Genomic DNA, 60,948 nt, shown 5'->3' with positions numbered 1-60,948 from the left:
GAAGTCCTTAACCATGTCTCCTTCCGACTGGAGTTGCCCCCGTCTTTTCGAGTGCACAACGTGTTTCATGCCTCCCTCCTTAAACACTGCTCCCCATCCTTGGCTCCCTCGAGGAAACCTCCGGTCCCTGTTCTCACCCCTGAGGGGGTAGAATTCGAGGTGGCCAAGATTGTGGACAGCAGGATGGTCCAAGGCTCCTTCCAGTACCTGGTCCATTGGAGGGGATACGGGCCTGAGGAGAGGACTTGGGTACCCACCCGGGATGTTCACGCTGGGGTATTGCTCAGGAGGTTCCACCTTCGTTTCCCCAATAAACCAGGTCCACCTAGAAATGTCCGGTGGCCCCTCATAAAAGGGGGGGTACTGTAAAGGATCTGCCAGACACAACATCTGTGTCGACGCCCATAGGTAATCAGTCTGCACCTGCTTCTATGTCTGTGAGACTGACTCCATCTTCCACCACCCAGGATGGCAGGCTTAGGCTATGTTCACACGGAGTATTTTGGGGGAGGAATATCTGCCTCAAAATTCCATTTGGAACTTTGAGGCAGATTTTCCTCTCCCTGCACGCCGATTTTCGCGGCGATTTTCGGGGCGTTTTTCGCCCGCGGCCATTGAGCGCCGCGGGCATAAAACAGCGCAAAATACACTTTCTCTTGAAGTCAATGGGAGGTCAGAGGCGGAAGCCCCCGAAGATAGGGCATGTCGCTTCTTTTTCCCGCGAGGCAGTTTTACTGCTCGCGGGAAAAAGACGCCGACTCCTCCCATTGAAATCAATGGGAGGCGTTCTCGGGCCGTTTTTGCCGAGTTTTGCAACGCGGTTTCCGCGTCAAAAAACTCGGCAAAATACTCCGTGTGAACATCCCCTTAGGAGTGGGAGAGCCTATCACAGCCTGGCCAGACGGAGCTAGCTCCCGCCCTCTGTCTATTTATACCTGCCTTTCCTGTTCCTCCTTTGCTTGTGATTCTTCTCTGTTGGTTTCCTGGCCCTGCTGCAGCTTCTTGAACTACTGATCCTCTGCTTATGATTGACCTTGGCTTTTCTGACCACTCTTCTGCTCTGCGTTTTTGTACCTCGCTCATCTCCTGGTTTGACTCGGCTCGTTCACCTCGCTTGTTGCTCACGGTGTTCCCGTGGGCAACTTCCCCATTTCCCTGGCTTCTTTGTACCCTTGTCTGTTTGTCTGTCGTGCACCTATTGAGTGTAGGGACCGTCGCCCAGTTGTACCCCGTCGCCTAGGGCGGGTCGTTGCAAGTAGGCAGGGACTGAGTGGCGGGTAGATTAGGGCTCACTTGTCTGTTTCCCTACCCCGACATTACACATCCTGGGCTACAATAGGTACATGGGAGGGGTGGACTTGTCAGATCAAGTCCTGAAGCCCTACAGAGCCATGCGGTGTGGTATAAAAAGCCAGCCGTGCACATCATACAGATGGCATTGTACAATGTGTATGTGCTACGTCGATGTACAGGCCAGAGGGAAACTTTCCTGGAATTTCAAGAGGTGGTTATCAAGAACCTAATCTTTGTAATCTTTAGGGACCAGGAAGGGGGGAGGGCACCTAGTACTTCTGGAAGCGAGGCCACACGCATCGTACAAGGGCAAAACTTTCCAGGAGAAGTTCCCCAAACTGGCAAGAAGGGAAAAAGTCAAAAGAGGTGCAAAGTCTGCTATAAGAGGGGGATAAGGGAGGACACAATATATCAATGTGACACGTGTCCCGAAAAACCAGAGCTCTGTATGAAAGAGTGTTTTAAAATCTATCATACATCCCTTGGTTTATAATTTACCACAGCATATCCCTCCTTATCTTTCCCTTCTGAGCCCTGCTGTGTGCCCAGGCAGCTGATAACAGCCACATTGAGGGTATTGCCGTACCCAGGAGAACCCACATTACAGTTTATGGGGTTTATGTCTCCGGTCAAAATGCTCACTACACCTCTAGATGAATGCCTTAAGGGTTTCGTTTTTAAAACGGGGTCACTTCTTGCGGGTTTCAACTGTACTGGTACCTCAGGGGCTTCTGCATACATGACTTCGCACCAGAAAATCCCCAGTAGGCCAAATGGTGGTCCTTTCGTTCTGAGCCCTCCCATGGGCCCAAACGGCAGTTTATCACCACAAATGGGGTACTGCTGCACTCAGACCAAATTGCGCAACAGAATGGGGTATTTTATTTCTTGTGAAAATAAGAAATTTTCAGCCAAAACTACATATTATTGGAAAAAATTAATTTTGTTTTAATTCCCAGCCCAATTCAAATAAGTTCTGTGAAGAAACAATGGTGTCTAAATGGTCACGTTACCCATAAATGAATTCCTTGAGGGGTGTAGTTTCCAAAATGGGGTCACTTCTGGTGGGTTTCCATTGCTTTGATACCTCTGTGGCTCTGCAAATGCGACATGGCACCCGAAAACCAATCCAGCAAAATCTGGACTCCAACAAACACAGCGCTCCTTTCATTCTGAGCCCTCCCATGGACCCAAACAGCAGTTTATCGCCGCACTAAGGACAAATTGGGCAACAAAATGGGGTATTTTGTTCCCTGTGAAAATAAGAAATTTTGATGACAAATGACTTCTTATTGGAAAAAATGACATTTTTTTAATTTCACAGCCCAATTCAAATAGGTGCTGTGAAAAAACTGTGTGGTCAAAATGCTAACCACAACCATAAATGAATTCCTTGAGGGGTGTAGTTTCCAAAATGGGGTCACTATTCGGGGATTCCTACTGTTTTGGCACCTCAACACCTCTTCAAACCTGGCATGCTGCCTAAAATATATTCTAATAAAAAAGAGGCCTCAAAATGCACTAGGTGCTTCTTTGCTTCTGGGGCTTGTGTTTTAGTCCACGAGCGCACTAGTGCCACATGTGGGACATTTCTAAAAACTGCAGAATCTGGCCAATACATATTTAGAAGTATTTCTCTGGTAAAACCTTCTGTGTTACAGAAAAAAAATGGAATAAAATTTAAATTCAGCAAGAAAAATTAAATTTGCAAATTTCACCTCCACTTTTCTTTAATTCTTGTGAAATGCCTGGAGGGTTAAAAAACTTTCTAAATGCTGTTTTGAATACTTTGAGGGGTCTAGTTTTTAAAATGGGGTGTTTTTGGGGGGTGTCTAATACATAGGCCCATCAAAGCCACTTCAGAACTGAACATGTACCTTAAAAAAAAGTCTTGACATTTTCTTAAAAATATGAGAAATTGCTGTTTATGTTCTAAGCCTTGTAACGTCCAAGAAAAATAAAATAAATGTTCAAAAAACGATGCCAATCTAAAGTAGACATATGGTAAATGTGAACTAGTAACTATTTTGGGTGGTATAACAATCTGTTTTACAAGCAGATACATTTAAATTCTGAAAAAATGCTTTTTTTTCACAATTTTCTCTAAATTGTGCAATTTTTCACCAATAAACACTGAATATATCGACCAAATTTTACCACGAACATGAAGCCCAATGTGTCACGAGAAAACAATCTCAGAATCGCTTGGATAGGTTTAAGCATTCTGACGTTATTACCACATAAAGTGAAATATGTCAGATTTCAAAAATGGGCTCTGAGCCTTAAGGCCCAAACTAGGCTGCGTCCTTAAGGGGTTAAATTAATCAGAAATACACTCTATACATTGTTAATGTGATAAATGACTATTCTAGCTGCAAACGTCTGGTTTTTAATGCAATATCTACATAGGTGTATAGTGTAAAGGATCTGCCAGGCACTACGTCTGTGGAGACTCCCAGGGTTAATCAGTCGACACCTGAGGCCAGACCTCTTAGACTGACACCGGCTCCCACCAATCAGGGTGGCAGGCTCAGGAGTGGGAGAGCCTATCGCGGCCTGGTCAGTCAGAGTTAGCTCCGCCCCCTGTCCATTTATACCTGCAGTTTTCTCTTCCTCATTGCTTGTTATTCTTTTGGATTCCTGGCCCCACTGCTGCTTGCTCCAGCCTGCTTCTGCCGTGCTTCTGCCTTGCTGCAGTTCTCCTTGACTTGACTTGCTTTGCTTTGCTTTGCCCCTGGCTTGCTTCTGTCTCCGTGCCCGCTCGGGTTACTCACTTCGTCCTGGTCCTGACTGTTCGTTCGCCGCTCCGTTTCCTCGTGGCGTTCCGTGGCTACTGCCCCTTCCCTTGCGTGTTCCCTGTTTGTTTTCCTGTGCACTTAGACAGCGTAGGGACCGCCGCCCAGTTGTACCTCGTCGCCTAGGGCGGGTCGTTGCAAGTAGGCAGGGACAGGGCGGTGGGTAGATTAGGGCTCACTTTCCCTTCACCTCCTTCCTGCCATCACAGAATAACAAGCCCTTACCTAGTCTACCATTTCTCCTACGCTGTCGCTATCATGGACCCCCTTGAGACCCTGACCCAGCAGATGCAGGGCCTCTCCCTACAGGTCCAGGCCCTGGCCCAAAGGGTTGGGCGCACCACCTCACCTCTAGAACCCGACCTCAAGTTACCTGACCGGTTTTCAGGGGACCGTAAGACGTTTCTCTCCTTCCGGGAGAGTTGCAGACTATATTTCCGCCTTAAGCCCCACTCCTCAGGTTCCGAGAACCAGCGGGTGGGTATCATCATATCCCGACTCCAGGAAGGGCCCCAAGAGTGGGCCTTCTCCTTGGCTCCTGACGCCCCTGAACTTTCCTCTGTTGATCGTTTTTTCTCTGCCCTCGGACTCATTTACGACGAGACTGACAGGACTGCTTTAGCCGAGAGTCAGTTGGTGACCTTACGTCAGGGTAGGAGACCGGTTGAGGAATACTGTTCTGATTTTAGGAAGTGGTGCGTAGCCTCTCAGTGGAACGATCCGGCCCTAAGGTGCCAGTTTAGGTTAGGATTATCTGACGCCCTGAAGGATCTGCTGGTTAGCTACCCCTCGTCTGACTCTCTTGACCAGGTTATGGCCCTAGCAGTACGACTTGACCGACGTCTCAGGGAACGTCAGCTAGAACGCTTCAGTGTGCTCCCCTCTGACTTTTCTGCGATCCCCCCCGAGGTCCCGCCTCCTCGCCCCTCCACGGAGGACTCGGAGGTACCTATGCAACTCGGGGCCTCCATGTCCCCTCGACAACGTAGGGAGTTTCGCAGAATGAACGGTCTCTGCTTCTACTGTGGGGACGACAAGCATCTACTGAACACCTGTCCCAGGCGCAAGAATAAGAAGCCGGAAAACTTCCGCGCCTAAGTGATCATCGGGGAGGTCACTTGGGCGTACAGGTATTTCCCGTTAATGTGAAACGCAATAAAATTTTGCTTCCCTTTCAGGTCTCGTTTGCTGGCCGGTCTGCCACGGGCAGTGCTTTCGTGGATTCTGGCTCATCTGCTAATATCATGTCTGTGGAATTTGCTATGTCTCTAAAGATGCCTTGTATTGATTTACCTTATCCTATCCCTGTAGTAGGAATCGACTCTACTCCCCTTGCTAATGGTTATTTTACTCAGCATACTCCTGTTTTTGAACTCCTGGTTGGCTCCATGCATTTGGAGCAGTGCTCTGTACTGGTAATGCAGGGATTATCGTCTGATCTGGTTTTAGGCCTTCCCTGGTTGCAGTTGCATAATCCCACGTTTGATTGGAATACTGGGGATCTCACCAAATGGGGTAATGAATGTCTTATGTCATGTCTTTCTGTTAACTCTATTTCTCCCCGGGAGGAGGTAAACACGCTTCCTGAGTTCGTTCAGGACTTCGCCGATGTGTTTTCTAAGGAGGCCTCCGAGGTGTTGCCCCCCCATAGAGATTACGATTGCGCTATCGATTTGGTGCCTGGTGCCAAGCTTCCTAAAGGTAGGATATTTAATCTTTCATGTCCTGAACGTGAAGCCATGAGGGTGTATATCCAGGAATGCCTGGCCAAGGGTTTCATTCGCCCCTCGACTTCTCCTGTAGGTGCTGGCTTCTTCTTCGTGGGGAAGAAGGATGGTGGTCTTAGGCCGTGCATTGATTATCGTAACCTGAATAAGGTCACTGTAAGGAACCAGTACCCACTTCCTTTGATTCCGGATCTTTTTAATCAGGTTCAGGGAGCCCAATGGTTTTCTAAGTTCGATCTACGGGGGGCATATAACCTTATCCGCATCAAAGAGGGGGATGAGTGGAAAACTGCGTTCAACACACCCGAGGGTCATTTCGAATACCTGGTCATGCCCTTTGGGTTGTGTAACGCCCCTGCTGTCTTCCAGAATTTTATTAATGAAATCCTGAGAGAGTACCTGGGTAATTTTCTTGTTGTGTACCTTGATGACATACTGGTGTTTTCCAAGGACTGGTCCTCTCACGTGGAGCATGTCAGGAAGGTGCTCCAGGTCCTTCGGGAGAATAATCTGTTTGCTAAGACTGAAAAATGTGTCTTTGGGGTACAGGAGATACCATTTTTAGGGCAAATCCTCACTCCTCATGAATTCCGCATGGACCCTGCCAAGGTTCAAGCTGTGGCGGAATGGGTCCAACCTGCCTCCCTTAAGGCGTTACAGTGTTTTTTAGGGTTCGCCAACTATTACAGGAGATTTATTGCCAACTTCTCGGTCGTCGCTAAGCCTCTTACGGACCTTACCCGCAAGGGTGCTGATGTCCTCCATTGGCCCCCTGAGGCCGTCCAGGCCTTTGAGACTCTCAAGAAGTGCTTTATCTCGGCCCCCGTGCTGATTCAGCCCAACCAAGAGGAGCCATTTATTGTGGAGGTTGACGCTTCCGAGGTGGGAGTGGGGGCCGTCTTGTCCCAGGGTACCAGCTCCCTCACCCATCTCCGCCCCTGTGCTTACTTCTCTAGGAAGTTTTCGCCCACGGAGAGTAACTATGATATTGGCAACCGCGAACTTCTAGCCATTAAATGGGCTTTTGAGGAGTGGCGGCACTTCCTGGAGGGGGCCAGACACCAGGTAACGGTCCTTACGGATCACAAGAATCTGGTTTTCCTAGAATCGGCCCGGAGGCTTAATCCTAGACAAGCTCGGTGGGCACTATTCTTTACCAGATTTAATTTCTTGGTTACCTATAGGGCTGGGTCCAAGAATATTAAGGCTGATGCTCTGTCACGTAGTTTCATGGCCAATCCTCCTTCCGAGAAGGATCCCGCTTGTATTTTACCCCCTGGTATAATCGTCTCTGCCACGGATTCTGATTTAGCTTCTGATATCGCGGCTGATCAGGGTGCAGCTCCCGGGAACGTCCCTGGGGACAAACTGTTTGTTCCCCTGCAATACCGGCTGAGGGTACTCAGGGAAAACCATGACTCCGCTCTATCTGGTCATCCTGGCATCTTGGGCACCAAACACCTCATTACCAGAAACTATTGGTGGCCTGGGTTGCCTAAAGATGTTAGGGCTTACGTCGCCGCTTGTGAGGTTTGCGCTAGGTCCAAAACCCCTAGGTCCCGACCTGCGGGCCTACTACGTCCCTTGCCCATTCCCCAGAGACCTTGGACCCATATCTCCATGGATTTTATCACCGATTTGCCTCCATCTCAGGGCAAGTCGGTGGTGTGGGTGGTAGTCGACCGCTTCAGCAAGATGTGCCACTTTGTGCCCCTTAAGAAGCTACCTAACGCCAAGACGTTAGCTTCTTTGTTTGTGAAACACATCCTGCGTCTCCATGGGGCCCCAGTCAATATCGTTTCGGACAGAGGGGTACAATTTGTTTCCTTATTTTGGAGAGCCTTTTGTAAAAAGTTGGAGATTGATCTGTCCTTCTCCTCCGCCTTCCATCCCGAAACTAACGGCCAAACGGAAAGGACCAACCAATCCCTGGAACAATATTTAAGGTGTTTCATCTCTGACTGTCAATTCGATTGGGTCTCATTCCTTCCCCTTGCTGAATTTTCCCTGAATAACCGGGTCAGTAACTCGTCAGGGGTCTCCCCGTTTTTCTGTAATTTCGGGTTTAACCCAAGGTTCTCCTCCGTCTCCCCTGGTTGTTCCAATAATCCTGAGGCAGAGGAGGTTCATCGGGAACTGTGCACTGTCTGGGCCCAGGTTCAGAAGAACCTAGAGGCGTCCCAGAGCGCACAAAAGATTCAGGCGGATAGTAGACGTTCTGCTAACCCCCGGTTTGTCGTCGGGGATTTGGTCTGGTTGTCGTCCAGGAACTTGCGCCTTAAGGTCCCGTCCAGGAAGTTTGCTCCCCGATTTATTGGGCCTTATAAGGTCATTGAAGTCCTCAACCCTGTATCCTTCCGTCTGGAGCTGCCCCCATCCTTCCGCATACACGACGTCTTTCATGCTTCCCTCCTTAAACGCTGCTCCCCGTCCTGGTCCCCCTCTAGGAAACCTCCTGTTCCCGTTCTCACCCCTGAGGGGGTGGAATTCGAGGTGGCCAAGATTGTGGACAGTAGGATGATCCAGGGCTCCCTCCAGTACCTGGTCCATTGGAGAGGATACGGGCCGGAGGAGAGGACTTGGGTACCTGCTCGAGATGTTCACGCTGGGGTATTGGTCAGGAGGTTCCACCTTCTCTTCCCCACTAAACCGGGTCCTCTTAGTAAGGGTCCGGTGGCCCCTCATAAAAGGGGGAGTACTGTAAAGGATCTGCCAGGCACTACGTCTGTGGAGACTCCCAGGGTTAATCAGTCGACACCTGAGGCCAGACCTCTTAGACTGACACCGGCTCCCACCAATCAGGGTGGCAGGCTCAGGAGTGGGAGAGCCTATCGCGGCCTGGTCAGTCAGAGTTAGCTCCGCCCCCTGTCCATTTATACCTGCAGTTTTCTCTTCCTCATTGCTTGTTATTCTTTTGGATTCCTGGCCCCACTGCTGCTTGCTCCAGCCTGCTTCTGCCGTGCTTCTGCCTTGCTGCAGTTCTCCTTGACTTGACTTGCTTTGCTTTGCTTTGCCCCTGGCTTGCTTCTGTCTCCGTGCCCGCTCGGGTTACTCACTTCGTCCTGGTCCTGACTGTTCGTTCGCCGCTCCGTTTCCTCGTGGCGTTCCGTGGCTACTGCCCCTTCCCTTGCGTGTTCCCTGTTTGTTTTCCTGTGCACTTAGACAGCGTAGGGACCGCCGCCCAGTTGTACCTCGTCGCCTAGGGCGGGTCGTTGCAAGTAGGCAGGGACAGGGCGGTGGGTAGATTAGGGCTCACTTTCCCTTCACCTCCTTCCTGCCATCACATATAGAGGCCCATTTCCAGCAACCATCACTCCAGTGTTCTAATGGTACATTGTGTTTGCTAACTGTGTTAGAAGGCTAATGGATGATTAGAAAACACTTGAAAATCCTTGTGCAATTATGTTAGCACCGCTGTAAACAGTTTTGCTGTTTAGAGGAGCTATAAAGTTGACCTTCCTTTGAGCTAGTTGAGAATCTGGAGCATTACATTTGTGGGTTTGATTAAACTCTCAAAATGGCTAGAAAAAGAGAGCTTTCATGTGAAACTCGACAGTCTATTCTTGTTCTTAGAAATGAAGGCTATTCCATGCGAGAAATTGCCAAGAAACTGAAGATTTCCTACAACGGTGTGTACTACTCCCTTCAGAGGAAAGCACACACAGGCTCTAACCAGATTAGAAAGAGAAGTGGGAGGCCCCGCTGCACAACTGAGCAACAGGACAAGTACATTAGAGTCTCTAGTTTGAGAAATAGACGCCTCACATGTCCTCAACTGGCAGCTTCATTAAATACTACCCGCAAAACACCAGTGTCAACATCTACAGTGAAGAGGCGACTCCGGGATGCAGGCCTTCAGGGCAGAGTGGCAAAGAAAAAGCCATATCTGAGACTGGCTAATAAAAGGAAAAGATTAATATGGGCAAAAGCACAGACATTGGACAGAGGAAGATTGGAAAAAAGTGTTATGGACAGACGAATCGAAGTTTGAGGTGTTTGTATCACACAAAAGAACATTTGTGAGATGCAGAACAACTGAAAAGATGCTGGAAGAGTGCCTGACGCCATCTGTCAAGCATGGTGGAGGTAATGTGATGGTCTGGGGTTGCTTTGGTGCTGGTAAAGTGGGAGATTTGTACAAGGTAAAAGGGATTTTGAATAAGGAAGGCTATCACTCCATTTTGCAACGCCATGCCATACCCTGTGGACAGCGCTTGATTGGAGCCAATTTCATCCTACAACAGGACAATGACCAAAAGCACACCTCCAAATTATGCAAGAACTATTTAGGGAAGAAGCAGGCAGCTGGTATTCTATCTGTAATGGAGTGGCCAGCGCAGTCACCAGATCTCAACCCCATAGAGCTGTGGGAGCAGCTTGACCATATGGTACACAAGAAGTGCCCATCAAGCCAATCCAACTTGTGGGAGGGCCTTCTGGAAGCATGGGGTGAAATTTCTCCCGATTACCTCAGCAAATTAACAGCTAGAATGCCAAAGGTCTGCAATGCTGTAATTGCTGCAAATAGAGCATTCTTTGACGAAAGCAAAGTTTGAAGGAGAAAATTATTATTTGAAATAAAAATCATTATTTCTAACCTTGTCAATGGCTTGACTATATTTTCTAGTCATTTTGCAACTCATTTGATAAATATAAGTGTGAGTTTTCATGGAAAACACAAAATTGTCTGGGTGACCCCAAACTTTTGAACGGTAGTGTATATATTTTTTTTTTTGTGAGGGGGGCATATACTTTGGGGCTTGCAGCACTCCTGGACACGAGAGAAATCAGTAAAGCAGTTCTCTGCACACCGCCTTCTGAATTGACTGCATCATTGATACAATAATTCAGCAATTGGCGCCCCATTTTTAAAATTGCGCAGGGCCACACTTTGTCTAAAACCGGCCCTGGCTCCCGGGGCCTGGCGACTCTGCACCTGCCTTCCAGCCCAGGCGGTTCTTCTCTGCTCCGGTACTGGCGCTGCACTGAAACTGACACATGACATGACGTGTCATGTGACATTACAATGCAAGACACAGGGTTAATCTGTAGCAGGATCTCGAAGGTTCCGAGGAACCTGGGAGCAAACTTGCAGGACGGCACCCTCAGCCGGATATTCCTGGAAGACAGGCAGACCTTCGTACCTGGAAGAAACTGAGGAGGCTCTCATCTTCTAGTGTCTGCCTTTCTCTTCATGCGGTCCACCGCCAGCAGAATAGAAGATCGGGTCTGTTGCCATACTTGCAGAAAGTCCCCGAAGGTAGTGTCAGCTGCAGGCACCTGGGACATAGTAGAGACAGGAAGAGGTATTCGAGGATGTTGGCCGTAGACGATGAAGAATGGACTGGAGGTGGTGGACTCACTAGTATGGTTATTATAGGAGAACCCAGCCCACGGGAGCAGCTGCACCCAGTCATCATGCCGTCTGGAGACAAAGTGCCGCAGATAATTCTCCATAATCTGGTTAACACTCTCGACTTGCCATTGGACTGGGGATGATAGGCCAAGGAGAAGTTCAACTTTACACCGCAGAGTGCTCTCCAGAACTTCGAGGTGAACTGGACCCCTCGATTCGAGACAATATGCAGGGGCAAGCAGTGCAAACAGAAGATGTGTTGAATGAAGAGGTTGGCCAGTCGAGCAGCAGAAGACAGGCCAGTCAGGGGAACAAAATGAGCCATTTTAGAAAATCGATCCACCACCACCCAGATCACACTGCATCCCACAGAGAGAGACAGATCTGTGACAAAGTCCATAGCAACATGCTGCCAGGGGGCATCGGGCACAGGCAGTGGTTGGAGCAGACTAGTTGGTCTGGAGTGGGCAACTTTGTTTGCTGCGCATACCGTGCAGGAGGAGACAAAGTCCATGACGTCTTTGGGCAGCGTGGGCCACCAGAACTGAAGGGCAATTAGGTCTCGGGTCTTTTGGGCACTTGCGTGACCTGCCACCTTGGAACTGTGACCCCAGCAAAGGATTCTTCCTCTGTCTGCCAAATGTACAAAAGTCCTTCCCGGAGGAATGTCTCTAACCTGCAGAGGGTTAACAGAGAAGATACAGGAAGGATCAATAATATTCTGTGGGGACTCCACAGTGTCCTCTGTTTCAAACGACCTAGACAAGGCATCGGCCCTCACATTCTTGTCGGTAGTGGAGTTCGAACCGGAACCGAGCAAAGAACAACAACCACCTGGCTTGACGAGGGTTCAGCTGTTGAGCCGTCTGTAGATGGGTCAGGTTCTTGTGGTCCGTGAAGACCAGGTTAGGATGAGCTGCGCCTTCCAGTAGGTGTCTCCACTCCTGCAGGGCCAGGAAACAGCTTAGAATAGTAGCCACATACCAGTCTTGCCTTTCGAACCTCTCTGGAACAAAAGTGCACCGGCACCAACAGAGTAAGCGTCCACCTCTAATGAAAACTGTAGGGATAAATCAGGGTGATGAAGAATAGAGGCTGACGTGAAGGCCTTTTTTAAGGTTTTAAATGCGACTTCTGCTTCTGGAGTCCACACTTTGGCATTCATTCCCTTTTTAGTGAGTGTAGAGATGGGGGCTGTCAATGAAGAGAAGTTGGGGATTAACAGCTGGTAGAAGTTGGCGAATCCCAGGAGGCGTTGTATGGCCCTTAAGCCTTGGGGGCGTGGCCAGTCCAGGACAGCCTTTACCTTCTCAGGGTACATTTTGAGACCCTGATCGGAGATGATATAGCCCAGGAAAGGTAGAGACTTCTTTTCAAACACGCACTTCTCCAGCTTGGCATAAAGATGATTCTCCCTTAATTGAAGCAACATCTGGTGGACATGACTCTGATTTGTTACAAGATCTGGGGAAAAAATCAAAATGTCATTGAGATACATCACATACATAGAGGAGATCACGAAAAATGTCATTGACAAATTCATGAAACACCGCGGGGGCATTACACAGGCCGAAGGGCATGACCAGGTATTCATAGTGCCCATCACGAGTATTAAATGTAGTCTTCCACTCGTCACCCTGACGAATCCGGATTAGATTGTAGGCCCCCCACAGGTCTAGTTTAGAAAAAAAAATTGACCCCCGTATGCGATCAAACTGCTCCGAGATCAAAGGCAATGCGTACCTGTGCTTCACCGTGATCTGGTTGAAGCCCCAGTAGTCAATGCAGGGTCGGAGGGATCCATCTTTCTTCTTGACCAAGAAAAACCCGGCTCTGACTGGTGATGAGGATTTACGTATAAGGCCCCTTTCCAAATTCTCCTTAATGCAGGCTGACATAGACTAGGTCTCAGGCAAGGAGAGAGGGTATACTCTACGGCGAGGAGGAGACGAATCAAGTACCAAGTCGATAGGGCAACCATATGCTCGATGTGGCAATGTCTCTGCTTCCTTCTTGTTGAAGACCTCTTAGAACAGAGAGTAACAAGGAGGCAACCCTGCTAGTGACTGATGTAGAGGAGACTGAAGGGGATTGATATTGTCACGAAGCGGGTTAGTGGACCCACTAGGCCGTACCGCCATAGAGGGGAGGTAGCTGGCCAAACAACAGGAAACCCCAGCAATACAATGTCCCGCACAAGGGTACCTGGATAGTCCAGACGGTGGCCGCAACTCTGGCACTGATGGAGATGGGTGCAGCAGATAACGCCAAACGTGGCGGATGACACAGGAGCCGCAGGTTGCGCCAGACGTCGTGGATTCCTCCGGACGTGGCAGATGACACAGGACGTGGCGGATTCCTCCGGACGTGGCAGATGACACAGGACGTGGCAGATTCCTCCGGACGTGGCAGATGACACAGGACGTGGCAGACTCAATACTAAAGGCACAGCACGGGAATCAGGAACAGGTAACAAGGCACGGGTAACAACTGGAACGAGAAACACTAAGGGACCATTTGCAAGACAGACTGGGAAAACTATCAACGCTCAGGCAAGGATCAGAAGGCCTGGGGCCTTCTTATAGACCAGGAAATAGTGGCAGTTGATAATGATGACAACTTCCTTTTGTGCGCGCGCTGGCCCTTTAAGACCGGGCACAAGCGTGCGCGCGCACCCTACGGGACCCAGAAGACCAGAGCGGAAGTAAGCGCTGGCGTCTCCTAGGAAAGAGATGAGGGCGAGCGCTCACGGCTCCATGGCTGCGGGCGTCGGGAGGTGAGTAGACCTGACGGCCCGCGGCCATGGACGCTACAGTTAAGACACTCAAGACACTTGGGACCTCACTGGAGAACCTGTCCAGAGTTCCAATCCAGGACTGGGGCGTGTAGACGGACCCAAGGCAAACCCAGCAGCACGGGGTTGACGGCCTTGGACAGGACAAACAGGGAGATGAGTTCAAAGTGAAGAACTCCAACTTGGAGTCTTAACGGCTTGGTCACAGACAAAACTGGGTCAGGCAATGGCAGTCCATCTACCAAGGCAACGATCAACGGCCTTTCAAGCAGAACAGTGGGCAACTGAAGAAGATCCACAAGGTCTTGACAGATGAAATTGGCTGCAGAGCCAGAGTCCAGGTAGGCAGAGACCGGATGGGACCACTCGCCAGCGACGATGGTCACAGGAAATAACAGTTTGGAGGAGAGTTTCTCTATTAAATGCAGTATCGCCCAGGGTTGTCTTTCCAACCAATCCTAGGCGTTGGGGTTTTTTGGCTTCTGAGGACACAGACGCACGACATAGCCAGCGAGGCCACAATATAAACAGAGTCCAGAGTTGGTCCTGCGCTGTTTCTCTTGAACGGACAGTTTAAGCCGATCCACATGCATCGGAACCTCGGGTGGAGCAGTAGAAGAAGGCAAGAGGGGTTGCTGGAAGTTGGGCGCCAGTCTAAGAAGCCGTCTCTCCTGTGGAAGTTCTTGAGATCTCTCTCTGAGCTTTATGTCCACTCGAGTAGCAAGTAGAATCAGGTCGTCCAAGGCAGGTGGTAGATCTCAAGCAGCAAGTTCGTCCTTGATCTCGGGCGATAGGCCATGCCAGAAGGATGCTACCAAGGCCTCATTGTTCCAGCACAGTTCTCCTGCCAGGGTCCGGAACTGGATGGTGTATTCACCCACGGAGGCGTCCTCCTGGCGAAGGTTAAATATAGCAGTGGCTGCTGACGAGACCCGTCCAGGCTCCTCGAATATAGTACTGAATAACCGCACAAACCCCTGGAAGTCTTGGGTCTCAGGTCACTGTTATTCCCAGATTGGGTTCGCCCACGCCAGGGCCTTGCCGGCAAGTAGAGCCATAATGAAGGCGATCCTGGCTCACTCCGAAAGAAATGCTCGGGCGTGCAGAGTGAAGTGCATATGGCATTGGTTCAGAAACCCCCTGCACGTACTTGCGTGTCCATGGAACCGAGGTGGCAATGGCAGCGAGAACGAAGGATCCGACCCAGATCTGCCAGCAGTTGTAGCAGGAGGGTCAATCAGAGGAGCTTGAATAGGAGCAGTGAAGGAAGCAGCTAGCGCCCCTAGCCTCTGTGCCATGGAGTCTACTGCCACAAGAAGTTGATCCTGTCGTGCTCGCAGATCCTGCAGGTCTGCCTGCAGGGCTTGGGAGGGTGACATGCTCTTGAATTGACCAGCGGGGTCCATGGCCTGAGCGTACTGTCACAGCGCGGGGTGTGGACCCACTGGGCCATACCGCATAGCAGGATAGCAGCTAGCCAAACAGGTACAGTACAAAGTCTATAGTACAGAAAGGGTTCCTGAGGCGCAGACAGTAGCGGTGATTCAGGCTGAAGATAAGGCTCCAGCAGTAGTCGGGCACCCGGCGGGGTGTGACGCAGTAGATGCAGCGGAAGACACAACTTGACCGACTCTAGACGGCACGGTAGCACAGGATACAGGGTACAGGCAGCAGGAATGGGTAATACTGGGAACTGGAAAACACTAGGAGACCATTTGCAAGACAAACTTTAGGTACACAACAACGCTCAGGCACAGTTCAAGAGGGCAGAGCCCATTTTATAGTCCAGCAGCATTCTGGACTGATTGCAGACTTCCTGCAATTGCACTGGCCCCTCTAAGGAAGACAGTCTCAGATCCAGGAAGTGAGTGCCGGCGTCTCACAGGAGGAAGACGCTGCAGGGAACTCACGTGTCCATAGCCGCGGTCATCGGTGGGTAAGTCAGAACAACGGGCCACGGCCATAGACGTTACATATATATATATATATATATATATATATATAGCATATTTATTATGACAACTTGGGGGTAAGTCAGCTCATGGGATTGCCATCTCGAGAGTAAGCTGGTTGGCACACTAGAAAATCTAATTCCAACACAGTGAATTAGCATGAAAAAGGGGTTGATTATACTCCAGGTTATATAAGTACAAGTGGTCATATGAAATTATAAACAAAATATAAATGTAATATTATTCAATATAAGCCGTGAATGACAGCTTAAACTTAGCTTGTTGAACCCAGGAATAATAGAATGATTTTATCTCTTTCTTCTCAGAGTTTCAAGCCTTGCTTCTTATGTCAAAATATAGATTTAGACTCGAGGACAACTTTAACCTCATCCCACGTCTTTATACAATGGTACAAGATTTCACTTTGTTACATTTCCTTCCTATTTAGATTGACCTTTCAATGTAGTTCTCCCTTCTGTTTGTTCCACAACACATATTGTTCTATACTGAATATATACATTTTGCACAAAGTTATATTCGGCAATGAAATCTCATATTTGTTTATCATAACATATTTATACATAAGATGAAGGCAGAAGTGCACCATGCATGAGGTAAGATGAGTACTTTGCTTCTGACAATACCCGCTCTGGATTTGATAAGGGCATTTTTTTGTCAGAGAGGAAGCTCACATTTTACTTCTTGGCTTAAATCTTAAAATGCCTGTCAGGGGCGTAGCTAGGGGGGGGCAGGCGGGGCATGTGCCCCGGGCGCAACCTGGAGGATACGGATAGGGGGGCGCCGAAGAGCAGCTGATCGCTGCTGACAGGCGCCCCGTATGTGGGACACCTGCAGCAGCTTAGGAAGAGCCAGGACATTACGGCGTTCTGACTGGGGTCTGACGGCCAGGGAGTGGACCAGTCCAGTCACCTGACCTCGTCAGTGACATGAGGTCAGATGACTCAGGTCAGGGGACAGGTCCACTCCCGGGCTGCAGCCTCCCTGCATCTGCCTGTGCTCTGCCGAGAAGCAGAGAGGAAGCTCCGCCCACAGCCCGTCCTGACCTGTCAGAAAGGAGACATGGTGAGTGTCTGTGTGTAATGTGTGTCTCTGTGTCTGTATGTGTATATGTTACAGTGTGTGTGTGTGTGTGTGTGTGTGTGTGTGTGTGTGTGTCTCTGCATGTGTTTGTCTCTTACATCTACTACATTATCTGTACTCAGAGAGTTATCTCTGTGTTATCTGTGGTGTTACATAGGACTGCAGATAACACTACTACATTATCTGTACTGTGTGCTAAATTACAATCTCAGCTCTGCTACACAGTACAGATAATGTAGTAGATGTTACCTGCAGTCCTATGTAGCACCACAGATAACACAGTGATATCTCTCTGATTACAGATAATGTAGTAGCTGTTGCCTGCAGTCCTATGTAACACCACCGATAACACATTGTGCTAAATTACAATCTCAGCTCTGCTACAATGTGTTATCTGTGGTGTTACATAGGACTGCGGGCAACAGCTACTACATTATCTGTACTCAGAGAGATATCACTGTGTTATCCGTGTTGTTACATAGGACTGCAGGTAACATCTACTACATTATCTGTGCTGTGTACATATGTGCCTGTGTGGGTATATATGGGTCTGTTTGTGAATGTGTCTTTGTGCTTGTATATATGTGCCTTTTATGTATTTGTATATGTCCCTGTCTGTGTATTTATCTGCCGGTGTGTGTGTGTGTGTGTGTGTCTGTACGTCTATATATTTACCTGTACGTATATATTCCAGAATGTGTGTATGTATATTTGCCTGTATGTCTAAATATCTGTCTTTATGCATGTACAGTATATATGTTCCAGCGTGTCTATATATGTGGTTCATTTTTGGTTTTTGTAGGGGGCGGCAATAGAGAGTCCCGCACAGGGCGCCATCCAACCTAAGGCCGGCCCTGGCTGTCACCAACCCTAGTCAGAAGGAACTCCGCCGCTGCCTGCGCCGAATGACCTCCTCGGCTCCTCTGGTAAGTCACACCAGGCAGAGCGGAGAGTGGTAGCGGTAGGCTACTGCTGACCGGTCTGTTCACAGTGTGGCGCTATTTAAAAGGGGTGGGAGTGTGGCGCTATTTAAAAGGGGTGGGAGTGTGGCGCTATTTAAAAGGGGGGGGAGTGTGGCGCTATTTACAAAGGGGCAGCGGGCTGTGTGTGGCACTATCTACAGGGGGCTGTGTGTGGCACTATCTACAGGGGGCTGTGTGTGGCCTCTTTAATTTATTTTCTTTTAATTTATGTTTATGTTAATTACATTATAGAACTATATCGCTTGTAAAATGTAGAAATGCTTTTATACTCAAGTTACATTAAAAAAATTGTGAACAAAAAATTACATCTCATTGATTGGTAGGGAAAGAAAACATGGCGAGGGGGAAGGAGATGTCGGGAAATAAGTTGGGGGGGGGGGGGCGCCAATCTGAATCTTTGCCCCGGGTGCAGGAGAACCTAGCTACGCCTCTGATGCCTGTCATATAATTGTATGAGCAACATTCTTCACCCTCTGTCCTCCATAAGGAGCCAAACACCATTTCACTTTCCACCTAGGAGAAGCCATTACTGGTCAAGAAGGAGCAGTGTAATGCAGAGCCAGCACAACATTGGATGGCGCTCTGTGCATTACCTTCTGTTGGCAAACCCCATACCCCAATGGTGTACTGCCATAAAGTGTACAAATAAATAATACAGTTGTAAGGGGGTGATACTGCCCCTTTAAGTTGCACGGTCTTCCCTGTGCATCTTTCATGTTTAGTGGTACTTTCATTCTGTGTTCCCTCTTGTCTGGAGTGATGACTGCTTCTGTTTTATCTGTATCTACTATATGTGTTGTCCAGTGTATGCCTGTCATGTTATTAGCAGCCACTAGGTGTCGCTGCAGGAGCAGTGACTAAAGAGACAGAGCTGTCTGACAGGAAGTGAAGGCCAGTGTTTGCCATGTGACACGTGTGGAGAAAAAGAGAGGATGTGCCAGAGGAAAAGCTGTACTGAAGAGAGAAAAGCCTTGGAGCTGGACAGCACCTGAGGTAAGTGCCCTGTGTAAGCTAATGCTCACACTGTTAATGGCGTCTGTGTGAGATCTTATACTGCTTAGAATTACTTCAGAGGTCTGTGTTAGCTGATTCATCTGGAATAGTATATGAAAAGTTACCTCATGGGGAGCGCTAGTGAAGAGAGGGGGACAGGCGCCATTACTGAGGAGGAGACTGGCACCATTAGGTACAAGGAGATTGGCGCTGGTAGGGCCTGAAATTCTCCCCTAGGAGAAGGGGTCCGTGGACCGAGAGTGGGGAGGCAGAACCCAGACAGAGGGTTTGGCAGCATACAGTTTGGGTACCAGCAGGACCTGGAGAACGTAGCTGATCACCATTGCAGATAAGTGTGCCTTAGTATTGAGCCTATATATCTAGACTTTGTTCGTGCTATTACTGGCCTGAACCTAAGACTTAAAGAGGCTCTGTCACCACATTATAAGTGCCCTATCTCCTACATAAGGAGATCGGCGCTATAATGTAGGTGACAGTAATGCTTTTTATTTAGAAAAACGATCTGTTTTCACCACTTTATTAGCAATTTTAGATTTATGCTAATGAGTTGCTTAAAGCCCAAGTGGGCGTGTTTTTACTTCAGACCGAGTGGGCGTTGTACAGAGGAGTGTATGATGCTGACCAATCAGCGTCATGCACTCCTCTCCATTCATTTAGTCAGCGCATAGGGATCCTGTTAGACCCTTATGTGCTGTCTTATACTAACACATTAACAATACTGACGTGTTTAGACAGTGAATAGACATTCCACGGGATGTCTATTCACAATCCTTGCACTTCGTTACTCTGGTAGTTACAGCAGAGGAAGCGTGATCTCGTGAGATTACGTGGTAAATGACCGGTCACAACGAGATTACGCTTGCTCTGCTGTAACTACCATAGAAACCATAACGAAGTGCAGAGATTGTGAATAGACATCCCGTGGAATGTCTATTCACTGTCTAAACACTTCAGTATTGTTAATGTGTTAGTATAAGACAGCACATAGCGATCTAAAAGGATCCCTATGCGCTGAGTAAATGGAGCAACGGGACCGTCAAAAAAGCTGTAGTGTGCATGGCCCCATTGAAATGAATGGGTCAGGGTGCTAGTCGTCAGAAAAACGGCTAGCACCCTGAAGAAAAAGACTGAAGTGGGCATGAGGCCTAAGATTTTTACATATTTAATATAACAGTTGTTTAAAAATAATACAATATGCTGTAGCTGAGTTAGGGCTTGTCCAGACAAAAACGGAATTGCTGCAGAAAATTTCTGCAGCGATTCCATTGAAAGTTGCAGACATTCTGCTGAGGCAAAAACTCACTATTTCCTGCGTTTTTACGGCAAAAAATGGTGCGTAAATTGCTGTGTTTTTCATAATGCTAGAAGATGGTGATATCTCCTCTGAAAAACGCAGCAATTCTGTCCACGTTCCGCAGCAGGAATTGACATGCTGCGGTCCGAAAAATACGCACCGCAGGTAAATTTCTGCTCTGAATTTTTACGCAGCATATGGATGAGATTTGTTAAATCTCATCATCCACTATGCTGCTACTGTTTTCTGCTACGTTTTTTTCCGTCCGACATTCCTGACGGAAAAAACGTGGCAATTCCACATCGTGTGGACGAGCCCTTAGGCTGTGTTCACATCATCGTTGCTTTCCGTTGAGGGCTTCCGTCGGAGCTTTGTCGGGGAAACCCCTCAACGCAAACGGAGACCATAGCTTCCATTTGCATCAACATTGATCTCAGTGGTGACGGATACTTGCCTATGGTTTTCGTTTGTCACCGTTGTGAAAGGGTTCTGTTTTTTTTGACTGAATCAATAGTGCAATCGACTGAAAAGTCCCAGAAACTGCAAGGTAAGCCCGTTCTCGTGATCAGACATTTATCACCTATCCTGTGGAAGGTGATAAATAATGATTGTGGAAAAAACCCTTTAACCCCATTTACATTGATTCAGAACAAAATAGGGTGCACCTGCAATATTAAAAATCACCTGTAGATGGCAGGACAAAATCAGGAATTCAGTGTCCATGGAGTAGCAGAGTGTAGGATGGGTTTAGCCATCAAAAAAAGTAAAAAATGTTTTTCCTGAGATAATAGGTGTACCAATGTCCAAGATAATAGGTATATCCAGCCGACTCTTGTGAACATGTAGAAGCAGATCACTATTGGCATACCTCCCAACCGTCCCGGATCCATTGGGACAGTCCCGGTTTCTCACCGCTGTCCCGGGCGGTCTGTAAAATGTCCCGCTGGGCGCTTCAGCTGTATCAAAACAGCTGATCGCTGCTGACAGGCGCCCTGCATGCCAGACGACTGCAGCAGCGATCAGCGTCAGAAGGTGGCAGGAGTCTTGCGGCGGTGTTCTGACTGGGATCGATGCCGGCCTGGGAGTGGACCAGTCCAGTCACCTGACCTGTCATCTGACCTCACCGGGCAGGTGACTGGACTGGTCCACTCCCAGGCCGGCATCTACACTAGTGACAACTCCGCTGCAAGATTCCTGCCTTCTTCTTTTCGGTAAGTAACGTCAAAGCAGAGCGTAGAGTGGCAGCAGTAGCCTACCTCTACCGCTCTGGCGGCATTGTGGCACAAAGTATAAGGGGGCTGTGTGGCACTATGTACAAGGGGGAAGGGGGGGTTGTGTGGCACTATGTACCAGGGGGAAGGGTGGTTGTGTAGCACTATGTAAAAAGGGGAAGGGGGTTGTGTGGCGCGAAGTACAAAAGGAGGGCTGTGTGTGGCGCTACGTACGAAAGGGGGGCTGTGTGTGGCGCTATCTACAGGGGGGCTGTGTGTGGAGCGATTTACAAGGGGGCTCTGGTGGATAATTTTTCCATTGACCAGTAGCAGAGTTACACAACTGGGAAAAAAAATCCCCATCATGTAACTCTGCTACCTGTCAATTGAAAAGTCATCCACCACAGGGTCTCCCTCTTGACTTTCATTGTTCTCAGCCTTTTGGTTTGTCCTGCAGCTGCTGCCGTGATGAGTAGATGTTATACCCAAGATAGGAAAAGTAACATAAAGACGATATAACCTGAAATATAATATTGGTGATATCCATAGTTTTTTTTTTTTTTTGTAAGTCTAAAGATCCGCAGTGAGAATGTGTGCTTGTTATTTGAAGGAGGATCTGGCCGTGATATGTGTTTATGCCGGACATTGGTCGTAGTTAGGGGCGTGGCTTAAAAATGATCCTCTTGTCCAAATTCAAAAGTTGGGAGGTATGCTATTGGATTCTAAGGTAATAGTTTTAGCATATGATCCTTATGGTAGAAATTGGGTTCTTTTTATTTACAGATCTTTGGGATTCTCCCCTAGTCTGATATAAAGCAGAATATTTGTGGTTCCTTTGTATAGGCACAGATGTGTTTATGGGACGCGGCCTATATCGATCTTCAGGACGCAGCCCCATTTTTTCAAATCTGACGTGTGTCATTTTGTGTGTCTAAAAACGTCACACAAACTTAGTAAGTATTGAAATCAATTAATTTTGTTAACATGTCAAATATCAGGCAATCACTGTTGGTAGCACATAAGGGCCCCCTGTTTGGGTCATTATGGGTTACTCTCTCAAGGTCCACTGTACAAGGCTTGCACCTACAGGGTCACTATGGTAAACTTTTATGAGATCTTTGTAGCAGGCAATTATAGGTTCCCTGTATCTAACATTTATGGGTCACTGTCATTTCTGGTGTTGTGGCTGTCACTTACTGTAATGGATCTATTGCTGTCATATGAAGTAATTCGGTTAGCCCTCTTACAGGCTGTTACTGGACAGCTGGCTGTAAAAATATATATTTTTTTTGTCTAGTGGGTTTTAATTATTTAATATATTTTAATTTGAAAGGAATGTGGTTAGGTTTTTTCTTTTAAAAAGACCTGAAAGAGGTCTGTGTTTCTACTTAGATGATTTAATGGCAGAAAGCTTTCCACAGGGCAGTGTAGCATGATATAGTGTGTGTGTATGTCAGATAGATGCAGGTCCCACCTCTGGGACCCGCACTTATCTCTAGAATGGGGCCCCCTAAACCCCATTCTACCTTGTGTAATTTCTGACCATGTAAGTAGAAAACAATGTTTTTTTTTTGTGTGGCTAAGATGGCGTGATGACGTTATTGCGCCATCTGACATCGTACCACTGGAGCAGGCCCGATCAGAAAGGACCATGCCTGCATCAAAGCCAAATGTATATGGTAATCCAAGGCCAACGCTGGTAACTCCTAGTGCGGGGATTCCTTAATATCTAAATGATTCCAGCACTAGATTCATAGTGGCACACGCACCTGAGATGCGCCAAAAGTCTGGTGCTTCACGTGTGATCCTGCGCCCCTTACAAGGCTCAGTAAACTAAGCAGTGACTGTCTTTGGTTAGTTTACATCACGTGATGGCCGGTTACCTAAATTTATTGGCCTACTTTTAAAAGCCCAAAAAAGCCTTCCCACCCTGGTACTGCTAGCCTGCTGCTGCTATGTTGTATCAGGCTGGTTATGAAAAATGAGGGGGACCCCACATCGTTTAAAAAAAAATAAAATAATAATTGAAAAAAAAACACATTTTTCATAACCAGCCAGATGCAGCAGGCTAGCATTACCAGGGCGAGAAGGGCCACACTGTTTAGGCTTACTTAGCCGCCTAATACCAGCCTGCGGCGACCCCAGTGCCCGACCAGCACTGCAGGTTGTCAGGTTCTGGATTGTACCCGGCTCTTCCCGTTATCCCTGGTATGGGGTAATAATGAGGGTTAATGCTTGCCTTTTCACCTGCTAACACTAAGCCCTACCTTTGATTGACAGTGTCTATTACTGAGAGCGGCCATTACTAAGGCAGTAGTAATGAAGTTAAAAAGAAATACCGATAAACAGAAAAATATTTTACCGAAATAAAAACCTACACAACCCTCGTTAACTATTTTATTGAAAATAAAAAACTCCGTAATCGAAGTAGTCCTCGAATCCGAAGTAGTCCAAGAACCGAACCTGTTAAAAAAACACAAACCAACACCCAAAAATATATTAGTAACACATAAAAAGGCAAAAAATTATTATACCTACCTTTCCTGGGTCCAGCACTGGAGAGACTATGTCAGCGTGCTACGCTGTTTCCATAACTTCGAGAGTTATGGGGGGGCGTCGGCACTAAAAGTGCCTAGGGCAGCATCAAATACATCCCTGACTACGATGAGGGTTGTGGAAAGTGTAGGCTTTTGAGAAGGAAGAAATTGATTAGTTCTAGGTGAGGAAGATGTGGGGATAGAGGATGGGAGGGGAAAGCGAGGAGGAGGAAGCATGGGAGCAGATGAGTAGGAAGGAGCAACAGACTTAGGGCTTATTCAGACGAACGTGATATACGTCCGTGCAACGCACGTGATTTTCACGCGCGTCGCACAGACCTATATTAGTCTATGGGGCCGTGCAGACATGTGCGTGATTTTTACGCAGCATTGGTCCGCTGCATAAAAGTCACGACATGTCCGTTCTTTGGGTGTTTTTCGCGCATCACGCACCCATTGAAGTCAATGGGTGCGTGAAAACCACACATGCCGCACGGAAGCACTTCCGTGCGAACAGCGTGATTCGTGCAACAGCTGTGAAAAGGATGAATGAAAACAGAAAAGCACCACGTGCTTTTCTGTTTACAAACATCCAAACGGAGTGTCATAATGATGGCGGCTGCGTGAAAGCCACGCATCATATGCTGATGCCACACGGAGCAGTTAAGTGCCTTTTGCGCAGGCAAAATGCCGTGATTTTTGCGTGCGCAGAAAGCACACGCTCTTGTGAATCCGGCCTTAGGGGGGATTCACACGAGCGTGATTTTTGTGCGTGCAGGCCGCGTATTTTTCGCGCGCCACGCACAGCCCTATAGAAGTCAATGGGGCAGTTCAAACAGTGCGTGATTTGTGCGCAGCGTTTGTTCGCTGCGTACAAAACGCGACAGGTTCAATATCTCCGCGTATTTCGCGCATCACGCACCCATTGAAGTCAATGGGTGCGTGAAAACCACGCAGGTCGCACGGAAGCACTTCCGTGCGAACCGACTGAAACAGCGCACCAGCTGTCAAAAGGATGAAACTCGTTTTGGCCGAACCCGGCAAAAAAATTTCCGGTACGCGACGTCAGGAGATAGTCACTGTCCAGGGTGCTGAAAGAGTTAAACTGTTTCAGCACCATGGACAGTGACTACCGATCCCAATAAACATGAACCTGTAAAAAAAAACGAAGTTCTGACTTACCGATAACTCCCGGCTTCTTCCTCCAGTCTGACCTCCCGGGATGACAATTCAGTCCAAGTGACAGCTCCAGCCAATCACAGGCCAAGCACAGGCTGCAGCAGTCACATGGACTGCCGCGTCATCCGGGGAGGTGGGGCCCGATGTCAAGAGAGGCGCGTCACCAAGGACGCGTCACCAAGGCAACGGCCGGGAGGGAAGTTCTCGGTAAGTACGAACTTTTTCTTTTTTTTTTTAACAGGTTTCTCGATATTGTGTTCGGCATTCACTGTCGAGGGTGCTGAAAGAGTTACTGCCGATCAGTTAGCTCTTTCAGCACCTTGGACAGTGACGGGCGTCGACTAGCCTCATCTCTATGATGGCGGCTGCGCGAAAATCACGCAGCCGCGCATCATACACGGATGACACACGCAGCTGTCAAATGGTTTTTGCTCGCGCAAAACGCAATGTTCGTCTGAATCTGCCCTTAGAGTGGGAAGGGGGATAAGTTACGGGATAAAGGATAGGACTAGGATAGCGATATAGGACTGGGACGGAAGGGGGAACTGCAGGATTTCCTAGACTTTAAGGACGATCCTATCATTCCCTTGGACCTCTACTAGCAGCTCTCTCCCTCTATATTAACTACATAGTTACTAAGCAAAAAGAGGGTTCTAGTAAAAGTGCCACTGTATCCAGAGCAGAAGTATGAGGGATAGAGCGGGTGTCTTCCTCAGGGTGAGCTTAAACAAAAACTTGGTGCTCCCTAGTGCTTTAAGATGTCCTATAGAAAAAAAAACTTAATTAACATTATAAATGACAAAATGATCCTAGAAATAAACATATGATTGGTGATAAACTGTTTAACCCCTTGCCACTTTTGACCTTCCTGACAGAGCCTCATTTTTCAAATCTGACATGTGTCACTTTATGTGGTAATAACTCCGGAATGCTTTCACCTATCCAAGCGATTCTGAGATTGTTTTCTCGTGACACATTGGACTTTATGTTACTGGCAAAATTTGCTCGATATGTTCAGTATTTAATTGTGAAAAACACCAAAAATTAGCGAAAAATTGCAAAAATTAGCATTTTTCTCAATTTAAATGTATCTGCTTGTAAGACCGGCAGTTATACCACACAAAATTGTTGCTAATTAACATCCCCCATATGTCTACTTTAGATTGGCATCGTTTTTTGAACATCCTTTTATTTTTCTATGACCTCACAAGGCTTAGAACTTTAGCAGCAATTTCTCACATTTTCAAGAAAATTTCAAAAGGCTATTTTTACAGGGGCCAGTTCAGTTGTGAAGTGGTTTTGAGGGCCTTATATATTAGAAACCCCCAAAAAGTCACCCCATTTTAAAAACTTCACCCCTCAAAGTATTCCAAACAGCATTTAGAAAATGTCTTAACCCTTTACACATTTCACAGGAATTAAAGCAAAGTAGAGGTGAAATTTACAAATTTCATATTTTTCTGCAGAAATAAATTTTTAATACAATTTTTTTTATAACACAGAAGGTTTTACCAGAGAAATGCAACTCAATATTTGTTGCCCAGTTTCTGCAATTTTAGGAAATATCCCACATGTGGCCGTAGCGTGCTACTGGAATGAAGCACCGGCCTCAGAAGCAAAGGAGCACCTAGTGGATTTTGGGGCCTTATTTTTGTTAGAATATATTTTAGGCACCATGTCAGGTTTGAAGGGCTCTTGCAGTGACAAAACAGTAAAAATCCCCCAAAAGTGACCCCATCTGGGAAACTAGACACCTCAAGGAAATTATCTAGGGGTGTACTGAGCATTTTGACCGCACAGGTTTTTTACAGAAATTATTGGAAGTAGGCCGTGAAAATTAAAATCAACATTTCTTCAAAGAAAATGTAGGTTTAGCGATTTTTTTTTTTTTTTTTTTTTTTTTTTTTTTTTTTTTTTTTTTTTTTTTTTTTTTTTTTCTTCTCATTTCCAGAAGGACTGAAGGAGAAAAAGCACCGCAAAATTTGTAAAGCAATTTCTCCCGCGTAAAACAATACCTCACATGTGGTAATAAACGGTTGTTTGGAGACACGGCGTGGCTGAGAAGGGAAAGAGCGCTATTTGGCTTTTGGAGTTCACATTTAGCAGGAATGGTTTGCGGAGGCCATGTCACATTTACAAAGCCCCTGAGGTGACAAAACAGTGGAAACCCCCAACAAGTGACCCCATTTTGGAAACTACACCCATTGAGGAAATTATCTAGGGGTATAGTGAGCGATTTGACCCCACAGTTTTTTTTGCAGAAATTATTGGAAGTAGGCCCTGAAAATCTACATTTTTTTTTCAAAAAAAATCTAGGTTTAGCTAATTTTTTCTCATTTCCAGAAGGACTGAAGGAGAAAAAGCACCACAATTTTTAAAGCAATTTCTCCCGAGTAAAACAATACCCCACATGTGGTAATAAACGGCTGTTTGGACACACGGCAGGGCTTAGAAGGGAAAGAGCACTATTTGGCTTTTTGAGATCACATTTAGCAGGAATGATTTGCGGAGGCCAGGTCACATTTGCAAAGCCCCTGAGGGGACAAAACAATGAAAACGCCCAAAAAGGGACTCCATTTAGGAAACTACACCTCTTGAGGAATTCATCTAGGGGTGTAGTGAGCATTTTGACCCCACAGATGTTTCATAGAATTTATTAGAATTCGGCAGTGAAAATAAAAACAGTCCTTTTTCTTCAATAAGACGTAGCTTTAGCGCAAATTTTTTCATTTTCTCAACAAATAATGGAAAAAAAGAACCCAACATTTGTAAAGCAATTTCTCCCGAGTACGGCAATACCCCATATGTGGTCATAAACTGCTGTTTGGGCAAACGGCAGGGCTCAGAAGGGAAGGACCGCCATTTGGAGTACAGATGTTGCTGGATTGGTTTCTGTGCGCCTGTGGGCCCAAAACAGTGGAAACCCCCCAGAAGTGACCCCAATTTGGAAACTACACCCCTCAATGCATTTACCAAGGGGTTTAGTAAGCATTTTAACCCTGCAGGTGTTTTGTAGAAATTAGTGTGCACTCAATGTTGCAGAGTGAAAATGGGATTTTTTTTCCATAGATATGCCAATATGTGGTGCCCGGCTTGTGCCACCATAACAAGACAGCTCTCTAATTATTATGCAGCAGTGTTTCCCGGTTTTAGAAACACCCTACATGTGGCCCTAATCTTTTGTCTGGACATATGACAGGGCTCAGAAGTGAAGACGGTCAAAATGATAACAAAAACCATAAATGAATTCCTTGAGGGGTGTAGTTTCCAAAATGGGGTCACTTCTGGTGGGTTTCCATTGTTTTGATACCTCAACACCTCTTCAAACCTGGCATGCTGCCTAAAATATATTCTAATAAAAAAGAGGCCTCAAAATGCACTAGGTGCTTCTTTGCTTCTAGGGCTTGTGTTTTAGTCCACGAGCGTAGTAGGGCCACATGTGGGACATTTCTAAAAACTGCAGAATCTGGACAATACATATTTAGTAGTATTTCTCTGGTAAAACCTTCTCTGTTACAGAATTTTTTTAAATAAAATTGAAATTCAGCAGAAAAAATGAAATTTGCAAATTTCATTTCCACTTTGCTTTAATTTCTGTGAAATGCCTGAAGGCTTAAAAAACTTTCTATATGCTGTTTTGAATACTTTGAGGGGTCTAGTTTTTAAAATGGGGTGTTTTATGGGGGTTTCTAATACATAGGCCCCACAAAGCCACTTCAGAACTCAAGAGGTACCTTCAAAAAAAGGCTTTTGAAATTTTCTTAAGAATATGAGAAATTGCTGTTTATGTTCTAAGCCTTGTAACGTCCAAGAAAAATAAAATAATGTTCAAAAAACGATGCCAATCTAAAGTAGACATATGGGAAATGTGAACTAGTAACTATTTTGGGTGGTATAACTGTCTGTTTTTCAAGCAGATGCATTTAAATTCTGAAAAATGCTATTTTTTGTAAATTTTCTCTAAATTTTGCAATTTTTCACAAATAAAGACTAAATATATCGAACAAATTTTACCACGAACATGAAGCCCAAAGTGTCACGAGAAAATAATCTCAATCGCTTGGGTAGGTTTAAGCATTCCGACGTTATTACCACATAAATTGAAATATGTCAGATTTGAAAAATGGGCTCTGAGCCTTAAGGCCCAAACTAGGCTGCGTCCTTAAGGGGTTAATGCTTTTTAGAGTTAATAATCAGACTGAGGGGGGTGGAAAGAATTGAAGGTGAGGTGGGAGGTCCAGATGAAGGACGATGCAGAGAATAGAGAATACAAGCTGCTATAAACAGAATCTGCTAGAGACCACACAGAATCTATCATAACATGATATTAGGGAATTGATAAAGGAATATTTGACATTGAGACTACGCTCTTTTCTCCCCAACAGATTCTACACCGCAAAGATAATATCCATACTTGCCAACTGTCCCGAATTTGACGGGTCGGTCAAGGGACTTGTCCCGGCAACTGCTACATTCTATTGTATGTAGGTGCCACTGACGTCACTGCCCTTATATGGACAGTGAAGTCAGGGCTCTCTCTATGTGCGGAATTCCCGGCTAGGGCGTAAGCAACACTTTGGCTTGGGATTCCGGCACGGGGTCCGTGTGCGGCGCCATCTAGAGGGGGGCCGTGTGCGGCAGTATCTACTGGGGGAGCAGTGTGCGGCGCACCTTCTACTAGGGGCACTGAGTGCAGCACTATCTACGCTGGTTTTTACACTGCCATTAGTGGTCAGCACATATCGCCTAGACTTAGTGATACAGTGAGACATCACCTGCCTGTAAACAACCAGATAACCAGAAACATACCGGCCACCATAGTAGTTGTCAGCCAAGCTAGTGCAGAAATTTTGCTAGTTTTTTTTAGTATGCGGAAATTCTGGAAAGCCACGCCCCACTACCCACGCACACCAGATAAACCATTTTCCCATAAGACACACCCACCAAAGACGCCACACCCTAAGTCTCCCTGGAAAAAAAATCAAATGTTGGCAACTATGGATATGTGGCCTCCAGTTCCTCCATGGACACAACACTGTCCACCGGTAAGCAGAACTTTCCTCGTCTCTCTGTCTCCTTTACATGCTGGAAATAATGCCCCCAGTTTTCCTAGAGTCCTGAATGGCTATTCTGCCTGGTGATGCACTGACCCATCCCCGGTCTCTTGAATCAATAGGCAGATTTGTAATTCTCTTGTCTTATTTCTTTGCAGAGATCTAAAGTTGGAGAACATCATATTGGATGCAGATGGCCACATCCATATCATTGACCTGGGGCTGGCCCAAGATGATGCCCCGCCTCCAATAAGATTCCGTGGCGTGATGGAACCTTTGACTACATGGCCCCTGAAGGGGCGTCTTATAAAAAGATACGGCAAAGCAGTTGACTAGTGGAGCCTGGGGATTGTGGTGTCCAGGATGGCAGCAGGACGCTCCCAATTTTACAACGGCCACGTCAAGCAAATTGCTTTCAAAGCCATCACTACCGAGCAGCCCAAATTTCCAACTTGGCTTAATGCTGACGGAAAACCTCTTATCAAGAAACTGGTCCGTAAAAATCATAAGACGTGCCTCGGTTTGTGCGGTAACATCATAGAGCATCCATTCGTCTTCACCATCAGCTGGGAGGAACTGCAGGAGAGGAGGGCACGGCCACCTTAGGTGCCAGTTCTGGAAAAACAACATCTGAAGTGGCCAGAGAATAAGAAAGCCCTTCACCCCTTAGCCAGATTTAGCTTCATCTCACCAAGCTGGACCTGATAAGATCACAGAACAAGGGCCCAGAACTCGGCTGCCAAGAACATTATCTCTCTCTGTACCATCTTCATGACACACCTCTGCCATCTTGCTGCTGACCCAGGACCTTGACTTGGCATCCTCCAATCCCGGGCTGGCATCTGACATCACTCCAGCCTGAAGATCTCCCCCCCCCCCCCCCCCCGGAGCGGCCTGTGCTTAATTTCCATCTGGAGAGATCAGGAACAATAGCCGCTTGTTGTAGTCTTGGGGCCACTGAGTAGCAGTAATGTACCAGAGCGGCTATTCTACCTGATCTAACCTCAACACAGACCAGGTAAATAATACACCCACTCTACATCATAAGTATGGGCACCGGCACATAGACACATAGTACAGGTAGATTAGACATCAGCCTTTGATCCTGGGATTATTCTGATTGCCATATTTGGGGTCAGGAAGGAATTTTCCCCCCTTTAATATGAGGATAATTGGCTCATTCCTCAAAGGGGGTTTTTGCCTTCCTCTGGATCAACACTGCTTTAAATAGGTTTAGAATAATAGATGAATAAGTAGATACACACATAAGTAACATAATATAAATAAAGAAATATTTTTTGAATTTTTTTTCCCTTAATACACGTTACACATCGGCCTTTGATCCTGGGATTTATTCTGATCGACCATATTTGGGGTCAGGAAGGAATTTTTTACCCCTCACGGGGGGTTTTCACATTTCTCTGGTTTAACACGGCCTTTAGATAGGTTTCGTATAATTAGATAAATAAATGACACATACATATACACAGTAGTATAAAAATAGTAGTCTTAATACTTATATAACAATTTCCGAATAATAAAATATAACCTTCCCTTAGCTATAAATAAAATTTTCCTTTTACCCCCCTACAACTTTGTACTCGTTTTTATTCCCATTGAACATCTATGCAGTGAATGTTGTATAGGCCCTAAAGTCTTATACCTTTTGATCGGTAAAACCTAAAGAATATGTGAGATGTAAAGCTAAAATGTGGTGTGAACAGAGCCTTCCAGGGGTTGTCAGCTTTTTACAATTCCTTTTTGTTAGAGAGGTCCCATAATCTGTGGGGGAATCCTGCTGCAAGTGGTTTACTTCCCTAAAGCGCCTTTAGGCTGGGTTCACACGTGGCGGAATTTCACTTAAATTCCGCTGCGGACACTCCGCAGCGTTAATCCGCAGCGGAGCCGTTTCTGCATTGACTTCCACTTCTATTTAGAAGTGTTCGTTTAGACGATGCGTAACATTCCGCTGCGGAGCATAGGCTGCGGAGCGGAATTTGGTGTCCGCAGCATGCTCTGTCTGTTGCGGAGCAGTGGCGGACTCATGGCGGAATTTCTCCATTAACTTCAATGGAGATTCTAAGTTCCGCAATGAAGTCCGCAGCTGTCATGCACATGTCATGTGTGCTGCGGATGCGTCTTGCTTTTTTGCCATGACATTTCTTCATTCTGGCTGGACCTATGTATTTCTAGGTCTACAGCCAGACTGAGGAAGTCAATGGGGCTCCCGTAATGACGGGAGCGTTGCTAGGAGACGTCTGTAAATAGTCACTGTCCAGGGTGCTGAAAGAGTTAAGCGATCGGCAGTAACTGTTTCTGCACCCCGGACAGTGACTACCGATCACAATATACAGCAACCTGTAAAAAAAAATGAAGTTCATACTTACCGAGAACTCCCTGTTTCTGTCTCCAGTCCGGCCTCTGAGGATGACGTTTCAGTCTAAGTGACGGCTGCAGCCAATCACAGGCCAAGCACAGGCTGCAGCGGTCACATGGACTGGTGCGTCATCCAGGGAGGTCGGGCTGGATGCCGAAAGAGGGACGCGTCACCAAGACAACGGCCGGTAAGTATGAAATTCTTTTACTTTCACTAGGGAAAGTGCTGTCCCTTCTCTCTATCCTGCACTGATAGGGAGAAGGGAAGCACTTTTCCCGCAGTCCGCAGCAGCTAGTCCGCATCAATTTACTGCACATTTTGTGCAGATCCGCAGCAGAATCTGCAACGCAGATTCTGTGCGGCATTGATGCGGACAGTTGCGGAGGAAATCCGCCACGTGTGGTCATGCCCTCAAAGAAGAAATAAAGTATTACACAGTTCCAACTAAAATTTCTGGGCTGTACATGTAATGCATGTACGTGTTGGGTTCTCCTGACCTTTTCAAACTAGACAACAACTTTAATGGTTAAATTATGTTTAAAAATTTGAATAGTTTGTTACAATGTATCAGTGCAGGTGAGAGCTGAAGTCCAGGTTATTTAGCTAATGGAGGATTGTCTAGGCTGGATACATTGAATGGGGCACAGTGAGGGATGGTGGACCTGCTACAATGCTGCCCCCTGCAGTCAGGGCCCTCACCTCATGGATGCTCCTGTTACCAGATCCATCACACCAGAGCGCAACTATCCTGAAGAAGGAAAATCCCCTGTAGAGAGACGTCCACACTGAGAGATCCAATAGGAATGGTCTATACAAGGAGTCTTCATATCCAGGGGCATATTTACAGTCCATGCCACCCTGGGCACTGAGGATGAATACTCCCCCACTTTATCTATGTGCTACATTTATGGAACAATAGTGTTATATACGGATAATAGTGTAAAAAAAATACTCACATAATTACAGCTTTCATAATACAAATATAGGGGCACCAGGGGTGTAACTAATGGAGGTTCAGAGGTAGCAGTCACACCCGGGTCCAAGTGCCTGAGGGGGTCCAAAGACAACTCTGAGAACTCCAGAATTATAAATGGTAGGTGGGAGATGGTACAGATTTTACATCAGCGCCAGTTAAGTTATATCTCTGAAGTTACTATTGCCATTACACGGTGCCCCCCCCCCCCCCCCCAATGGTCACATGCTGATCAGAGCAGCTTTGTCTGTCTCCAAGTCTTCACATGGAATTAAAAAGGTAATAAAACAGAAATGGCTAGAAATTAAATGTTGCCCGATTGAAATATATCCAAGAGCAGAATGTATCTCTGCTTCACCAAGTCCAGAAAAGAAAAGGGTTTTCTGGTTTTATATAATAAATGCTTCAATACTGAACACATGAGAAGTTCTACAACTTTCTTATATAGTTTGGTTCAATTTCTCACCATTTTAAAGATAGGTGTTTGCTGTCAGTGAATGAGAACACCGTTCACATTCAGATGCAGTAAACCTATACATAACTAGTCCTGTTCTCAGCTAAGAAACAAAGTATATTAGAACGTCGTAGAGCTTTTCATCTATACAGCGATTAATCTTTAATTACATTAAAAACAAAAGCAAAAAAAAAAACTGAAAATCCCTTAAAGGAACAGTGTCATCACAAATTATTTTTTTATATGTTAAAGATGTTAGTGCTTTATTAAAAACGTTTATATTCATTTGTGTGTTTGTGTTTTACTTTTTCTTATTTTTACACTTTTTCTTCCCTATGGGGGCTGCCATTTTTTGTTCCATTTCTGTGTGTGTCGATTAACGACACACACAGACATGGAATACGGCAGCCACAGTCCCATAGGGACGACGAACGGCTCCCGTCCCATTGACTGCCGTGTACGGCGTCTGTGTGGGAACTGCGCATGCGCCGCTCCCACACAGTCCTATTCGAAATTGGCGCCGTCCGGCGCCATTTTCCTGTGGACCGGAAGTCGCGGCCGGACAGTAATATTACTACTTCCGGTCGCGGCTTCCGGACAAGTGCACATGGAACAGTGGCAGCAAAGGGAGCGGACGGGCCGGAGGGAGCCGCGGCGGCAGGAGCAGGTAAGAGATTTCAATGTATGTTAGTGTTTGTGTGTGTTTACTACTGTATGTAAACCTACTACACTGTGGGTTACCTCAAAAAATGGCGACACACAGTGTAGGAGGTTAAACCTTTCAAACCCCTCGTTTATCCCGGCACTAGCCAGGATAAAGGAGGGGGGGATGCTGAGAGCTCACTAGAGCGAGGGCTTTTAACCCAATGTTGCAATGCTGCAATTTTGGGAACTAGCTCCATCTAGTGACCAAAAATGGGTAGTATTATAAATTAGAAAAAATTTATAATATTTCCTGACTCGTGAAAAAAATAAAAAAAATTTGAACAATGTTTAATCACCCACACACTAAATGTTTAATTTTTAAAAAAAAAACATGTTTTTCTGGCGACACATTCCCTTTAAATGAGGTGGTGGCTGAAAACCATCAATAGACACACAGGTAGTGGATTCAATATTGGTAGTAAAAGTGTGAGCTGGTGCGCGCAGGTACCTAATGGTAAATACAGCCCTGGTGGGGACCACACCTTTATGTGTCTATAATTTATAGGCCATAAAATGTAATATAGCAAAAACCTCCAAGTCCATCCCTTGAAAAAAAAAATGGGATCCCTTGAAAAACTTACCATTTGGGAATCATATATATTCTGTCACTGGAAGAAACCCTGCAGCATCGGCACCAATGAAACATGAGGACGCTACTTCATGTGCTGCCCATCACCCCCATTGTCCCACGCTCTTCACTCCACCTGTGACTGTCTCCTCCACACCCACTCCTGAATTCCAGGTCTTGTCCTACCACTACTGCCCCCCACTACAAAGTGAGATAAAGTAGAGGAGACTGCCAGCACTTTTGGTCCACCACGTGAACAATAAAAGGTGGGACCACCACCACTGCAACCGGCGCCACTATTGCCTCTGCTATTATCTGTACTATCTTTACTTATGGCAATCCACTTCACTGACATAGCTGTTGCTCTCCCAGTCATAAACTCCACCCCACCTATCCCAAATGTTCTATTTATTTCCATCAGGGGGAACGCAACAGATAACACCCAACTGATGTGAATGCTGTACACAAACACTGACTGTCCTCAATCAGAGGCGTAGCTAGGGGATGATCACAGGGGGGGGGGGAGGTGAAACATTTGAGTGGACCCCAACCCAGTGGGCCCCCGCACAGTATAATAAACCCTTAGTGTGCTCCACATAGTATAACGCCCCTATAGCTGCCCCCACACAGACTAATGCTCCCATAGCTGTCCCCACATACTATAATGACCCCTTAGTGCCCCCACATAGTATAGTGACCTCTTAGTGGCTCCCACACAGTATAATGACACCTTAGTGTGTTCCACATAGTATAATTCCCCTATAGCTGCACCCACACAGAATAATGCTCCCATAGCTGCCCCCACACCGTATAATGACCCCTTAGTGGCCCCCCACACAGTATAATGTCTTTATAGCTGCCCACACAGTATAATGCCCCTATAGTGCCTCCTCACACAGAATAATGCCCCATATCTGCTCTCCACACAGTATAATGCCCCTATAGCTATCCCCACACAGTATAATGCCACTATAGCTGTCCCTACGCAGTATAATGCCCCTATAGCTGTCCCCACACAGTATAATGCCCCTGTAGTGCCTCCTCACACAAAATAATGCCCCCATATCTGCCCTTTACACAGCATAATGCCCCTATAGCTGTCCCCACACATCATAATGCCACTATAGCTGTCCCTACACAGTATAATACCACTAGAGCTGTCCCTAGACAGTAAAATGCCCCTATAGTGCCACCCACACAGTATAATGCCCCATAGCTGCCCACCTACACAGTATAATGCCCCCATAGCTGCGCCATACAGTATAATGCCCCCATAGCTGCCGCATACAGTATAATGCTATAATAGCCCCATTGCTGCCGCATACAGTATAATGCACCCATAGCTGCCCCATACAGTATAATGCCCCATAGCTGCCCTGTCTGAATCAGGCCGCTCACTTCTGGAGCTGGCATTGCATATTGAATGCTGGAGCAAGGAGTCGTCCAGGCTGGATGCGATGTCCGGTCATTCTTCCGTCGCTTGTGTGAAGGAACGGGAGTGACAGCGAGATCACGCTGTGCTGTGGATTAAGCTGGACATGAATGAAGAGAAGTGCATGACGCTGATTGGTCAGCGTCATACACATCTCTTTACTACGCCCACTTGGTCAAGAGTAAAAAAATGCCCACTTGGGCATTAAGAACAAATTTGCATAACACCTGAAATGCTAATAACTTTATCAAAAATAAACGTTATTAAAAAAAACTACAACACATTACTTATCTACATTAAAGCACCTATTAGATTAGGTAGAAGATAGGGCAGTTATAAACTGATGACAGCCTCTATAACGTCAATGTGTTTTTTGTTTTTTTAATGGAAAGTGGATCTCATCTAATGTGCATAGCCTGTGCCCACTGGAGAGCAATGTCAGTATGTGGAGAAACAAGACCACCTTAAAGGTGGGTATATCATTAGACATTAACCCTAGATAAGCAAACCCACAATTAAATTCTTTGTGGAAAGTGGGGTCCGCCACCGCCTTATTTTGCTTTAAAAAAATATATATATATATATAGAGAGAGAGAGAGCGCCTTTCAATGCAATAAATACTACAATACTTATCGATCATGCAGATGCTACTTTTGCTGCAAGGCTCGCCTTTCTACCAGCTGCGACAACTGTAAAAGAGAATAATGAGAATAGTGTAACACATAAACAACTGATAACAGAAACACAAATTCTTACACTGCATCAGCCAAATAATAGAGTGGGAGAGTGGGCCGACTGAAAGCAGGATCAGGGGCGCTGTGTGAGGGGAGGGGTGAGTACTGGATATATATTGACTTTAGCCCCTCCAGCGCCCTGATATGAATCAAATGTGGCTTAGAATTCAGCCTTCGAGAAGTAGGAGGAGGATCCCCCCTTTAACCCTTGACCCACCAGTTTCCCAGAGTCATGGGCACTGGCCCCAGGGAGTGTGGTTATATATAACAGACTGGGACAAGCAGGAAAGAAATGACTGATTATTTACTAACATGAATAATGGATAAAGTGAAGCTCCACCTTTAGCATACACCCTACCTCCCCATTTACAGAATACAGGCTGCTATAAACTGCTCCTCTGTACTACTGATGAAGCTGGGAGAGTAACATTGGAGAATTCCCTAAATACCTGTACACACAATGTGTATCATACTAGTATATAGATCAGCCGAACAAGGGATCAACAATAATCATCTATTCACGGGATTGGGGATAATTGTCTGATTACTGGGACCCCCACCCTGCACCAAAATGGGGGTCCAGAACCCACTGTTCCTCCTTACTGCTCGACCACAGCGCTGCTGCTCCACTCAAAGTCTATATAATTACAGAAACAGTCGAGGACAGCGCACAGACATTGAATGGAGCTGCATGTGCATGCTCGGCCGCTGCTTCACTCAAGCTCCTCACTGCATGTGGGGGCAGTGAGGTGGACCACGGGTTTTGGACCCCCACTCTCACAATCGATGAGGGACCTAGTGGTGGGGTCCCCAGTGATCAGACAAATATTATAGGTGATAATTGTCGATTCTGGGACAACCCCTTGAACACCACTGACATGTGAAGTGAATAACATTAGCTATCTGGTTACAATGGCACCTGACAAGGGGTGGGATATATTATGCAGCAAGTGAACAATTAGTTATTGTAGTTGATTTGTTGAAAGCATGAAAAATGGGCAAGTGTAAAGATCTGAAAGACGATGACGTGGTCCAAATTATAATGTCTAGATGACTAGGTCAGAGCATCATCAGTCGAATCAATGTTGGCAGCGCGTAGCCAATGAAGGAAGTGAAGAGTCGTGGGCTAGCTTGGTGTGTATATAAGGTGTGTGACAGGCTGTCTGAACACGTATAACTTGTTGCCATGAATAAAAGGGGCGATTTATCAGAGTTGCAAAAAGGGATGATTATTGGCTTTTGGGCCAAGGGTGGCAGTATTTCTCAAAAAAGTGTCGTTTGTGAACTGTTCGCGTGCTGCTGTGGTGAAAGTGTATCGTGAGTGGACAAATGGCACCATTGGGAATAACCGACGTGGAAACTGCGGAGAACCACGTGCCATTGATGTGAGAGGTGAACATCGGCTACGAAGATGAGCGAGGGTCTGAACGAGACACCACAGTGGAGCAGCTCACCGAGAAAATCAACCAGGGGGCTACCAGACGTGTGTCTTAAACAACAGTTCAGCGAACTCTACAGCGTATGGGGCTCCGGAGCAGAGGCATGGTCATTGCTCCTATGTTAACAAAGGTGCATATGAAAAAAAAGCCTTCAATTTGCACGGCAGTGTCGGAATTGGACCATCGATGATTGGCAAAAGGTTGCCTTTTCTGACGAGTCTCGTTTTCTGCTTAATCAAACTTATGGACGTTAGGCGAAAAACATCAGACAACAAACACCCTGCAACCATTGCTGGAAGAACGCAAGTTGGTGGCGGCAGTGTTATGGTCTGGGGAATATTTTCATGTTATTATCTGGGCACATTGATCCATGTGGAAGGCACTCTGAACCAATTTGGGTATTATCCATCATGCAGATCACATCCACCCATACATGCTGTTTGTCTTCCCTGGGGCAGATGGAATCTTCCAGCAAGACAATGCGATGTGTCACACAGCTAGAAATGTCCGACACCACTATATATACTATACACATATAATAGTACTATAAACACTACACACATAAAGTACCACTATAAACACGACACTATATACTCAGCTGGTCTGCAATAAGAGGATGGAAACAAAACACAGGAGAGGAGTGGGCACAGAAGTCTAGGGGGACAAAGGAGAGGAATAAAACAAATACGCAGAGACTAAATAAAAGAGCCAAACACACTTGATCCTTCATTGCCCTACTTTCTCTGATAATTTTAGTAAATTGTTCTAGGGCAGACATGGGCAAACTACGGCCCGCGGGCCACATACGGCCCGTTAGGCTTTTTAATCCGGCCCGCCGAACTTGTCCAAATTATAGTAAAAACCTCCTTTTTTTTCCCCTTTCCCTGCAATGCCCACGTTTTCCCAATAGATGGCGCACTCAAAACACATTGACCGTTGTTAATGTGGCGCGTATTTCTCTTTATTTCACTTTAATTTTCACTTCGTTTCACGTCACCATTAAGCCCTTCTGTGAAAATGAGCGGACCAAAGAGAAGGAAAGTGGACAGCGAATGCCGAGTGTTTAATAAGGAGTGGACAACAAAATACTTCTTCACTGAAGTCCGATCAACGGCTGTATGTCTGATATGCCAAGAAGATGTTGCGGTTTTCAAAGAGTACAATATCAGCCGTCACTTTGCCACGAAGCATGCAAACTATGCTAGCAAGCAGTCAACAAGAACGGGCGGGTACTGCTCAGAGGTTGGCAGCTAATTTACAGAGTCAACAGAACTTTTTTCACCGACAAACTGCAATTCAAGAGTCAAGTACCAAGGCAAGTTATTTGCTGGCATTCAAATTAGCAAAGGCTAGCAAGCCGAAATAGTATGTAAATGTATGTAAATGCCATATCTTGCATATTCCTTGAGACAAATTTATTAACTGATAAGGGCTATTTTTCACATTTGAAAGACAGTTAATAAATTGGGTTGTAGTGTTCTTACTGTGCTATGAGGTTTGCACACACTACATTTAATGCTTTAGTATATCCGGCCCAAACACTCCCTCCAAATGCTCCTGGCCCGGCCCCTCTGTCAAATTTTAGAACCCATTGTGGCCCGCGAGTCAAAAAGTTTGCCCACCCCTGTTCTAGGGTATAGACTATGCAATCCATAGATAGGCGAAGTGCCCGTCCATTCTTGGATTTGAAACACACTTGATAACACCACCATACAGGTCAGAAATGAATTAATTTGCATTAAAGTTAAAATAACATAAATGTAAAATCAATTAATTGGTCGTATTAAAGCGATCGTACAGTCAAAAGTAAAAATGTGACTATACATGCCCCCCAGCCCAAAATGTTACATCCTTATCCATATAACAAGACCCGTTTCTGAGGATAACCAAGGGCAGAACCTCAGCCACCCAGACCCCCAAATCCATGCATCACTCAGTAACACCCCTATACACACTTATTTGTACACAGATCTAGATAAACGTCCCATGTTTGCAGTTTTCTCTGGGAGGCTTCTGGGTAATGAATTGTTCTCCTTGACGCTCCTGTAGTTACTACCCTTCACCTTCCTGTGGATCTCCCTTCAGTCACTTCACCTGCCTGTGCCCTCATACACTACACTTCTCCTTCCTGTGCCCCCCCCATTGAACACACTACACCTGCCTATACCCTCTGTGGGGATTTAGTTCACTGGCCAGAGCAAAGTCAGACTTTACAAAGACACAGACAGGTTTTAAATGTCCAAAGCTCGGGTCCTTTGCAGATTTTATTGACAGCGTATGTGCATTCAAGAAATATACAGGTTGCACAAAACAAACAAACTCCTGCTTGTCCAAGCACTAACTAAATTGTATAACTTCCCTCTCTGTCTTACATACAATATAGCAACATCCTGTACTCAGGGCCGATTCCAGCTTTTCTGATGCATGAGGGGAAAATTGTAATGGAGTACCCGAGATTTTGACTGACATGCCCCTGGCTGAACTACATCACTTGCAGCCTCCTCCAACTCTTGCGGATGCGCTGTTACTTTGTACTCCAGTGGCATGCACGGTGAAGCTGGGCAGAGTACACCTCGCTGCAGGGTGCGAGCCCAAGTAGTACAAGGCAATGGCGCATCCGATAAAGTTTGAGGAGGCTGCTAGTGATGTATAACAGCTATGGGTATGTCAAGCAAGCATGGAAAGGTGGGTTTGGAGGCAGAACTATGTGACTCTTCAGGACAGCGGTACCGCCCCATGACCCTTTAATTAGTAATTATCATATAGTGTGCGCCATTTTAAAAGTTGCTTTTATCGATTTTGCTGCATCTGAAAAAAACTTACAGGAGAATGTTTGGAAATATGGTCAGGTCATGTACTACCGCATTTTGGTGGTTCAAGGGGTTAAAACAACTTGACAGGTTCCCATTAAATATACAATGAATTAAAAACAACTCCATCTGCCCTGCACTTTTGTTATTATAAATATATCCTATTTAATAACAGCTCCAGAAAAAAGCTCTGACATATATACAGTACCAGAACAAAGCTCAGTACATATATACAGCACCAGAACAAGCTCAGTACATATAAACAGCACTAGAACCAAGCTCAGCATATAAATACAGCTCCAGAACCAAGCTCAGTACATAAATACAACAGCAGAACCAAGCTTAGTACATGTCACGACGCAGGGTGTGGACCCACTGGGCCGTACCACGTAGCGGGGTAGCAGCTGGCCAACAAGGTACAAAATGATGTCTATAGTTCTGAACGGGTACCTGAGGCAATGTCGACAGTAGCGGGAGCACGACTTAACTTTCACAGCAGGTGACACCGCGGATGCAGCGGAAGGCACGACTTGACTTTCACTGTAGATACGATAGCACAGGATACAGGGTACAGGCAGCAGAAACGGGTAACACTGGGAACTGGAAAACACTGGGAGACCTTTTGCAAGACAAACTAGGGTATACAACAACGCTGAGGCATGGAACCAGTGGGCAGAGCCCCTAATTATAGTCCAGCAGCCATTTGGGCTAATAATTGATAGGTGAAAGCTGGACGTGTACTGGCCCTTTAAGGCTGTGCATGCGCGGGCGCGCCCGCCCTGCGGGAATCAGATCAAGTACCCGGAAGACAGTGCCGAGGGATGTCCATGGCCGGGATCATCAAGAGGTAAGTCAGGACGACGACCCCCGGCAGGGGCATAGCTAAAGGCTCATGGGCCCCGATGCAAAAGTTCTTATTGGGCTCCCCCCCCCCCCCGCAAACTCCTCATGGTCAACGGTCCGCAGCTTTCAGCTGCATTGCTGAGTCTCCTAAGTGACCCAACAATGCAGCACTAGCAGCCGGGGCGTCACTAAGGCTGGGTTCACACACCCTATTTACGGACGTAATTCGGGCATTTTAGCATTGAATTACGTCCGAAAATGCGGCTCAAAAGCGTTGGCAAACATCTTCCCATTCATTTGAATGGGTCTTACGATGCTCTGTGCCTACGGTCATTTTTTTACGCGCCGCTGTCAAAAGGCTGAAAACAGCACCGTAATTTCAGCCGTAACGGACGCTGCCGTGTGAACATACCCTCAGGGCTTAAAATGTCAGGGGAAATAGCCCCAATACATATGTGTCCGCCCAAAAAATGTGTGTATAGGAGACAGCATAGCATATCTATAGCACTACAACCCTATAAACTATGGATAGGATTAGATACATTGACTCAGCAGACAGTATCACACATGATAGGATTAGATACAGTGGCTGAGCAGACAGTATCACACATGATAGGATTAGATACAGTGGCTGAGCAGACAGTATCACACATGATAGGATTAGATACAGCGGCTCAGCAGACAGTATCACACATGATAGGATTAGATGCAGTGGCCCAGCAGACAGTATCTCACATGATAGGATTAGATACAATGACTCAGCAGACAGTATTACACATGATAGGATTAGATACAGTGGCTCAGCAGACAGTACCACACATGATAGGATTAGATACAGTAGCTCAGAAGGCAGTATCACAGATGATAGGATTAGATACAGTGGCTCAGCAGACAGTATCACACATGATAGGATTAGATAGTGGCTGAGCAGACAGTATCACACATGATTGGATTAGATACAGATGCTCAGCAGACAGTATCATACATGATAGGATTAGATACAGATGCTCAGCAGACAGTATCATACATGATAGGATTAGATACAGTGGCTGAGCAGACAATATCACACATGATTGGATTAGATATAGGGCCCAGCAGACCGTATCACACATGATACGATTAGATACAGGGCCCAGCAGACAGTATCACACATGATAGGATTAGATACAGTGGCTCAACCGACAGTATCACACATGATTGGATTAGATACAGGACTCAGCAGACAGTATCACACATGATCGGATTAGATACTGGATTCAGCTCGCTGACATTGCGGCTTCAATGACGGCGTTTTTTTTATTCTCGATAAAATGGTTAATGAGGGTTGTGTTTTTTTATTTCAATAAAATATTTTTTCTATGTGCTTGTATCTTTTTAAACTTTATTATCACCGCCTTAGTAATGGCCGCCGGCTGATTGACAACCTCCATTACCAAGGCGGGGCTTAATGTTAGCAGGTGCAGAGGCTAACACTAACCCCCATTATTACCCCGGTACCCACCGCCACCAGGGATGCTGGGAAGAGCCGGGTACGAACCAGGACCCGACCATCTGTAGTGACGATCAGGCACCGGGGTGGCCGCAGGCTGGTAGTATTAGGATCGGGAAGGCCAAAAACAGTGGTCCCTACCACCCTGGTAATGCTGCCTGCTGCTGCTGTGTTGTATCTGGCTGGTTATGAAAATTGGTTCTTTCCAATTATTTTTTATTTTATTTTTTTTAAATGACGTGGGGTCCCCCCCATTTTTCATAACCAGCCAGATAAAATAAAGGGCATTTCCCCTCCTGATACTACCAGCCTGCGGCCGCCCCAGTGGCCGACCATCACTACAGATGGTCAGGTACTGGATGGTACCCGGCTCTTCCCAGCACCCCTGGTGGCGGTGGGTACCGGGGTAATAATGGGGGTTAGTGTTAGCCTCTGCACCTGCTAACATTAAGCCCCGCCCTGGTAATGGAGGTTGTCAATCAGCCGGCGGCCATTACTAAGGCGGTAGTAATATAGTTTAAAAAAAAACACAAAGACATAGAAAAAATATTTTATTGAAATAAAAAAAAAAAACACACAACCCTCATTAACCATTTTATTGATAATAAAAAAAAAAGCCGTCATCGAAGTAGTCCTGGAATCCGACGTAGTCCAACGACCGAACCTGTAAGAAAACACACAAAAAAACCGATTAGTAACACATGTGTTAGGCTTAGATACAGGGCCCATGTGTGATACTGTCTGTGGGACCCTGTATCTAAGCCTACCACAAGGTAGGCTTAGATACAGGGTCCAGCAGACAGTAATCTTATACAGTATAAGATTACTGTGTGCTGGGGCCCTGTATCTAAACCTACCCTGTGGTAGGCTTATATACAGGGCCCATCAGACAGGATCACACATGGGCCATGTATCTAAGCCTACCATGTGATTGGCTTAGATACAGGGCCCAGCAGACAGTAATCTTATACAGTATAAGATTACTGTGTGCTGGGGCCCTGTATCTAAACCTACAGTGTGGTAGGCTTATATACAGGGCCCAGCAGACAGGATCACGCATGGGCCATGTATCTAAGCCTACCACGTGATTGGCTTAGATACAGGGCCCAGCAGATAGCATCACACAATCTGTGATCCTGTCTCATGGGCCCCCTAAGCCTGCTACATCGTAGGCTTAGGGGTTGTGCAGTCCCTAAACATTGATGGCCTATCCACAGGATAGGCCATCAATAGCTGATGTGTCTCCCGGGACCCGCCAATCAGCTGTTTTGAAGAAGCCGCAGCACTCGTACTTGAGCTGCTTCCCCTTCATTTCACTACTCGCTCACACTGTGAATCGCCGACACCAATTCACAGTGTGACCGGAATGAAGTGACCGGAATGAAGGGGAGCAGCTCTCGTACAAGTGCTGCGGCCCCTTCAAAACAGCTGATGGGCGGGTCCCGGGAGTCGGACCCCGCCAGTCAGGGCTAATCTTACCTTCCTCTTCAGCCGCGGCGGTAGTTCTGTTGTCTCGATGCTGTGCGCGGTGCATAGCGCTGTGACGTCATGCGCTGCGCACAGCGCTTGACGTAAGGACCTCCGCTGCGATCCGGAAGCAGGAAGGTAAATAAAGTCTGTTACTATAGTAACAGGGGCCCGCGGCCCGAGTTACTATAGTAACTTTTTATTGATTTGGCTGTGGGCCCCCCTGGCTTCGGGGCCCGGTCGCAATTGCGACAGCTGCGACCACCATAGCTACGCCAGTGACTTACCCTCCTCGTTTCAGAGAGCAGCGGAGATCCTGACGTCTCTTCACGTCATGACGCTGCGCGCCACGTATATGACATCAAGACGCTGTTTTGACAATGGATGGGACAGAATCTCCGCTGCGGCCGGAGCCAATGAGGAGGGTAAGTATATTATTACTGTCTACTGGGGCCTGGTGCCCTGTATCTAAGCCTACCATGTGGTAGACTTAGATACAGGGCACAGCAGACAGGATCACTCATGGTCACACATGTCTGCTGGGGCTGGTATCTAAGTCTACCACATGGTAGGCTTTGATACATGGCCCACATGTGATACTGTCTGATGAGCCACTGTATCTAATCCTATCCATAGCTACAGGGTCTTAGTGTTATATGCATATATATATATATATATATATATATATATATATATATATATATATATATATATATATATATATATATATTCAAACAGAGAAAGCAGCAGAACTCAATCTCAATAAGAGAAAGCTTACATATGTGAACGGGTGCCAGCAAGCAGTCCAGATCCTAGGACTGTATCAATATTCAGGAGAAATAAATCTTGCAGCACTCCAACAGGATGAATGAAAAAAACTGTGATTTATTCAAGCCAACATACAGCGGTGCGACGTTTCAGTCCAACATTAGGACTTTTTTCAAGCATAATGGTGTGTACAACCGTCATGGTTTATATAGTGTGTATCAAATACAAGCAATCAAGCTCATTAGAATAGTATCATAAATACAAACTTCATTTAGTATCAATAAATGCCTGATAGGGAGGACTTGAGTCAAACACATACGAGCACTTTGCATAAATTAAATATCAGTCGTTGGATTGGTCAGTGGTCTGACAGCCGTAATTTGATACACATCTTGTTGAATACTTGATTAAATTGTAATTAGGTCTATATTAAGTCGATCTATTATATAGACGTTTTTAGATGTTTTTAATATGTCACTTGTCACTTTCTGTATCAATGTTTTATTTTTTGATACCGTAACTTTTGTTTTACACGTAACTAAATGAAGTTTGTATTTATGATACTATTCTAATGAGCTTGATTGCTTGTATTTGATACACACTATATAAACCATGACGGTTGTACACACCATTATGCTTGAAAAAAGTCCTAATGTTGGACTGAAACGTCGCACCGCTGTATGTTGGCTTGAATAAATCACAGTTTTTTTCATTCATCCTGTTGGAGTGCTGCAAGATTTTTTTCACCTGAATATTGATACAGTCCTAGGATCTGGACTGCTTGCTGCCACCCGTTCACATATGTAAGCTTTCTCTTATTGAGATTGAGTGCTGCTGCTTTCTCTGTTTGAATATATTTGGATCTACTCAGCTGGCACCTTATTCCACTTTTTCTATTGCTGATACCATGGAACAAATCGGTACTTTGCAGGATATGCCTTCAGCCAACTCTACTGTTTTTACGGAGGAGGACATTGCTAGAATTTTGAATGGAGCAGAAGGGGATGTCTCTTTCTTGAGTGTACCATCATTACCAGATGTAAAAAGAAATTTGGAGTTTGAATCAAAAAGGTTGATCAATGTGGAATTGCATCTCCTTACACTTGGTCAATATTACAAAAACAAGATGATTCCACGTGGTATGCGTCCCCATTTGAAGCCTATGATGCATACTCAACATGATGAATTCCGTATCAAATATGAGCAATTATCAACTAGGTACGCTTTGGATATAATTTTATTGAATATGGATTTTTTACAGAGAGATCTCATTTGTGTAAAGGCTAAAGTAAAGGAATTGGAGAATGTATTACAGTCATTAAAGGGTTATTCCCAAGTTGATAAATGTAGCTAGTTAGCTTCCCCATGAAAAGTTAAGAAGTTATCTAATTACCTGTCTGTCGTCCAGCGATGTCGTTTTCTTGATATCCTTGATTGAATTTGCGGTCAATCCCTCTTTGTATCCTGCTCGTTGCCTAGGTTCCCGGCCACCGCTATTTACCTTTAGCGGTGGCCGCGCATGCGTAATGACATCCTCTGCGTCCTGAGCAGAGGATGTAATTTACTCGTGAACGCGCATCTCGGCGCATCTCGGCGCATGCGCAGGAGATGCCAAGGAAGACACCCGTCGCGTGGAGAAGTCTGCGCTCCAGTAAAGGTAAGTATATATGTGTGTGTGTGTGTGTGTGTTTGTGTATATCTGTGTGTTTGTGTATATCTGTGTGTTTGTGTATATGTGTGTGTGTTTGTATATATATGGGTGTGTTTGTGTGTTTGTGTATATGTGTGTGTGTATATGTGTTTATGTGTGTGTGTGTGTGTGTGTGTGTGTATATATATATATATATATATATGGGTGTATTTGTGTTTGTGTGTATATTTTTGTGTGTGGGTGTGTTAGTGTATATCTGTGTGTTTGTGTATATGTGTATGTGTTTGTGTGTTTATTTGTGTGTTTGTGTGTGTTTGTGTGTGTGTTTGTGTGTGTTTGTGTATATATGGGTGTTTGTGCATATGTGTATATGGTTGTGTGTATATGTTTGTGTGTGTTTTTGTATATGTGTGTGTTTGTGTACATATGGGTGTGTTTGTGTATGTTTGTGTGTTTATGTGTGTTTGTGTATATATGGGTGTGTTTGTGTACATGTGTTTGTGTATATGTTTGTTTGTATATATGTGTGTGTGTGTGTGTATATTTTTTTGTGTATATGTGTGTGTGTTTATGTGTGTGTGTTTGTGTATATATGGGTGTGTTTGTGCATATGTGTATATGTTTGTGTGTATATGTTAGTGTTTGTTTTTGTGTATATGTGGGTGTGTTTGTGTATATATGGGTGTGTTTGTGCATATGTGTATATGTTTGTGTGTATATGTTTGTGTGTGTTTTTGTATATGTGGGTGTTTGTGTATATGTGGGTGTGTTTGTGTATATATGGGTGTTTTTGTGCATATGTGTATATGTTTGTGTGTGTTTTTGTATATGTGGGTGTTTGTGTATATATGGGTGTGTTTGTGTATATGTTTGTGTGTTTGTGTATGTGTGTGTGTGTTTATGTGTGTGTGTGTGTATATATATATATGGGTGTATTTGTGTGTATGTGTATATGTTTGTGTGTATATTTTTGTGTGTGTGTGTGTTAGTGTATATCTGTGTGTTTGTGTATATGTGTGTGTGTGTGTTTATGTGTGTGTGTTTGTGTATATATGGGTGTTTGTGCATATGTGTATATGTTTGTGTGTGTTTTTGTATATGTGTGTGTTTGTGTATATATGGGTGTGTTTGTGTATGTTTGTGTATATATGGGTGTGTTTATGTGTGTGTGTTTGTGTATATTTTTGTGTGTATATGTGTGTGTGTTTGTGTATATTTTTTTTGTGTATATGTGTATATGTGTGTGTTTGTGTATATATGGGTGTGTTTGTGCATATGTATATATGGGTGTGTTTGTGTATATGTTTGTGTGTTTATGTGTGTGTTTGTTTAATATATGGGTGTGTGTTTATATGTGGTGTGTATATGTTTGTGTGTGGTTGTTTGTATGTGTGTAGGGGAGTATAAGTATTGTTCACATTGATAACTTTTTTTTATGTTGTTGCAGATTTTGATGTACCGATTGGACTACGTCTTGGATTCTTTGGACTACTGCGTAGATCTACGTTTTTTGCAAATTTTAATAAAATGGTTAACGAAAGTTTTGTTGGGGATTTCTTATTTCAATAAAAAAAAATTGTTTTTGTGTTTTTTTTTAAACTTTATTAGTGCCTAGATAATGGCAGTTGGCTGATTGACAGCGTCCATTATTAAGGCGGTACTTAGTGTTAGCCGGTGCAGAGGCTAGCACTAACCACCCATTATTACCCCGGTACCCACCACCACCAGGGGTGCCGGGAAGAGCTTGGTACGATCCAGTACCCGACCATCTGTTGTGATGGTCGGGTACTGGGGCGGCCGTAGGCTGGTATTATGAGGCTGGGAAGGGCCAAAAACAGTGGACCTTCCCACCCTTGTAATGCTCGGCTGCCGCTGCTGTGTTGTATCGGGCTGGTTATAAAAATGGGGGGGAACCCCACGTCGTTTTTTTTTTAAACTTTAACAATAGACGGGTCCCCCACATTTTTAATAACCAGCCATATACAAGGCCGCAGCAGCCTGGCATTACACGGGTGGGAGGGGCCACTGGTTTAGTAAATTCCCAGGCTAATAACACTGTGTTGTTTGTGGCTGGTTATGATAAATTGGGTGGAACCCCATGTCTTTTTTAATAAAAATAATAAATAAATAATAAAAAAAAATGACGTGGGGTCCCCCCCACTTTTATAACCAGCCAGATACAACACAGCAGCAGCAGCCTAGCATTACAAGGGTGGGAAGGTCCACTGTTTTTGGCCCTTCCCAGCCTCATAATACCAGTCTGTGGCCGCCCCAGAGCCCGACCATCACAACAGATGGTCGGGTACTGGATCGTACCCAGCTCTTCCCGGCACCCCTGGTGATGGTGGGTACCGGGGTAATAATGGTGTTTAGTGTTAGCCTCTGTACCGGCTAACACTAAGCCTCCCCTTAGTAATGGACCTTGTCACTCAGACAGCGGCCATTACTAAAGTGGTAGTAATAAAATTTGAAAAGAAAAGACAAAGATATAGATAAAATATTTTATTGAAATAAAGCACCCCCAACACAACCCTCATTAACCATTTTATTGATGAAAAAAAAAGCGTCATCTAAGTAGTCCTCGAAACCGACGTAGTCCAAACACCAAACCTGTAAAAAAATATATATATAAAAAAAAAAATGAAATAAAACATGTCGTAGCCTTAGTTTCAGTTTCATGTGTGATACTGATTGTTATACCATGTATAGAAGCCTGCCGCAAAGTTGGCTTCGATACAGGGCGCCAGCAGACAGTATCATACATGGCCATACAGACATTTATACCATCAAACATACATACATGCAAACATACATATATACATACAAGCAAGCACATATATACATGCAAACATACATACATGCAAACATACATGCAAACATACATACTTGCATGCAACCATAGATACAAACATGCACATATATACATACATGACAACATACATGCAAACATACATACATGAAAACATACATACATGCAAACATAAATACATGAAAACATACATGCACATATACACATACATGCACATATACACATACAAACATGACAACATACATACATGACAACATACATGCAAACATACATGCAAACATACATACATGAAAACATACATACTTGAAAACATACATACATGCAAACATACATGCACATATACACATACAAACATGACAACATACATACATGAAAACATACATACAAACATACATACATACAAGCAAACATACATACATGCAAACATACATACATGCAAACATACATACATGCAAACATACATACTTGCATGCAACCATACATACAAACATGCACATATATACATACATGAAAACATACATACATGCAAACATACATACATTCAAACATACATGCACATATACACATACAAACATGACAACATACATACATGACAACATACATGCAAACATACATGCAAACATACATACATGAAAACATACATACTTGAAAACATACATACATGCAAACATACATGCACATATACACATACAAACATGACAACATACATACATGAAAACATACATACAAGCAAACATACATACAAGCAAACATACATACATGCAAACATACATACATGCAAACATACATGCATACATACATACATACATGCAAACATACATACTTGCATGCAACCATACATACAAACATGCACATATATACATACATGAAAACATACATACATGCAAACATACATGCAAACATACATAGATGAAAACATACATACATGCAAACATACATGCACATATACACATACAAACATGACAACATACATACATGAAAACATACATACAAGCAAACATACATACAAGCAAACATACATACATGCAAACATACATACATGCAAACATACATACTTGCATGCAACCATACATACAAACATGCACATATATACATACATGAAAACATACAAACATGCAAACATACATACATTCAAACATACATGCACATATACACATACAAACATGACAACATACATACATGACAACATACATGCAAACATACATACATGCAAACATACATGCACATATACACATACAAACATGCCAACATACATACAAGAAAACATACATACATGCAAATATACATACATGAAAACATACAAACATACATGCAAACATACATGCATACATGCAAACATACATACATGAAAACATACATACATGCACATATACACATACAAACATGACAACATACATACATACATGACGACATACATACAAGAAAACATACATACATACATACATACATACATGACAACATACATACATCACAACATACCTACATGCACATATACACATACATACATACATGACAACACACATACAAATATAAACTCACCTAAGACGTTCCCACGAAGAGCTGAACGGTCCCGTCACTTTTCTTCTTACTGCTCCCATTCACAATAACATAGTGGTGGGCGCAGATGACGTAATCACGTGGGCCTGATATGATTACGTCATCTGCGCCACAACGCACTGTTACTATGAATGCAAGCGGCACCAAGAAGAAGGAAGATGGCAAGTGACGGGACCGTTCAGAGCGCCGTTAGAACGTCTTAGGTGAGTTTATTTTTTTTATATATTTTTAGTTGTTCGCCGGGTGCTGATGCAGCATCGGTGCGGCGGGTACAAACATTACATCTAGTGACAGGGGGGGAGGAGAGAGAAGTTGTTTGCCGAAACGGGGTGAATGTAGTGTAGTGTAGTGTAGTGTAGGGTTGATGACATTCACGGTAAGTTCGTCTCAATCAGGCTTACCATGCCCGCTTGAGACGAACATTCTCCCGATGTTGCTAGAACTACAGTATCTAGCAACATCGGGAGCGGCTTGATTGACATCGAGCCGCTCACGCCCCTTTTTAGAAAAGATAACCAGCACTTGCTGAGTTATCAAGTGTAAAAAAAAGGCACTTAGGAAATTAATTTTTAAAACTTTTTAACAGCAAATTTTTTAAAATTCATTTCCTGCTTAGAATGTCTAAAAAAAAAAATTTGAGTCAACTTGGGACAACCCCTTTAATGTCTGCTGAGGATTTTGGTCTACATATTGAGAAATTACATACTACATGGAGTAAAGCTAGATTGGAGACAGAAATCACCAAGAAAAGAAAATGGTATAGAGACCAACTTGATTATAAGACTGGACACGTTTATTCATGGGACAACTCTAATGATCGTATGGTGGGACCACCAAGGAGGGAACGTAAAAATCGGGATATATACAGGAACATCAATGGTGAAGATCGACCTCTTGATCAGACCCAGAGTAACAGCTCAAGCCATACAGATTTTTTAGGAGTCGACAATATGGAAATCAGAAACGAAAACCCACCAGGAGAGCGGGACATAAGAGGCACCGAAGAAGGAAGAACCTGTTTACAGAGGCAACAACAGCAGAAGATCATCTACAACAGCCAAAAAAGGAACACCTCGAAACGGTGGTAAATATATCCTCTCATAGTCTGTCTGATTCGCAGTTACAACTTTTGGCCAAGGGCCTTACATTTTGTCCAAATCAAAGGATTGATTGGTTTCAATTGGAACTTGATCTGCACAATTTTATTAGATCTGTTAAACTAAAAGTTTGGTTTGATTCTAATCCATGTAATAGCACTCCAGTTAGTGAATCCAAACATATGTGTCTTAAAAATTTTGGTTTGTTTAATAAGAGTAAGTTTCAACCTCCCATTGTGTCACATCCCATTGAGACATTCATTGATCTGGTAAAAAAAAGATTTGAGCGATCTACGGTCTAGTACATATGGTAATACTTTGAAACATCCTAATATTACTACACTTGAATTATCTGCATTGGATGAGCTGGTCCATAACCTCGACCTCACCATTAAACCCGCTGACAAAGGGGGTGCAGTTGTGGTTATGGACTCCAAATCCTATATTGCTGAAGCTCATAGACAATTGAATGACACTAAGGTCTATAGACTATTAAGTTATGACCCTAGATTTGATATAGAGAGGAGAATTAAAAACTGCTTGACTAAGGCCTTTGAGGATAATATTATTGATTCTGCATTACAGACGTTTCTTACTGTTAGCCACCCTAATACTCCCAGCTTGTATCTACTCCCCAAGATACACAAGGGTTTGGTGAATCCACCGAGTCGCCCTATCGTATCAGGGAGGGGTTCATTATTGAGTAACATTTCTATTTTTGTCGATAGAGCCCTCAGACAATTCGTTTTTGAGACTAAGTCATATATTAGGGACACCTCTGATTTTTTACAAAAACTCAAATTAATGACACCCCCACCTGGGTCGTTACTGGTCTCCTTTGATGTTGTGTCCCTCTACACCTCTATTGGACATAGTAGAGGTGTAGAGGCAATTAGAAAAAAACTGGCTTGTTCAAATTATGATGCCCCCAGTTGTGAATTCATAATATCTTTAGTTGATCTTATATTAACATCCAACTACTTTACCTTTGATGACAATTATTATATCCAACTTCAGGGCACAGCAATGGGGTCCAATATGGCCCCCACCTATGCCAACCTCTTTATGGATATGGTTGAGGAGATGTTCGTCTATGTGTCCCACCACTTCAGACATGTTTTGGGGTGGTGGAGATACATAGACGACATCTTCCTCATCTGGACAGATAGTGAGGCTTCTCTTCAGTCCTTTCATCAACTCCTTAATCAGATCGATGACAATTTACAGTTCACAATGACTTATTCAGTTGAGAAAATAGATTTTCTAGATGTTTGTGTAAAATTGGTTGATAATGTGCTAATTACTGGACTATATACCAAGGATACAGATCAAAACACACTCTTAAGATTTGAGAGTAGCCATCCCAAAAATATGATAAGATCATTACCATATAGTCAGATGGTTAGACTTAAACGTATTGTTGATGACCCTACTGAATTGGATTCATCCTTAGATCGTCTGGTATCTAATTTTGTAGAAAGAGGATATCCTAAACGGTTACTATATGCTCATAAAACAAGAGTTGATGGTATCCCTAGGGATAAGTTAATAAAAACTACTAAAAAAGTGGACAAACATCGAATACCATTTATTTCCACCTATAATGATTTGAGCGGGGACATTTCAAAAATTCTGAATAAACATTGGCGAATTATTAGTAACATTTATGAACATATTGGTGAGCTTAACAGCCCACCTCTTATGTCATTTAGGAGACCTCGAAATCTACGTGACAAATTGGTTAAATCCAAGACAAGTAAGATATCCAGCAGTGGTAAACAGACCTTATTGAGATCGTTAAAACCAGGGAATGTTCCCTGCTATAAATGTATCAATTGTCCACTCATGTGTAGGGGCAATGTATTTGAGCTCCCTCAAACACACAGAAAGAACAACATTAGACAGCACTTTACGTGCGATTCTGATTGGATAATTTACGTGTTATGGTGCCCCTGCCAGTTATTATATGTTGGTGAAACCACCTGCGACTTCAAAACTAGGTTGAATAACCATCGGTATTCCATTAGGAAACATCAACGAGATTTGCCTGTAGCGAAACATTTTTTTGAACTAGGACATACCGAAAGAGATTTAAAATTTATGATTTTGGAACATATTCCACTTCCCCAGAGTGGGGGTGATAGGAGTGTATTACTACATAAATGTGAATTAAAGTGAATTTTCCTTTTGGAAACATTGAGACCGAAAGGTCTCAATGTTGAATTTAATGTCGCTAGGGCTACTCTCTGAGACTAATCTCTGACATCTGCATTCGTCCTCCAGCAATGTTCTTCTTTTGTTTATTATGTTTTTTTGTTTTGTATTTTTTTATATGAGATGTATATATATATACCTTGATCTTTGACACTTTATTTTTCTATTTTAGATCATAAGGTGAATGTAGACCACTTCAGACCACAAGATACAAAATTGACCAAGTATAAATGGAAGATGGAAATTGGATATTCAAATTTTGATGTCCTGTGACTAGTTTTCATGTATTAATGTTTTTGAAAATATTTCTTTAAATGTATGTGAAAGGGGCGCAACAATAATTTAAATGTTAGTGTATAAACTGACTGATCTAATAAACTACTGTGGAGTTCTCAAGGGTTCGATACATGATTGCTGGTTATTGTGGTTCGACTTGGCACACGGGAGTGTGATACTGTCGCTCTACTAACCTTGGTGTAGGTTTTCATGGAGCACATAACTGTGACCCTGATCCCTCCCCTTTCGTGTGAATCCTTTATCCGCAGTTTAATATACCTTATTACTGGCATCTATTATATAGAATTTCTATTACATTTTTAGGAATGGATTTATTTGCTGCACTTCGTTGTTGTTGCTGCTTCCCTCTCATACATATAGATTTGTATATATAGGTTCTTTACCTTCTCTTGATACTGATCCTGGACATCTTCGGACATATATATGTCCTGAATATTTATAAATTCTGTCATTCCGTGGTTCGATTTATTTTGTGTCTATATGTATTTGTGAAAAATTTTGCTTGATAAGCTATTTACAATAATATTGATTACCTGTCACTTGGCTTCTTTCCAGTTCTCGCTAGTCGAATGTGTGCATAATGGCATCAGGAGTTTGTTGATTACCTGTAACCAGGCAACTTACTATAGGCGTCTCTTCCTGGTGCTGTCAGCCTGACGCATGCGCACCTGCTAACAATAAATGCCTGATAGGGAGGACTTGAGTCAAACACATACGAGCACTTTGCATAAATTAAATATCAGTCTTTGGATTGGTCAGTGGTCTGACAGCCGTAATTTGATACACATCTTGTTGAATACTTGATTAAATTGTAATTAGGTCTATATTAAGTCAATCTATTATATAGACGTTTTTAGATGTTTTTAATATGTCACTTGTCACTTTCTGTATCAATGTTTTATTTTTTGATACCGTAACTTTTGTTTTACACGTAACTAAATGAAGTTTGTATTTATGATACTATTCTAATAAGCTTGATTGCTTGTATTTGATACACACTATATAAACCATGACGGTTGTACACACCATTATGCTTGAAAAAAGTCCTAATGTTGGACTGAAACGTCGCACCGCTGTATGTTGGCTTGAATAAATCACAATTTTTTTCATTCATCCTGTTGGAGTGCTGCAAGATTTATTTCTCCTGTACAATTCACTTTGGTACAATCGAGTACTTCAATACAATTTCTAGACACCACAATTAGTAAAATTGACACAAGATTAGTGTCAGATATCCATACAAAAATAACAGATAGGAACAATCTTTTGAGATACGAGAGTAGCCACCCAAGGAGCTTGGTAAGGGCATTACCTTATAGCCAACTACTAAGGGTGAGGCGAATAGTTGATGGAGATGAAACAAGTAATAAGAGACTAGATGAAATGGGTGATAAATTCACCAAACGAGGTTACCCTAGGAAACTGGTACAATATCATAGGGACAGAGTCACGAAGTCTAATAGAGATGAGCTCCTTTCCACACAAGGATCCGAAAAAAACAAAAAGGATAATAACAGGAGAATACCCTTTATATCTACATATAACGAATCAAGTAAAGATGTAGCAAAAATAATCAATAGACATTGGCCGATACTTAACAGTAACTTAAAATATGTCCCTGAGTTCTCTGCACCTCCACTTTTGTCTTTTAAACGATCGAGGAACCTGAAGGATAGGTTAGTAAAGGCTGATGTTGGTACGAACAAAAAATTAACGCAGACGTTTTTTGGAAGGCAGAGATTGGGGTGTTTTCCCTGCCTCAATTGCGTAAATTGTAAATATTTGGTCAAAGGAGAAATTTTTATTCACCCCGTAACTAAAATGGAATTCAGAATCAAACACTTTCTTACCTGTACATCTGATTGGGTCGTTTACATGATACAATGTCCGTGTAATCTTTTGTATATAGGAGAAACCACTCTTGATTGTAAAACACGTATGAATAACCATAGGTTCACCATACGTAATAAAAGGATGGATTTGCCGGTATCCAAGCATTTTGTTGAAGCGAAACATACTGAAAAGGATTTGCGTTTCAGAATTATAGACCATATTCCCAGACCTAGACGAGGGGGGGATAGAGTATCTTTTCTGAAAAAACGTGAGCTAGAGTGGATATATAGGCTAAACACACTACGTCCCTATGGACTGAATGCTGATTTTAAATTGAGTGGTATAGGATGAGAGGCAGTTTGCCTATCTGCCCTGCTTTGTACTCTCCATTTCAAGCTGAGAAATATATATTAGACAGAATGTATACATTATTCTGTTTAAATTAATGATCTATCTTTTATGTTCTTTGTTTATTACAGATCAACTGTGAAAACTCACCTAGCACGGATCCCCTCATTAGAATACCATGCGTATGGCTTGAAGAATCGAGTAAATTGATCGTTAGTCTATTGTCTATTCCAAATAATAATGTGATGATTATTCTTGATAGAACAGCTTTGAATTATAATTGAACCGTAAAAATTAACACAGAGTTTGAGTCTTGTATGGGACAGGAGTCCTGCTTCCAATCCCCATTTCTGAGAAGTTATCGAGGCTCTTTTTGGAACTACACAGGCACGATCTGTGTATAACGGATCGAGCTTTGTGTTATGTACCATCAAGGGTGAAATGTCTCTGTTTCATTAGGGGACTGTCACCGCTTGTTGAGCCTCTAAACTAACCCAGAGGGTAGAAGCACTATATAAATTTCTGTTTTTCTAAACAATTAATAAATTTGACTCACAATGTGTTGTTCCAGAATGGGACACAAGGGGTTATTCAATTACAAACGTAATTCATTGATCTGAGCATGCACGAGATGCGTTCCATGTACGAGTGCGTGTCATGACTCAGGCTGGAATGTTAGGAATGGTCACGTGGTTAACTTGTTCCCGGAAGTTACCGAGACAACGAAACAGCATGGATGAAGTGAGGGGATCCGTTAGAGGGTGAGCCTAATAATAATGATTAAAGCGTTTTTGTAAAAATCATGTATGTTATGCACCTGCACTTTATGAATAGCCACTTATTCAATTAGATCGTATTTAGATCTTTTTACACATTATGGGTGTTATGCCCTCATAATAACTATGATACACAACGATTACTAAAATCACATGGAAATGCACAGTTACTATTTTTATTATAAATCTGTGCTGGAAACAGAGAATTGTACAATACTGTGTTTATTGTATTTTTTATTGTTTAATCATGCTCTTTGACAAATCATGTATTTAAATGTGCACTGTTCACTGAAATGTACTGCTTGAGAAAGGCCCCATGGAGCAGGGCTGAAACGTCGCATTAAAGTGATCCTATTTTTCACAAATACCGGAGTGCTGTCTCGTATTTTGGAGGTTATTGATTACTGAGACACTGGTCAAGTGTCCGAACGGGAATCTTTTGCACCCCCCACGGAAGGAACGGTGCTGTTTTTTCTCTTTTTTCTATATATATATATATATATATATATATACATATATATACACATACACACCTATTTCTGGGGGACACACATACTGATTGGGGCTATTGGCCCTGACAATTTAAGACCTTAGCGACGTCCCTGGCTTCTAGTGCTGCATCGTTGTGTCACTTAGGAGACCCTACAATGCCGCTGAAAGCTGCGGGCTGTCGGCCATGAGAAGTTGTTTTGGGGATGGACTTTTGCATTGGGGCCCATGAGCCTTTAGCTACGCCCCTGGACACAGCTCTCATGCTATCCCTTCCTGCACAATGATCTCTGTACAGGTCATAGAAGTCAATGGGTCCCCTCCGTTTTACAGGTTCCGATGGTCCATGTGGCTGCTGTAAAGCATCTCTCTAAATGCTAACAGCAGCTCTGGCAAGATGGCTGCCACCATAATTATGTACGGAAAATAGACAAAAAATCTACAATCAAAAAATAAAAACAATAAAATAAAAAGACGTTTTAACTATCTGGTTCTAAGTAGGAAAACAAATATAGATGATACATTCCATTTAAGGAGCCTTTCTCAGCTGGCATCTAGTAGGGCAAATTAAACAGCCCAAACCCTGGAATGTATTAAAGGATTGAGTGAAACTAATGGAGTAGCTTGTCCTTAAAGGGGTTCTCAGGGCATTTTATAGTGATGGCCTATACTTAAGATAGGTCATCCATATCAGATCGGTATGGGTCTGATGCCATCAGCTGACTGAAGGGGCAACGTTGTTTGTTGCCACGGCCTCTTCAGTGTTTACCAGCTACACCGCCATAGACTTTTCCGTAGCAGCTGTGCCTGGGATTGCAGCTCAGTCCCATTCACTATGGGACAGAAACTGCAATCCCAGGCATAGCCTCTACGAAAGTGTACGGCGCTGTGCCTATATACACTGCGGCCCCTTCAGTCATCTAATTGGTGGGCGTGTCGGGAGTCGGAACCCCACCGATCTGATATTGATGACCTATCCCAAGGATAACCCATCGATATAAAATGCCCGTACAACCCCTTTAACTACTAATTAGAATGTTATTTTTCTACTCTGTTATATACATTCCTATGTGTACAAGCAATCTAGCAACCTGGCAAAAACAGGCATATAGCAATTTCTATGAGACTGTTACCAAAAGCAGAATGTTGGCATACAGCAATTTAGGAGGAGGCAGGAACATAGGTGCCTTTACTGTAATATAATGGGCTGCAGCTGCTGCACACTTTTGTTCCAGAAAAAAATCACCGCAGTGGTTAATGAAGTAAATACTGAATTTAAACATTAGCTCATTTGCTCATAGACAACTTACAACAGATTGTTCTGTTCTAAACACTAGCTGTAATCACCAAAGATGTCATAAGGTAGTGACACAATCAGCCTACACAAAGCTCACACACCTCAGTCTGGAAATGAATGTGGAGTTTGGCACGCAACCATTAGTGCTCTTTTCATAAACGTAACACTTTTTAATACTGCTAGGTAATCCCAGGTTAGGTTTCCAGCAATGACTGTTGTAAAGCAAAATAA

General features: G+C 44.3%; 1 long non-coding RNA gene across 1 annotated transcript; it reads left to right on the top strand.

Annotated features, from left to right (window-relative positions):
• Window positions 1-18,417: 18,417 nt before the first annotated feature.
• LOC142748115 (uncharacterized) lies at window positions 18,418-31,883 on the top strand. The gene is made up of 2 exons (XR_012882143.1): window positions 18,418-18,994; window positions 30,449-31,883. It is a non-coding gene; the product is annotated as an uncharacterized LOC142748115 (long non-coding RNA).
• Window positions 31,884-60,948: the final 29,065 nt, after the last annotated feature.

The sequence above is a fragment of the Rhinoderma darwinii genome, chromosome 3 (assembly GCF_050947455.1).
Source record: "Rhinoderma darwinii isolate aRhiDar2 chromosome 3, aRhiDar2.hap1, whole genome shotgun sequence".
Lineage (NCBI taxonomy): Eukaryota > Metazoa > Chordata > Amphibia > Anura > Rhinodermatidae > Rhinoderma > Rhinoderma darwinii.
This window is presented reverse-complemented; position numbering and strand designations above follow the sequence as displayed.